We start from the raw sequence: 72089 nt of genomic DNA, 5'->3' as shown, positions 1-72089 counted from the left end.
GGGGGTAAGTTCTTTTCTGCTGTTTTGCACTAAAATATGTTAATACTTATTTGGTGAGTTATTGAATTTTTGCCTGCTTACAGGACTGTCCTTCAGTGCACTAAACTCTCCATTGCCTCCTCTATCCTTTTTGGGGAACTGTCTTAGGAAAGATGCTGCTCTGAGTCCCCACTCTCCTCTGTAAAATAGCACCAGAATGCTGCACATCAACTACAGTGCCATTTTCATGATGGCGGTACAGAGGGGACATGGCAGGGGATGTGGGTGCTCAAAGCCACAGATCCATTTACACACTGGCTTCTGGGTTCAGTTTTAGTTATTTGTTCATTAATTTATTTCCAGCACTGGGGCTTGAACTCAGAGCCTCATGCTCTTCTCTTGTTCTTTGTTTTGTCTAGGCAAATCTGGTGCTTAAAGACTTGGGCCACAGCTCCACTTCTGACCTTTCTGCATGGACCGATTTCTAACCTTAATCCTCAGAACTCAGCCTCTAGAGTACCTAGAATGACAGTATGAGTTAGAGTCCAGTTTCACTGGCTACTGTATTGGTAATTTAGGTGGTCCAAATCAGTAAAAGCTGTGGTTTGGGGGGCAGGGAATGTGGCCTAGTTGTACAGTGCTTGCCCAGCATGCATGAAGTCCTGAGTTCGATTCCTCAGCACCACATATATAGAAAAAGCTGAAAGTGTTGCTGTGGCTCAAGTGGTAGAGTCCCAGCCTTGAGCAAAAAGAAGCCAGGCACAGTGCTGAGGCCCTGAGTTCAAACCGCAAGGATGGCACAAAAAAAGCTATAATTTTAGAAATTGGGTGTCAAAAATTATACAACACCAAAAGATGTTCTGTATTCAGAAGAAACTGATAGTATGTTTCTTTATTTTGGGCTCCCATCTCTTCCATGAATCTAGAACACTTCTCATCTTCCATTTCTACATGTGAAGCAGTAGAATCATTGAATATACAGCTCTTGTTCCTCTCTATCCCAGTCTCCAGAACCATCATTCTTTTTGTGTATGAGTTTGTTGATTATTGCACACTCAATAAGAGACATCATGCCATGGCTGTTCCTTTCTAATCTGTGTATGTTATTTAGCTGGTTGTATTCAAGGTTCATCCCTGCTGTAATCTGTAGTAAGATTTTTATCCTTTCAATGCATTCATCGATTGGTTTATGTGTTCTTTTCTTTTGTTGGTGAGTAATTATGAAGTGTTCCTTGAAACAGTTGTAACACTCCTTGCTAACTTCTTTTGCATAAGTATGATTTCCAGGTGAAAGACTTCTCAATTTTTAAAAATTCATACAATTTCTCACATTTGTGAATTCTGTTGTGTTTCCTTAAGGATGAACTGTCTCTGAAAAATTTTCCAAATTCGTTGTATTCATAAGGTTTCTCTCCCGTGTTTATTTGCTGCTGAACAGGAAGATAGGTTTTCTGCATGAAAAACTGTTCATATGTGTTACATCTATAAGGTTTCTCTCATGTGTGTGTTTTCTCATGAACAGTAAGCTGTGTCCTCAAGGTGAGTGATTTCCACAATGATTCTATTGATAAAGTTTTTCACTTGCTTGAATTTTCTTCTCTATACTTAGATATGAGTTGTGGGTTAAAAACATTCTACATTCGTTATGTTCATAAGGTTTGTCTTCTCTATGTGTTCACCGATGAATATGACGATATGTCTTCTGGGTGAAAGACATTCCAATTGTGTTACATTTGTAAGGATTCTCTCATGTACGGTTTCACTCGTGAGCACTTAGGTATAATTTCCTGCCAAAAGACTTTCCACATATGTTACATTTTTAAAGTTTCTCTCCTGTATGTGTTCTCTCAGTAACAGTAATGCTTGATTTCTGGGTAAAAGACTTTCCACATGTGATACATTTAGAAGGTTTCTCTCCTGTATGTGTTCTCTCATGAGCACTGACATTTGATTTCTGGGCAAAAGACTTTCCACGTGTACTACATTTATAAGGTTTCTCTTCTGTATGCTTTCTCTCATGAGCACTAATGATTGATTTTGTGTTAAAAGACTTTCCACATGTGTTACATTTATAATGTCTCTCTCCTGTATGTGTTCTCTCATGAGCACTACTGATTGATATCGTCGCAAAAGACTTTCCAAATATGTTACATTTATAAGATTTCGCTCCTGTATGTTTTAGCTCATGAATAGTAATGCTTCATTTCTGGGCAAAAGACTTTCCACATGTGTTACAATTATAAGGTTTCTCTACTTTATGTGTTTTCTCATGAACACTTACGTATGATTTCTGGGAAAAACACCTTCAACATGTCTTACATTTATAAGGTTTTTCTCCTGTATGTGTTATCTCATGAGCACTAACATCTGATTTCCCAGAAAAAGAATTTCCACATGTGTTACATTTATAAGGTTTCTCTCCTGTATGTGTTATCTCATGAACACTAAGGGATGATTTCTCGGCAAAAGACTTTCCACATTTTTTAAATTCATAAGGTTCCTCTACTGTATGTGTCCTCTCATGAACACTAAGGTTTGTTTTCAGGGTGAAAGACTTTCCACATGTGTTACATTTATAAGGTTTCTCTCCTGTGTGTCTTCTCTCATAACCCCTAGCATGTGATTTCTTTACAAAATACTTTCCACATGTGTTACATTCATATATATATATATATATATATATATATATATATATATATATATGTATATATATATATATATATATAGTCAAACTTAATTACAGAGAGGTTAAAGCTTCATACATTAGGCACTGGATGCATTTCTTGTACTGTTTGTTACCTTGTCCCTCATTCCCCCCTTATGTGTTACATTCTTAAGGTTTCTCTCCTGCATGACTTATCTGATGGATAGTTACTTGCATTCTCCAGCTGAAGGACTTCCCACATTGGTAACATGCATATTGTTTCTCACCTGTGTGAATTCTATTATGTACATTTAAATTTGTCCTCAACTTGAATGACTTTCCACATTTGTTACATACATGAGGTCTCTCACCTGAGTGAATTCTATTATGGCTTCTAAGATATGACATTTTCCTAAAGGAATTTCCACACTTATTACATTCATAAGGTTTTCACCTGTGTGTATTCTATTATGTGTTTTCAGAGCTGACTCATGTTTGAAGGACTTTCCATATTTGTTGCATTCATAACTTTTTGCTTCCATACAAACACAATTATTTGTAAAGATTATGGTCTATGAGCTTAATACTGTCCCTTCTCTCCACCATCCGTGAAATACTGCTCCTCTCAGAATGTGGTCTAAAAGGCTCTATATGGCTACAGGATTTTTCAACTACATGAGAGACACCAGGCCTGGATCCAGCATGCATCTCTTCAGGCTCACAATGGAGAATCATATTCTGACATGTAATGGATGCCTCAGTCCTCATTCCTAAGGACTCCCTACTATTCCCACTCAGCTCTGGCAAGTGTTTAGAGCTCAAAGGAAAAGTTCTCACTAACTTCACTCTTTTATGCACAGGGTTGCTTTTGGTGACTACTACTTCACAAAGCCTTTCTTCTGGAATTTCCTGGCAACTCATAATCAAGTCATCCATTCTAGGACATCTAAAATGATTCATCAAAAAATAAAGAAATAAACATGAATGGTATCCAAACATTTCTAAATATAAAAATAATGACATTTCTTAACAATGTAGTTATTATAGATTTCAAAATAGCCATACTAGGAACTGATGCATAAGTAGTATAGGCACCTGTCCTCAAAGGTTTATTTAGGACCTCATACTTATATGTTACAATTCAGAGTAATGTATTTCTTGTTTCACTTTTTCTCTTTATATTAGAACAAATATTTACTCAATTTTCACAATTATTGTTTCACAGCAATAGATATAAGTGATTACATACAACCTACCCTTAGCATTACCTGTGTTACTTTTACAAATGTTTGTGTTATTACAGGAGCAGAGTTGCATTGTTTGCACTTAGTTTCTTGAAATAATTTCTATTTTGGCTGCCTGGATCCTCAACCATTAGGTTAGGAACAACAATATTTTCTAAATTCTTAGATCACAAAAATGTTTTATATAATCAATGCCTTTCATCTAAGCAGAATAGTTCTCAAGAGTATGGATTTATGCAGATTTCTTCAGGTCTAGCTTCTCTCTAAGAATTACTATAGCCATATGTGGAAATTTTTAAATCCCTTTCTCTACCTCTTACAGAAAGTCTCACCAAAATTCCTTTTCTGACACTCCTGACCTTCAGAACCAATTATGATAAAGGATATCCCTAATCACCACCCAGGTAATCATTCTTGCTACACTAAAAGCTATGGAGCTAAATCCCACAACCACGAATAAGCTACTTTCCTCTTTAGAGGTCAGCAGTCCTATTGTCCTCCTTATTTCCTGACACCTGCATAATCTGATATCCCAGAAATGACACCTAGTTTTCTGCAAAGTACAGAGCTCAGGGGAACAGGGAACATTACTGATCAGAACAGCTCAACAAGAACTTACCACCTGGGCTCTGTCTCCAACAGCACTGTGTAGGATGCATTAACTCACCAGGGAAATTCTTGCCTGGGATTTCTCCCATCCATGGTGCTGCACCTTCCTCCAGCTTGATAATAAACTTGGACTTAGAAACACAGTGCCCTATTAAGAAAAAACAGTGGAGAACTATTGTTTATGCTGGAACAATGGTGCTGCAATTATCCAAGACATTCCAGTATACAGGTTACTCCAAACTCTAGTTTCTCATTTTTCAATAGCTCCATGGTTGACTTTGTATAGAAATACAACGTTTGGATTTTTTTTTCAGTGTTTCCCCCTGAACTCAAGGAATGGCCAGTCTTCTACCTTATTCAAGGAGAGTGTGCTTACTGGGTGTTTATGGTTAATTGAAGAAATGAGTCTCCTGAGGAATCTTTTGCTTGGGCAGACGTAGATTTCCATAGCTAGGATTACAAGTGTGAAGTAGAGTGCCCAGTAAAAGCTTTGAATTTTAAATGCCCACTTTCAATTACTGATTTCTAGATCTTAAACTGAGTATTACCATACATTCTACTCTAGATTATATATCCATCTATCACAATGACGACAAGTTTCAGAAGATAGTCCCCTGGTAACAGAACATTTCTCAGAACTGTTGCCAAACTGGTGCTAGTTGACTACAAGAAGAATGGAATAAAATTGCCTCGGGAGTAATATAATCAAGGGAAGGATTTTCTTGGAAAGATGCACTACTTCCCATATTCTGTAATCTTATATACCTAAAGAGCATTGAACCTTTGATAAAGACTCATAGATCTACTAAAAACAAAGAACTTGAGCCTGTAAATTAATGTGTCTTTTACTCACCCAAGGACAACAAGTTGCTATAGGTCTCCAGCATCACATCTCTATACAGGGTCCTCCGAGCAATGTCCAGGTCCTGCCACTCCTCCCAGCTGAAATCCATAGCCACATCTTCAAAGGACACGGGCTTTTGTAATGGCAAATTTTCATCAAGAAATTAGTCCTGAGTCAGAAGAAGACCAATTCTGGAATTTTATTCTTCCATATGTGTGCTTTTCTTACATAATATTTTGGAGCTTGCCCCATTATCTATAAAGTAGAAAGAAGAACTATCATAGTAATAATATTGGCTCTATATTAACTAGATAACTAGGAAAACAATAAAAAAAATACAGTACCCCTATTACATCAGAACATTTCTCTTTGCTAGAACAAGAAACAGGATAAAACTTCTCAAGGGCTACTAATCTGACATGACAATATTAAGTATAAGTAGATGCTTGGAATAGTATGTGTAGGTTATTTATTTTTTTATTTTTTTTTATTTTTGGCCAGTCCTGGGCCTTGGACTCAGGGCCTGAGCACTGTCCCTGGCTTCTTCCCGCTCAAGGCTAGCACTCTGCCTCTTGAGCCACAGCGCCGCTTCTGGCCGTTTTCTGTATATGTGGTGCTGGGGAATCGAACCTAGGGCCTCGTGTATCCGAGGCAGGCACTCTTGCCACTAGGCTATATCCCCAGCCCTGTGTAGGTTATTTTGATAAGGTTTACTATATATCAGCATAACAATTTTTCTGCAGGTTTCACTTCTTCTGAAGCGTCATGCTTCAGTGTAAGGATGGACTTTTTTCTATACATAAGTATCCGGTTACTTCTTTATTAACATAATGGTTAAACTACCAGTGGTGTTAAAAGCTAATACATAATAGGTGTTAGAAAGGAATATATGAGCCCTTGTGTATTTGTGAATGCCACAGATTGTAACAAACATAGAATCAAGATACTTGCAGAAGAATGCACCTGTATTAATAGACAACTTTGAACAAACTGTCATTTTTCTATGAATACTAGTACTATGGACTTGGAGTAGCACTGTGCTCCCAATGGTACAGTGCTCATCTTGAGCAAGAGCAGTTCTGTTACAGTGCCAGGCGCCGAGTTTAAGTCCCAAGACTGCCAACAAAGAAGACGGAAAATGAAAAAAAGAAAAGATTAGTACCCAACAACAGTGAAAGCAGGGGATAAAGCAAGTACTTGGAGAATGACTTCACAACAACTTCTCACTATAAAAATCACAATGAAATAACTACTTTATACATGTCAATATGCTCATACTTTAAAAAAAGAAAACAAACACAACAACCCATAAAATCTAGTGAGATCTGGGAAGGATGTGAAAATAGTGTGATCTTTGGTGTGCCAGGAATGTAAAACAATCAAAGATGTATAGACAATCATAAAGTGAATTAAACATAGAAACACACTGACATATGACCCAGCACTTCTTTTTTCTAGGTTTCTATACAACAGAAGGAAAGCTAGGACTATAACAACTATTTGGAGAAATACTTCACAATCACTCACCAAGAAAAGATAGGAGGGGCTGGGAATATGGCCTAGTGGCAAGAGTGCTTGCCTTGTATACATGAGGCCCTGGGTTCAATTCCCCAGCACCACATATACAGAAAACGGCCAGAAGTGGCGCTGTGGCTCAAGTGGCAGAGTGCTAGCCTTGAGCAAAAAGAAGCCAGGGACAGTGCTCAGGCCCTGAGTTCAAGGCCCAGGACTAACCAAAAAAAAAAAAAAAAAAAAAAAAGAAAGAAAAGAAAAGATAGGAACACATAAAACAATAGATAAATACATTGAAAATATTACTACACATTACAGCGGGGATGAGTCTTGAATACAATCACCTAAGTAAAATATACCAATTAGAAAGGAACAGCCATGGCATAATGGCTATTCTTGAGTTTTCCAGGATCAACAAACTCATAGGCCAAAAAGAATGATGGTTCTGGAGACTGGGATAGAGAGGAACAGGAGCTGCATATTCAGTGACTCTACTGCTTCTCACATGGAAGATGAGAAATTTTCCAAATGGATGGCAGACATGGGACCCCAAAATAAACCAACATGAACATGTACTATCAGTAAATGGTATAGTTGAGAATGTTTAATGCAGCCAAACAGGATTGATGTGTAGAAAGATGACAGAATAAAATATAGCCTGTTTCAAGTAAAACAAACACAAGGAAGCAGTCATAGGATTTAACTAATATGCTTTTGAAAAACAAAAACTCTAAAATTTACCACATTTCTATTGGAAATGTATACTAACAAGAACTATATGGACAGCATTTCAAGTACCTTCTGCTGAATCACTCAACAGTGTGACCAATTCTTCCTCACATCCAAAAACCTAGAAAAAGAACTGGGATGTGGCTCAGTGGTGGACCTCTTGCCTAGCATGCATGAAGCCCTTGATTTGATTTTTTCAGGACCATATAAGCAGAAAAAGCCAGAAGTGGTGCTGTAGCTCAAGTGGTAGAATACTAGCCTTGAACCTAGAGAGGCTCTGGTACAGGGCTCAGGGTTTCATTTAGGCACAGTAAAATGAATAAATAAACAAGTCTACAGACTAACTGAAGCAAATCTGTACTCAACTTAGAATGTAAGATTTTATAAGACACAAAATCTACAATATATCTTTGTCTTACTTAAGAATGTTTTGCTGAAGCTGAATCTAGTTTTCCATTTTCAATCTTGGACACACATTAAGTTAAAAAATGATATGTAAAATAAAGTGAGAGGGGCTGGGAATATGGCCTAGTAGTAGAGTGCTTGACTCACATACATAAAGCCCTAGGTTCTTTTCCTCAGCACCGCATATATAGAAAAAGCTAGAGTGCTAGAGTGCTGTCATTGAGCAAAAAGAAGCCTGGGAGGGCGCTGAGGCCATCAGTCCAAGCCCCAGGACTGGCAAGAAAAAAAAATGTACTCACTACCTTACATACGAAACTGTATCCCCTCCATACATCACACTGACAATAAATAATTGAATGTTAATTAATAATTAATTGAAAAAATTAAAAAGAAACAAAAACAACACCTAGAACTCTGGCCCAAGATTATTATCATACTCCAGGTACAAAGGAGGCTGCGGTCTGGAAGCCAGACTGGGCAGAAAACTCAAATTAACTAGCTAATAAACAGGTTGCAGGCATGGTTCAGGTGAAAATTTCAAGTAAAAGAAACACCACAAAGCAGTCATGGGATTTAACTGATGAACCTTTGAAGAAATACAAGTCTAAAGTCTACTGCTTTTCCTATTCGAAATGGGCATCAACAAGAAATATGCTCTAAGAGTACTTTAAATACCTATGGTGTACTCAGTCCTGTAGAACATTTGAAGATGTTTGTGACCACACTGTTTAAGTCACTGCAGTAAAGCTTCATTAAAACAGGTTAATATTATTAGTGAGGATGTGATTTCTGATTAGTTGCCAGCCACCTTCACTTTCCCAGAGAAGTGACTTCCTGTGGGTGATTGAATCACATAACAGGTATGACTACTTTTTCCTCACATTAAAAAAAAACAACCCTGGAGGGTTGAAAATGGGGCTCAGCCATACAGTGCTTGCTTAGCATGCATGAATCCCAAGGTTCCATCCTTCAGCACCACATGAACAGAAAAAAGCTGACATGGTGCAGTGTCTCAAGTGCTAGCCTTGAGGCCAGAGAGGATCAAGGACAGAGCCCAAGTATTGAGTTCAAACTACAGGAAAACCGAGAGACAAACTGAAGCAAATCTGCACTTGATGTAGACAGAATGTAAGATTTTTATCAGCTGCAAAATGTACTATGCATCTTTGTCTTATTTAGGTACATTTTCCTCAATCTGAATCTACTTTTCCATTTTAAATCTGGGACCTCAATGAAGTTCATAAAATGGAATGTAAAACTAAGTGAGAAACTAAAAGCAACTCACCTGAGATGCATCCATTCTGTGTTCCTCTTGGCAAAGAACAGAAGATTCTGGATCAAGGCTGTGAAAAAAGGCAATGAGGTAGTCAAAGGAACTCTTGGGAATTTGCCCCATATTTTCCTGCTTATGCTGCTTAGAAACTGCAACCTACTCTGCCAAACCATCTATAACCACCTGCGTGTGTTTTTTGCCTATATAAATCCCAGATTAGGGCTGGGACTGTGGCTTAGCGGTTGACTGCGCGCCTTGCATGCATGTCAGCACCACATAAACAGAAACAGCCAGAAATGGAGCTGGGGCTCCAGTCGTAGAGTGCTAGCCTTAAGCAAAAAGGAAGTCAGGGACAGTGCTCAGCCTTGGAATCCAAGCCCCAGGATTGGCCAAAAAAAAACAAAAAACAAGAAACAGCTTGTGGACTGTTCAGGGTCACAGTGTTAGCTCCCCAGTCTGACCAGTGTTCCTTGCCGGTCAGCTTCTGTGCTTGTAAAAATGCTTGAATTCTCCCGACTTTGTTCGTATTCTGGACTCACTTTTGCTGGGACCCTGTAACATCTTTGGGTGGGGGTTAGTCCCTCCGACCTTCTCCACATAACAGGGACAAAATGAGTAACCCTAGCTAAACCTTCAGGAAATGTGTTATCTTTCCAAATCAAACAACCTTTGGAAAGGTGCATTGCCTTAAGTTTACTCTTCTTATTTTTCTTCTAAGGACAAAACACAGTTAGAAAGACTTTCTGAACTGACAGAAAAAAAAAAAAAGTTAGAGCTAGCATCAGTACATCCCTTCCTAGGACATTTAGGATGAGTTTGAAAGATCACATTCTAGAAATGATGGTGGAAGAGGAGGATCATTAAATTAAAAATAAGATGGTTAGGGTATTATTACATGCATACTTGTAGTTGTGAATCTTACCTTTCCACCCCAAACCAGAGCCTCATGTCCCATTTAAAATCCAGGCTCTGGCTTATTTCTCATTCCCCCTCATCTCTCTCCCTAAAGTTGGTCTAAACCTTCTTAACATGAAGTGATTGAGAGTGTTACAGGATCTAGAACCTGTGAATCTTGTGCAAAGTAGAACTGACTCTTGCTTAAGGCAAGGGAACCTAAATAGATCATTTCCTTCCCGTCCTTTTCACCGTCTCCTTTTTGGGCTTGCCAGACTTCACAAGATCTCTTCCTTCAGCAGGGACACTGCTATCACAGGTTGCCCTCCTTCCAACACCAATAGGCTTCATTCTATACACATACGACCATCACACAGTACTCCAATATACTCTGTGGAATCGTCTCTAGAAAGAAACCTGCGTGAAGACAAAGCTGTTTCTGCTATGAAGGCTAAGAAGTCCCGAGCAGACCAGAAAAACAACACAGAACCCAAAAACACAACTGCAATAGGACAAGCCCCAGGGCCAGCGCACACTTCACCTTTTCACCACAACAGTCGCCAGGGTCGCTTTCCTTCAGGGCAAAGTGAAAGCCATCACCCGGGTGCTTGGCAGAAACTCAGTGGGGGAGAGTGAGCGCGCACCTCCCAGCTCTCAGACTCAGGACAACACTCAACCTGTGTGCAGAGCTCCGGAGGCCAGGTTCTGCCTCTGCCAGCGCGTGGGCTGAAGGCGGCGCCCACTCGGGAAGCCCAACTGGAGGAGCGCGGAGGGCAGACTCGGGTCCCAAGCTCAGCCCATGCTTCTAACCTGACATCAACTAGAGATGCGGAGTCCCGCCTGGGCCCTCCACTCTCGGAATGCAAAATGTAATTCCGAGCATTGTGAGGAGCAAGGCAGAGGGAAACAAACCGGAATTTACAGACAGAAAACACCATAGTGGGCGAGGAAGCGCACAAGAAGGGAAACAAAATCAGCAAACGCATTTCCCGCGGCTCTGTGCTGAAAGAACTACATTTCCCACAATGCGCGGCGCCATCCTAGAGGAAGCGGACCTGTTTCCGGTGTTCGGCCAGTGACAGAGCCTGGGTCTTTCGAGTTGGGTGGGAACCTGGATGCTTTGCTCTGCCTGCTGCAGGGTAAGGTGAGTTCCTTCCTGGAAACCCTGCTTTCGTACTATGCTCAGAGAATTGCGTCAGTTGGCTTTTTAATTCTTCGTTCTATGAGGTAATTGAAGTAAGTGGCTTTTATTTTCGTTTTTTTTTTTTTTGAACAGATGGGTTCTGCTGAATATGTTATGTCTCTTTGGCCTTAAATTTTCGAACATGGCAACCCCCTTCAAACTTTAAAAAATTGTTCTCAGCCACTAAATTGATCACTGGATTTTTACTGCTCTAATGTATCCAGTGGAATAAAATAACATAATTCTTAGATATACAGCTCACTTCTGTGTAAGCTCATATTTCTAAAACCATTGTTTTTCCAGAAACCCTCAATTTCCATCTATGAAATCTTAAGAAGATTTTGCTTATTTATTTGTTTCTCAGACCTGAATTTTGTCTTTCCTTTAAGGGCTTCCTTCCTCCCTCCCTCCACCCTCCCTCTCTCCCCACCCCTCTTTTCCTTTCTCTCACCTTTCTTTTCTTTGCTGTTGATTTTGTGGCTTGAACTCAGAGCATGGCAGTGTCTGCAGTGCTCTACCTGCATTTCCTTTAGTATTTTCTTCACCTAACTAGGTTTTCATACAGGAATTTCTCCTAGCATGGCACATCACCTCCATTGCTCTTCAAGGAGATGGTAGTTTCTGGTGATCAATATTAATGTGGTTGTAGGTATAGGAGTGCAGTTTAGGGTGAGTCTATGAGGATGTAAGGCTTGAAGCTTTGCCCCAAACCAGACTGTTTTTGTATTTTTGTGCTGTATGTCCAACCTTGGCTTGAGTTCCTACATTTTCTCTAATCCTAAAAGTTCCTCTCAGTAACTCAAGGTTACATAGCTAGGGGACCTCAGACTTGTCTTCCCAGACCATCATCTGTTAGACAATGGAATAAATCCTTTGTCTCCTTTCCGCATATCTTAGATACTTTGCCTCTCTCTTAAACATTTATTGTGATTTTTGATGATCGTTTATATATAATCTTATTGGGACAGATTGGGTGTCCTCGATATTCTGTCCTCCAGGGTATAGGTTCTCCATTCCTCTTTTTGTAGACTTCACCTGTGACTCATGAAAATGGAGCTACTATGAGCATATTTGGATGTGTGGACTTTAACCTGAGCACCAATAACAATGTAAAGTAGCAAAATATAATCTCATTCTGTTAAAGTAAATTCCTCAGGGGCAAGGAGATATGGATCAGGTACTTCCAACACTAGCTGTGTAGTGTAATTTTTGCTTTCTTTTGTTCCAGTCTGGGGGATTGAATTTAAGACTTCCATACTATCCCTGACTATTTATCTGTTTGTTTGTTTATTCTTGTTCAAGTCTAGAGGTCTATCACTTAAAGGACACCTCCAGTTCTGGCATTTTGAGTAGTTAATTGCAGCTTTAAATCTCATGGATTTTTCTGTCCAAGTTGCCTTTAATCCCTGATCCTCAGATCTCATTTTCCTGAGTGTCTATAATGTATATTCTTTTTATATGTACATTATATACTCAGTCACTTTCACCATTTTCCATACCTCTACTATTGTCTCACATTCCAATAGCCTCTGTATTTCTTGTTTGTTATTATTTTAGTACTTTCAAGTCTTTGTCTATTCTGATATCTGGATTCTCTCACGACAGGTACCTTTTAACCTGACTGTCATACTTACTGTCTCTTTGCATATCTGATCATTATTACTGAAAATAGAACATGTAAAATGATGTAGTATAGCAGCAGTGGATAGGACTAATTTATTTCTCTGGTTACTTAAATGACTGTTGTTGAAAATTCTGTTTTCCTACAGAGCTGTTGTTCCAAGAGTCCAACCTTAGCATGAACATAGACATTTCTACTGTGCTGCTATTGCCTTCACCAACCTGAGAAGTTCCACTAATACTAGCTGATTGTTGTCTTATTTCTGAGAGGAAAATCAGAGCCTAGGAAGATGGGAGGTATCTGTTCCTAGTTTTGGTAGGCACACATCCCTATAATTATAGCTATGGGGGTGAGATGTGTCTGTGCTTGTTTCCCACTGTTCTGTGAAATTTCTGTCTCTTGGAGAGGGAGAACGTAAGTGGTTATTAATGTGCCAAAAAATGATGTTCTTTTTACCAAAAAATTCTTGGAACATCAAAGAAGCTCTGGAAAATCTCAGAAGTTCTTACAAAGTTTTAGTGTTTTCTTCATTTTCTGTATGCTCTCAGGCTATTTCCAGACTATAAATGGATAATGGAGTATGGGCCCTGTGATTTTATAGACACCACTACCACTAACAACCTGTTGCCCATGTTGATTCTTCACACCCCAACTGGGAAGTGTAGGTCTGAGTCACTCAAGGAATGCATGTGAAGAAAACATTCCTCATCGTGGAACATCACAAGCCCTACCAGGTGTATCGGGTGCTTATCTCTTCCTACTTTGAAAAAAGCCCCCCTAGCCTATTTTTAAAATTTGTTATTCTTCCCTCTAGAATAATTCCTGTTGTTTAGTGGGAGATTTATCCATACTGGTTGATTAAATGTTTGAAAAAATATTGCTTCCGTGGAAACTTCTGGGCTTTTTGGGCAAAACCTGAAGAGCCATGAGCATGCTCAGGCTTGACCCTTGGGACAATTCTGTAGAAAAGCAGAATTCTCCACAATAATCTTTAAGTAAGGTGAGAAATAATTCCTGTCCATAGTCTCTACACTATGTCATTTTAAATGTTCTATTTTCATTAAAAATGATCAGATATGTGAAGAGACAGTAAGTGGCAGGAGAAAAGGTGCCTGTTGTGAGAGAATCCAGTTATCAGATTAAATAGATTTTGAAGTTCTAAACAATAGTAATAATGAAAGGCAGGATATACCATTTCTATTGGAAATAGACCAGTGGTAGAGGTTGGGAAAATGGTGAGAGTGATTAAGTGTAAAATGTAGGTTTAAAAGTTGTAAACAACCAGGCACCTGTGGCTCCTGCCTGTAATCCTAGCTACTCAGAAGGCTGAGATCTGAGGATCGAGGTTCAAAGCCAGCCCAGGTAGGAAAGTCTGTGAGACTCCTATCTCCAATTAACCACCAGAAAAACCAGAAGTGGCACTGTGGCTTAAGTGGTAGAGTGCTAGCCTTGAGCTGAAGAGCTACGATTGTGCCCAGGCCCAGACTTCAAGACTCAGGACCGACAAAAAAAAGTGTAAATATACCCATATACTAGTGGCTCATGCCTGTAATTCTAGCTTTTCCGGAGGCTGAGATGTGAGGATCAGGGATTAAAGCCAGCTTGGACAGGAAAATCAGTGACACTCTAATCTTTAATAAATTAATCAAATGATGGAAGTGGAGGTGTGGTTCAAGTAAGCAAGCCTTTAGGAAAATAAAAAGTGAAGGACATTGCCACAATTGAAACAAAAGAAAGTGTATACATTAGTTATATACTCAGGATTTCACTGTGATATTTTCATAAATGTTTATAATGTATTCTCTTTATCATCACTGCCTGTCAACCTCCCTTCATCATATTGTAAAATAGTTTAGACAGGTTTCATTGTTTTATGCTCATACATGCAAATAATCAATATTGACTGTATTCTCTTTCTGTAAAAGTAATATACAAACATTTATGAAAACAGAACAAGGAAGTCTATTGAAATTATTTTAAGAAGGAGAGGAGATGAGGCAAAATGGTTGAGTTCGATAAGGTAAATTGCATGCTTGTATTATAATGTCACCATAAAATTCCCCTGTACAACTAATATATATTAATAATAATATGTTTCTAAAAAAGAACTGATAGCCAGTATCCTACATAAGGGTGAGACTACATGTACTTATATCCTAAGATTAGCAACAAGATAAATATATCTACTCTTACAACTTTTAATGTGCATTTTACGGGAGTGGCTAGCAAGGTCAATTTCACAACGTAAGCATACGTATCTATGTAGATAGGAAGGAGTCTATCTTTACATGTAGCCATCACTATCTTTTTGTTTGTGCCATCCTGGGGCTTGAACTCAGGGACTGTGTGCTTTCCCTGACCTTTTCATTCAATACTAGAGCTCTACCACATGAGCTACAGATCTATTTCTGGCTTTTTGGTGGTTAATTAAGGATATGAGTTACATGTGCTTTCCTGTCCGTGGTGGCTTTGAACCTCAATCATCAGATGTCAGCTTCCTAAATATTGCGGACTGCGGGCAACAGCCACTGTCCCTGAAAGTTGGCATTGTATTTTATTTACAAAGTCACAAGGATTCACTAAACATAATTATAACAGAGTTATAATAACTCCACTAATGGAGTTCAGTGAAGTAGTAGCATAAAATATTTGTCTTTAAATAACTGGACTTTCACTCGCCAGCAATGAACAACTTAAAATAATGTGGAATCAATTCTATTTGCACTAGTATGAAAAATAAAATACTTAGAAATAAACTTATCAGAAGTATAACCTTGAGCAGTGAAAACTACATTACACAGCTAGTTTTCGAAGCACCCCAGTTTTAACTTGATTGTTATCTTCTTGTGTCTGAGTAATTTACAGAAAGAAATTATTATTTTTTCCTTTCTATTATTATAGGTGCTGTGAAGTTGAAGTCTCTGCATCCAAATAGGCCCTACTATCTCCATTTTCCTTAGAAATAGCTCAAATCCACACAAAGGTATGGAGAAACCATACCCTGGAGCACTGAATATGAGGCATGAAAGTGTCCCACACAATCCTGCCCAATCATGTTATATGTAAAGGATCATCAGAAATCACAATAAACCTTTAAGAGAGAAACATATGATCTCAGTTAGGAGAGAGGGAGACAAAACATTTATTGCACAGTCTAATAGATAAGGTCTGGAAAGATCAGTCTGAGGTCCCTTAGACATGTAGCCTAGAGTTATGAGAGGAACATTTAGGATCAGAGAAGAGGTAGGAATTCAAAAGTTAGGGCATGCAGCACAGAAAGACAAAACCAGACTGGTTTAGCGCAAGTGATTAAGCTTCACAACAACAAAGACCTGCCCTAAACTTCACTGCTCTACCCAAATCCACATTCATCCTGATCGCCCCAAATGACCACCTCCCTGAGGAGCAATGGAGGGGGTGTACCATACTCTAAGAAACCCCTGTAAGGGAACTTTTCACTAGTTAGGTGAAGAAATTATTAAAGAAAAGACAAGTAGAGCACAGCAAATGCTCACAGATAGTGCCCAAGCTCTGAATTCAAACCACAGGACCAACAGCAAAAAGAAAAGAAGAAAATCTTATAGGAAAGGCAAAATTCAGAAACAAGTCACCAAAAAAAATGGCTTAATATTTCCTAGATGAAATTTTGGAGTTTTCAGATTTTGAAAAATCTAAATTGACACGAGTATTATGCTGCATATCTACCTATCAATCCTGCTATTTTATTCTAGTGTATACATTAGAGCAGTGAAAAATTATCCAGGAATCCCATTTTGTGGCTGCGAATACATTTTTAAAATGAGTAGGGAAATATTCAAAAATTTAAGGCAGAACAGCGACATAACTTACATTCATCAGAATGTATCAGTTAACCAAAAATAAAAACCAAAACATTTAAAATTGATTGGTTAAGCCACAAGGGTGTTGCAAGGGGGATAGTGCACAGCTGCAGGGTTTTAGATACTGGAAACCACACCTGGGTGGGGGAGTTTTGGCAACTCTAAAACTTGTTTTACTTTTCTGCTGGTCATTCTTACGGGTGTTTATGGTTTTTCTGAGAACTATCTGCACCAGGGTGTTTTCTGGCTTTTACCAGAAAGTGAGGGGGGGAGGAGTACGGCCTACAGTAAGGTAAGGTACAGAATGGGGTCTTAGTAAATATGGAGTTTCCTAGGTCCTTACTGGCAAAGCTGTTTACAGAAGCAAAATTAACAGTAACTACAAAATGGTGGTTGCAATTTTTAGTTTCTCAGGAGAACACCAAACAGTATTCAGGCAGGAGAGAAAGTTTATTACCGAATTGCTGGCCAGTGGCTGAGATGCATGGCCAGAGAGAAGGGGTGACCCCCACTGGGCGCTGCCTTATCTATGGCAGGAGGGTGTGACCAGGTGGATTAAGATGTGACCTCAGGAAAGGGGGAGGTAACAGCCTGCAGGTCTGCTGATAACTGGATAGAGAATGTGGTGGAGGGTTCTGCATGTAGCCCTCCTCTCTGGGGCAGGCCTTATGGTATTGCACTTTCATTTGGGGGTTCTGTGTTGTTTCTCCTTGAGTTGTTGTCTGCTCTGCCTCTGCCTTGTTACCCTTCTTAGCAATCTTGGATTCAGTTCACACGTTTGTGCACTTCCTTCTGTCTAGAGGCAGTCGTACATGGGATATTGAAGCAGTGAGTGGTGGTTGTGTGTTTTTAGGAATGAAGCCTAGCAATGTTTGAGGGAGGGCACCCTATGAATAGGAATCTCCCTCCTAAAAGAACACATCTTGGACGAGGTAACAAACAGTACAAGTATTGTATCCATTGGCTAATGTATGAAACTGCAAACTCTCTGTACATCAGTTTGATAATAAAAATTTGAAGAAAAAAGAAAAAGACCACACCTTGCCAACTTCTGACAAGCCCTAAAGAGCAGAGGAAGAAAAGCATGAGAAGGTGAAGATGTTTCTACTTTCTTGCCTTAAGCAATAATTGGTTCTATTTTTCAGAGAACAAGATTCATGTGATACCCTTTCCTCCAACACTCTGTTAGAAGGTTTAGGCCAACTTTTAATAGGGGATGGAGGGTGAGCTGGCCTGAAAAATAAGCCAGAACCTAGTTATCTGAGGGGACATGAGGCTGTGGTTTGGGGTACGGGGATAACTGTCACAATTGAGAATATCTGCCTATGTACTAACCCCTACTCCTCTTGCTAATTTGTTCAGCTTCTTCCCATCATTGTTTCTAGTATATGATCTCTCTAACTTATCCTAAATGTCATATCTATGGCTGTGCTGATCCTAGCTCTACCATTGGTTCTTCCTGGCAGTTCTAGAGGTGTTGCTCAGAGACTTTTGGCTTTATGAGAAAAATTACAAAGTAAAACTTAAGACAGGTGACCCAATGCATCAGTGATACTTATAAGACAATATGTTGGAAATAAACTCTACAACTTGGGGAGGCCTAGAAAGTGGAAGAAAAATGAGAGAGGGGATAATAAGTTTGACAAAAATGTAATTACTACCTTAAATATGTGACTGTAACACCTCTGTACATCACTGTGACAATAAAATTAAATAAAAAAAACCTTAATGTATCTAGTCCAAGGTTGTATGATTTCTTGCTGTTACATATCCTGAAGTTTTATAGCAAGTTTCCTTTTTTGTCACAATTTACTCAAAGAAGTATCATTTCACTTAGGAAATACTAATTGGGAATTGAAGTCAATGAAGCCTAAACATTCCTTTAAAATATCTTATTAGTGGGTTGGGAATTTGGCTCAGTGTAGAGTGTTTGCCTAGCATGCATGAAGCCCTGGGTTCGATTGCTCAGCATCACAAAAGAGAAAAAGCTGAAAGTGGCGCTGTGGTTCAAGTGGTAGTGTTGTATATGGGACACCCAGGTGGGCCTTGAACTCACAGTAGTCACCAGCACTCAGGCATTTGGGCTATGAGTATTTTTTTGTGCCAATCCTGGGCCTTGGACTCAGGGCCTGAACACTGTACTGTCCCTGGCTTCTTTTTGCTCAAAGCCAGCATTGTGCCACTTGAGCCATTGTGACACTTCTGGCCATTTTCTATATATGTGGTGCTGGGGAATTGAGCTCAGGGCTTCATGTGTACAAGGCAAGCACTCTTGCCACTAGGCCATATTCCCAGCCCCTGGGCTAGGAGTCTTTATTTGGTTATGTACAGCATCTGCTCACCACTACTTGGATGGTGACACACCCTGCCAGGGCCCCATAGGGTTGGTCTTTTAAAGGTTAATAATCACAGGTACTGCATGCAGGTGGTCATGGGGCAAGAATCACATTTACCACATTCAGGTGGTCTGGCAAGTTAGGCAAAGGAATCTGACAGACATACATAAGCAGAATTGCTCTTAGACATTACTATTCTAGTAAACTCCATAAACAAAGCAATCAGCAATACAATTCTTGGTTCTGGGTGTAACAGGTCTTGATTAGCCTTAAATCTTTGGAGTGGTCTTCCTCATTCCTCTCTTTTGCCAAGGTCAAGCATTTCCACGTCCAGCTGTTTTGGGCTCCTGTTATTTGGCTTGTGTTTGGCTTCCCCAGCTCCATTACCTTGTCTAAGCCTGCTGTTTCTAGGGATACAAAGAAAGGGCTTCCTCAACACCTTTCATTAGTAGAGTGCTAGCCTTGGGCAAAAAGAAGCCTGGGACAGTGCTCAGGCCCTGAGTCCAAGCCCCAGTACTGGCAAACAAACAAACAAAAATCTTGATACTGAGATGCCAGACTTTGAAGTCTGGCCCCACCAGGTGAACCCCATTTTTGAATCGAACCCTGAGCCAATCAGATTTGTACCTGAGTTCTAATCTTGCGTTCACAGCTGATTGTTGTAACCTTGTTCTTTGTCTTTATAAGCCCTGTGTAATCACAGCTCGGGGCTTCCTCCTAATCTCCGCTGTGTCGGTGGGTAGGACGAGGCCCGAGTTGGCAGCTCGTTAAATAAAACCTTGCCTTGCTTTTACATTTCAAGTGTCTGAATCTCGGTGGTCTTCTTTGGGGTGGTCTTGAGACTTGGCACAACATTTGGGGGATTGTCCGGGATAGCCCCAGAGACCCCGAGACCCCAGACTCCGAAGGAAAGAAAAGAGCCCTGTTCATTTGTCTTGTCCTGTAATGTGCCTGTTTGTCTTGCTTTTGCTTATTTCTTGAAGGGGTTGTCGAAGCAGATGCACTTACTTGACAATCCTGCGGAGACTGGGGGATATCCCAGACTCCTCACCCTTAAAGGGGGATCTCTGGAGCCCCGCTTTCAACTTGAATTCACTCTTTCTGCATCCTTGCAGGAGGATGTGTGGGCCAACTTGGGAAATCTCCAGTTTTTCTTGTTCTAGATCTGCCTATGTTATTTTCCTTCTGTATTAATTGTTTTGGTTTCTTTTCTTTTGTAGCCTTTTGGACTAAACATCTGATCAGAGCTTTGGGTAACGTTCTATCTTGGGGACCTCCATCTAGGCCCCTAGATTTGACTCTATTTCACTGGGAGGTGATCAAGGAGATAGCTCAGAACCGAGGTGTGGCCCTTAAGGAGGAAAAGTGGATTACCCTGTGCAAGTCAGAATGGCCCACCCTTGAGAGAGCTAATTGGCCACCTGAGGGAAGCTTTGACATCATTAAGATCAGTACCTTACAAAGTCTAATCGAAGCCCCTCGTTCAGGCTGTATAGACCAGATTCCTTATATAGACACCTGGAGGGAACTAGTTGACAGGGACACTCCAGCTTGGGTTCAGCGTTTCTTACCAACTCCCTCCTCCACTCCTATCCCTATCCCAATATTCACTCAAAAAACACGGGGTGAAAAGAGAGAACCTAAGAGGGGAGAGAAGAAATTATATCCACCTGTCCTCCAGGGAGGAAGCACAGAGGAGGAAATGCTTCCCCCTCCATACGCCCCACCCCAGTTAAGTCTCCAAGAGGAGGACTCTGAGGAAGATGTTTCAGCTGTGCCCTCCGCCCTGGAGGGCCCCGCTCAATCAACTCGCCGGCTCCAAAGAATTGCCCTTCCCCTACGCCCTATAAGTCCTGTGGATGCGGACGGTCGACAACAATTCCAATACTGGCCATTTGCTACTAGTGATCTTTACAATTGGCGTGCCCAAAATGCCCCCTTTTCTGAGAAACCTCGGGACTTAATTCGCTTGTTTGAAACTATACTTTTCACTCACCAGCCCACTTGGGATGATTGTAGCCAGCTTTTACAGGTACTTTTCACCAATGAGGAGAGAGGTCGTATCCAAGAAGTGGCCCGGAGACTTATCCCTGGCCCCAACGGAGCACCCATCATGGATCCTGCCTTGATTGATACCTATTTTCCCCAGACCCGACCAGCATGGGACTACAATATGGCTGAAGGTAGGGAGCGACTCCTTGTCTATCGCCAGGCTCTGCTGGCAGATCTCAAGGTGGCAGCTCGCCGACCTACCAATATGGCCAAAGTTTATGATATCAGACAGGGAGAAAGTGAAAGTCCGGCAGCATACCTTGAGTGTCTTATGGAAGCCTTTAGTCAATATGCCCCATATGATCTTGAGACCCAGGAATCTGCTCAGATGATTATGTTTGCCTACGTAAATCAAGCCGCACCAGACATAAAGCAGAAATTGCAGGCTCTAGACAGGCTTGGGGAAAAAAATCTATTAGGGATCTAGTAGCAGTGGCGGAAAAGGTTTATAATAAGAGAGAAACAGGAGAACGAAGACAGGAAAGGAGTCTGGCTAGGATTTTGGAACAACAACAGAAGGAACTCAGGGAAATCCTGACCTCTATGCAGGCAGGAAACTTTAGACAGTCCTCCTCTCCAAGTAAGGAGCAAAAGTCCAAACCCCAACCAAGGATGGGGAAGAATCAATGTGCTTATTGCAAGAAGGAGGGGCATTGGATCAAAAACTGCCCAGAGCTAGCCCAGAAAAAGGAGGAAAAACATAAAGTAGGATCAAGAGTGTTGTCAACCTTAGAGATGGCTGAGGACAGTGACTGAGGGAGTCGGGGTTCAGATCCCCTCCCTGAGCCCAGGATAACATTAAAAGTGGAGCGGAATCCAGTCATGTTCATGGTAGATACGGGAGCAGAAAATTCAGTATCACTAGCCCCGAGAGGGCCGATGTCCACTAAAACAACATGGGTCCAAGGTGCAACGGGCACTAAACCCTATAAATGGACTACTCAAAGAACAGTGGACTTGGGAGCGGGCCAGGTAACCCACTCATTTTCAGTCATCCCTGACTGCCCCTATCCATTGCTTGGACGTGATCTCTTAACGACAATGAAAGCTCAGATACAGTGCACAGGCAGTGGGACTTCTTTGACAAACCCAAGAGAAAAGCCTGTTAGTATACTAATAACTAGTTATTAAGTTAGAAGAAGTGTATAGGCTATACCAGCATCTCAAGCCCGAGTCTCTGGAAAATGAGTGGCTATGGGCGTTTCCCCAAGCATGGGCAGAAACTGGGGGAATGGGACTGGCAAAATATTGTCCTCCAATCTTTGTGGAACTTAAAGCCAGAGCTGACCCAGTAAGAGTTTGCCAGTACCCTATGTCACTAGAAGCAAAGAAGGGTATCACTCCTCACATCAGAAAATTGTTAGATTTAGGAGTTCTGAAGCCCACCCAGTCAGCCTGGAATACTCCATTGTTGCCTATAAAAAAGTCTAATTCCAATGATTATAGACCAGTGCAAGACTTGAGAGAAGTTAACAAGAGAGTAATGGACATTCATCCAACAGTCCCAAACCCATATACCCTGCTGAGCTCCCTGTCACTGAGCCATGTGTGGTATACTGTGTTGGATCTAAAGGATGCTTTCTTTAGCCTGCCCTTGGCCTCACAGAGCCAAAGCCAAAATACTGAAAGAAGTCTATTGCAATATGTAGATGATTTGTTAATAGCTGCTCCAGACAAGGATAGTTGTCTAAAAGGAAGAGCTAGGCTCTTAAAGACTCTTGGCAATTTGGGCTATAGGGTCTCCACTAAAAAGGCACAAATTTGTAAACCTGAAGTCACCTATCTGGGCTTCATATTAAAAGAGGGCAATCGTTGGCTGTCAGATGCACGTAAAGAGACTGTGCTAAAAATTCCTGTGCCTAAGTCAGCGAGACAAGTCAGAGAGTTCCTGGGAACAGTGGGTTTTTGCCGGCTGTAGATACCTGGGTTCGCTGAGATGGCCAAGCCTTTATATGAAGCCACCAAAAACCTCCCAGAATTTCATTGGTCTGAGCAGATGCAAAAAGCCTTTGAGGCAATCAAGAAAAGCCTTCTAGAAGCCCCAGCCTTAGGCCTACCTGACGTGAATAAACCATTCACATTGTTTGTGGCCGAAAAGAAAGGAATAGCAAAAGGGGTGCTCACTCAGCCAATTGGGCCCTGGAGACAACCGGTCACCTATTTGTCAAAGAAATTGGATCCTGTCGCCGCTGGGTGGCCTCCGTGCTTAAGAATAATAGCTGCAGTAGCCCTCTTGGTAAAAGATGCAGATAAGTTGACTCTGGGACAGAATCTGACTGTGGCCACTCCACATGCTCTAGAGGGGGTGCTAAAACAACCACCTGACCGATGGATGAGCAATGCCTGCATGGTCCATTACCAAACGTTGTTACTTAACCCGGCACGTATCAGCTTCTGTGTACCAACAGCATTAAACCCAGCAACTCTGCTGCCGGATCTGGATCTGGAAGCGCCCCTGCATGATTGTGAGCAGATCCTGGCCCAAACATATAGCCTCCGGCAAGACTTGCTGGATTTACGGCTATCACATGCCGAGCACACCTGGTTCACCGATGGCAGCAGCTTCATTCGAGATGGAAAAAGGTATGCGGGTGCGGCGGTTACTACAGACACTGAGATATTGTGGGCAGAGGCACTCCCTCAGGGGACTTCTGCACAAAGAGCAGAACTAGTGGCACTAACAAAAGCTTTACAGATGGGAAAAGGAATGAGACTAAATATCTATACAGACAGCCGGTACGCTTTTGCCACTGTACACATCCATGGAGCCATTTACCAAGAAAGGGGGCTACTGACAGCTGAAGGAAAGGCCATTAGAAACAGACAGGAGATTTTAAGCCTCATCCGGGCCCTATGGGAACCAGCAAAGATTGCCATTATGCATTGCCCGAGTCATCAAAAGGGAGTTGATTCGGTGATTAGAGGGAATAATCTGGCCGACCAGGCAGCTAAGGAAGCAGCCCTCCAGCCCAAAGCAGAAGTATTGACTCTAGTAGACCCAGGACCACGAGCTTTGCCTCCTGTACCCCAGTATTCCCAAGAAGACTTGGAGTGGATAAAAAAAATTCCCATGACCCACAAAACCCCGGACAGAGAAGGAAACGATGACTGGTGGAAAACTGGTGAAGGGAAACTTATCTTGCCACAAAGGCTGGGTAAGGGGATCCTTAAAAGAATCCACCGAGCTTCTCACATGGGAACCCGAAGAATGCAGGACTTGCTCCGACATTCCAAAGTAAAAATTAGACAAGGAGATCAACTTATTGAAGATATCGTTAAAAATTGCAAGGCCTGTCAGCTTACCAATGCCCCCAATCAACAAGTTACTAAAGGAGCTCGCCTCCGTGGGGATAGGTCAGGCGTGTATTGGGAAGTAGATTTCACAGAAATTACAAATATTTGCTAGTTTTTGTAGACACCTTTTCAGGATGGGTTGAAGCCTATCCAACAAAGCATGAGACTGCGAATGTAGTGGCTAAGAAGATCCTGGAAGAAATCCTACCCAGGTATGGCTTCCCATCCACCACTGGGTCAGACAACAGGCAGGCTTTTGTCTCAAAAGTAAGTCAGGGAATAGCTGCAGCACTGGGGACGGATTGGAAATTGCATTGTGCTTATAGACCCCAGAGTTCAGGACAGGTAAAGAGAATGAATCGGAAACAGGCCTTAGAGACTAGCACAGACTGGGTGTCACTCCTTTCTTTTGCTCTGCTTAGAGTAATAAATTCTCCCTATCAGCTTGGCTTACTCCTTTTGAAATAATGTACGGGTACCCCCCGCCCATTATCCCTAGCCTTCAGACTGAATTGCTTGCTGATTTGGATAATGCTGAATTTTTGTGTAAACTCGATTATTTGCAGCTTGTGTACAAGAATGTGACCCCAACTTAAGGAATTATATGATTCTGCTTCTGTCACTACCCCCCATTTATTCAGACCAGGGGACTGAAATCCTAAGAACCACGGTGGAAGGGACCCTAGATGGCATCGCCACTTGGGTTCATTGCTTCCACGCCAGGCCAGCTGACCCCTTTGCCCTGGATGACAACTACCATGATGGAACATGGAAGGTCTCCAAGCACCCAACTCAGCCGTTTCGCCTTCGCCTCAAGAAAAGAAAGTTAGACTGAATATTGTTATAATTTTCTTTTTGCCTTCTTTCCTTACTACCCTGGCTAGTGTTAATGTTATTTTGGCAGCTCACTCCAAAGGGAGGTGAATCCTGCAGTCCCTTGGTAAAGTAGACTAAGGTTATAGGTTCCTGGCTAGGTAAGGTCAACGCCCCTGAGTCAGCCTGAAGAAATTACAGAAGATAGATGATCTTCACCCATCAGCCCCCCTTTAAAACTGAGGGACCAGAATTATTTTCAGATACTACTTTTGGCCCTACTGGCCCATGCCTTACCTCTATATCATCCCCTAGACATGCAACCCATTGAAATGGACAGAATGGAGCCATGATTGGCTCCCAAGGTACCAAAAAGAAAAAGGGGGAAATGAGGTGCCAGACTTTGAAGTCAGGCCCCACCACGTGAACCCCATTTTAGAATCGAACCCTGAGCCAATCAGATTTGTACCTTTGTTCTAATCTTGCTTGCACAGCTGATTGTTGTAACCTTGTTCTTTGCCGTTATAAGCCCTGTGTAATCACAGCTCGGGGCTTCCTCCTAAACTCCGCTGTGTCGGTGGGTAGGACGAGGCCCGAATTGGCAGCTCGTTAAATAAAACCTTGCCTTGCTTTTACATTTCGGAGTGTCTGAATCTCGGTGGTCTTCTTGGGGGTGGTCTTGCGACTTGGCACAACAGATACATGTTTGTTAGGATTTTTTTAAAGTAGGTAGCAGGTAAAGGAGAATGCCACTGGTGTAGAGGCAGGAGAGGCCTATGGCGGAATTGATGCTTGGCTGGAGAGTAGGGGCGACCTCCACCCGGCCCAGCCTTATCTAGGGCAGGGGCAGGGGTGTGTGGCCAAGTGGATTAAGATGAGACTTCAGGGAAGTGGGAAATAACTGCCTCTTGGTCTCTTGGTTACCCAGGTAACAGGGTGGAGACTTATCCAGGTGAGTGAATCTGTATGGAACACTCCCAGGAGGACCTTACAATGTTGATTCTATTTTTATTTTATTTTATTTTATTGACAGTTAGTACCTGAACTTCCCTGGCTTAAGGAAAGCACTCTACCCCTTGAGCCACAACGTGACTACTTGTCATTTTTGTTTATGTGATACTGATTTATTCAAACAGTGTTTGATACATGATAGGCAAGCAGTCAACCACAACGCTGTTTTCCCACCCTCTTCTATATACTGTCTTATTCATAGAAAACTGACAGGTGGTTTGCAGACTGCATATTTAATAGAGATGTCATCTTTTTTTCAAGCATTTAGATGATATGTTTGGTAGAATCTGTAACATTCACATATATGCAAGGACTCATATATTCCTTTAAAAAGCTCATTATGTGGTAGGTCTTATCTGCTTTGCTAATTTGAATGTTTTGTGCCTAAAACAGTAACCAAATATCTTATGTACAGAACAAGGACCATCCTTAGGCTGAAGCATGAAGCTTCAGAAGAATTAGCCTTAATGTTGCCATGCCAGATTTGTAGCACCTCAGAACTATCTTTTCTCTATTGCTAATAACAGAGAAATGTTCTGATATATTAGGGAAACTTTGTATTAGTAATATAGAGCCAAATATTTCTACATAGATTTTTCTTTATTCTACTATATAGATAATGGAACAAGCTCCAAACATTTTTTGTATTTTATGTATTTTAAAACCATCCTAAGCCTACCCAGGCACTGTCTCATGTCTCTGATCCTAGCTCCTCAAGAGACTGAGATCTGAGGATTACATTTCAAAGGAGTCCTGGTCAGATAAATATGTGACACTGGAATGTTCAATTAGCTAGTAAAATTTTGAAGTCAAGCTGTGGCTTAATTATGGAGGAGAAAAGAGCAGTTGTTGGTGCTTGAAGGTGTGAGTGGAGCACTGGAGAGAGGAAGGCAAGGAACCTCACCCATCCCAAGTTGCCAGGTTCTATTTGCAAAGATATCCCTTGAATATTATGACTGCATTAGTGAGCCATTTAGTACCTATGAATGTGCTCATTACATGCTTGTAGACTTAATTCACTCCTAAAATTGTTGTGAATTTCATGCATTTTTTGGGTAAAGATAGAGCTTCATTATTACCATTTTCTAGATTCTTGGGCTAAAATGCTTCTGCCTTTTAAGGCAGTTACTAGAGGAGAAACCAGATAAGAATACAGTGAGTGCTACAACAGGGCTGTACACAGGCCCTTGTGGAAACACTAGTGCAAGGGTGGCAAGAGTCAGCCTGATATTGATCTGTGAATAATATGGTGACCACTACAATTATTTTTAATTAGCTTACTTTATTGTTATGTGCAGGGGGATTGTAATTAGATGAGTCATTCCCTTCTGATTTCTCCATGAAGCCTTAGGACCATCAAACATAAACAGAATAGTTGAATACATAGACATAGTAGGTCCTTAGACCTGGGGTGATAAGAAGGAGCATTGTGTTACAAGCAGGAAGAGTCCTTGAGATAAATTCTGGAGACAGCAGGAATGTTGCCTAAGTGAATGTAATAATTGCCATTGAGTTGTGTAATTGAAGATAGCTAATAGTCAATATTACATGTATTTCACCACAATAAAAATTTAATGGAAAGAAAAATTTTTTTGCTTCATAATGAGGATAGAACTCTGGTGCTGGCACTGTCACTGAGCCTTTCACATCAAGGCTAAAGCAATAGCACAATGAGGCACAGTGCATTTTCCCAATTTCTGGTGGTTAATTGCAGATGTATCTAATGGAATTTATTACCCAGGCTGGCTTTGAAACAAGATCCTCAGATCTCAGCTTCCTGAACTGCAAGGATTACAGGTCTGAGCAACTGGCGCCCTGCACATAGGAATTTTGAAGTCACATCCAGTACCCAGGGAGGTAAACTGAAGAAATCATGGAAACATCACTAGAAATGATTAAACCCCTGACCTACTATCCAGCAGCTACAATAACACTGACTTTCAAGGAACAAAACAAGATGAAGAACTCGGGCTACAGGAAGTCACATGGCCACCAATATCTTTTTGGCAATGGCAAAAAAGTAGTGATAGAGAGAACTAAGTCAGGCTGCCCTCTTTTTAAAGGACTGAGAGGCTCTACTTAGGACACACAGATAACCCTCTTGCTTTTCCCTCTGTTTTCTGGGCTTATCTGCTCAGGTTGCTGTGCCTTTTCTTACTTTTCTAGTTTTTAAGTTAAAACAAGATTTGTACATTATTTCCTTGTAAAAAATCCTTCCATGTGAGAAAAACCAATGTACAATATTCACCATCTTTTAAAGAGAACAGGATCTGCAGTTTTATTTGTGCAAAAACAAAAGAAAATTTTAGAGCACTTAGGCTCCGATTCTTATTGCAATAAACAACACACACAATTACAATAAAGTACAATGGAAGCTGTTTGTGTTTTTTTGTTTTTGCCAATCCTGTCACTTGGAACTCAGGGCCTGAGCACTATCACTGGCTCCTTTGTGCTCAAGCCTAGCACTCTGCCACTTGAGCCACAGCACCTCTTCTCGTCTTTTCTATATATGTGGTGCTGAGGAATTGAACTAAGGGCTTCATGTATACTAGGCAAGGGGTCTTGCCACTAGACCATATCCCCATCACATCTCTGGTTTTGAATTAGATAATACAAGGTATTAAAATTTGTATAAATGGTAATGTAAAACCTTTCCAAAAAAATACCCTTACTGATTCTAGAAACCTACTTTGAAGACATCCTATCTAAACCTTTCTCTATTTATTGCCAGACCTAGGGCTTGAACTCAGGGCCTGAGTGTCCCTGGATTCTTTCTGCTCAAGGCTGGCACTCTACCACTTGAGCCAGAGAGCCACTTCTGGCTTTTTCTATATATGTGGTGAAGAGGAATCGAACACAAGTCTTCATGTAGACGAGGCAAGTTCCCTGCAACTAGGCCATATTCCCAGCCCCAACAATGATCTTATTAGTGAGCTTGACACCGAAATACATCTCCTCTAGCATCTGCTGCTAAGCCTTGACAAATTTGTGTTTGGTACAGTAATGGGGTCCGAGTGGGAAAAATCCTCCATCCCTCCAAAAGTCTACCACTCAGAGACAGCATCAAGTACCAAGATGGGTTTATTGGGGAAGTAAAAAGCAGAATGGCCAGCCAAGGCCACAGCCCAGACTTGAGATCTCTGGAGAAGCACCTTGGGCTGTGCTTAGGGCCGGGTTATAAAGGCAAATATCACATGGTCGAGGCGGCCACAAGCAGGTGGCCAAGAAGGTTACAACATTTGCAGAGAAACAGCATAGTCATGTCAACTCATAGGCAAGTGGCCAATGGAGTTACAGTCTGCATCATAGTAACTGTTTGAACCAACATATCATTTTAGTTAGCACTGGCCCATGAATTTGGCAGGTCCCCACACGATGCAGGCGGGGGTAAGGCTACTCTTTCCTGAAAGGACACAGGTTGCTGAGCTGCTTTACTATTGCTATCTCCTAACAAGTACCATGGACTGGCTTTAACTGGTGCTTTTCTTTGTCAGGGCAAGCTCTTATGTGCCAGAGAAAATTTGGAACTAGTTCAAATGAAGTGACAACACTTATGTATAATGATGATGCTGAACAAAAACAGAGCACTGGGTATCAGGCTAGTCAAGGACTGACTGGTGCAGAGAACTGTGGAATAAATTAGCACCGGTGGGCTCACTGTTTGCTGGCCAGCTTGAGCAGAGCAGGGAGAACACCCTTTAAAGTCAAACAATTCTGATTTTTAAAGTTTCCTGGTTACATTGTAGACAATGAGTAATATCTCTTTATACTAGATGAGTTGATTCACATAAAACAAAAATTCAAATGTCAGTATAATTGTAGCTTTCTCAACATCCCCTAATGAGTAAAGCTTCAATAATCTTGTGAGCACCAGCTCAGAGCTTTCGTGCTCTAGTCTAAATGCTCTACCACTTGAGCCACAGCTCCACGTCAGGTTTACTGATGGTTTACTGGAGATGAGAGTCCTACAGACTTTCTTGCCCAGGATGGCTTCAACCCTTGATCCTCAGGTCGCAGCCCCTTGAGCTATGACACCCAGGAAAACTCCTCTTTGGTCCCATGTACATCCAACAGGTTTTAAAGTCTGATGTTCATTCAAGTACTTCACTCTCTGTTCCACAAAGTGGATGAGCCAGCAAGAGATGCAGGGGCCAGATCCAGTCAGGGGTCACAGGTCAGACTGAGGACTGAAGGCATCTATCTGAAGAACACCCCCCAGAGTTTGGGGAATCCTTTGATGCTTCTTATAAAAGAAGTTTGGGTTTTTTTTTTGTTTGTTTGTTTGTTTTTCCAGTCCCGTGCTTTACACTCTTGGCCTGAGCAGTCCCTGGTTTCTTTTTGCTCAAGGCTAGCAATGTTCCACTTGAGCCACAGCGCCACTTCTGGCCATTTTCTGTATATGTGGTGCTGGATAATTGATCCCAGGGCTTCATGTATATAAGGCAAGCACTCTTGCCACTAGGCCATATTCTCAGCCCCTGATGCTTCTTATATCTTCATTCAGTCCGTGTATCCCTGCAACTCCCTCTATCAGAGCTTTGTTTCATAGAGGGGGTTGCAGGTATACTTGTGAAGTTACTTCATATACTCAATAGAGGGTTTTCCCCTGTTTGAATTAGAAATCTAATTTTATAAATAAGTGGGCAAAACCCATTACGTGGTGGTTGGTATTTTCTTCTTCAAGGTGTGAGGAAAAACATTCCCTTTCCTCCTCCAAACAAAACAGAGTAACAAACCAAGAGCTGGGCGCAGAGCACAGGGATTTTGGTAGCTCTGTGGAGTCCAGCTTATTACATTCATACCACTGTAAGCAAAGTCCGTGGCTTAACCAGGCCCTAACATGGATCAGTTCCTTGCTCTATGTGAAAGGGAAATTTTCAGCTGTGACTCAGGGATAAATTTTTTTCTGCTCTTCTGCACTGAAAGATATTAAAACTTCATTGGTGAGTTAGTGAATTTTTGCCTTGTTATAGGATTGGCCATCAGTGCGCTAAACTCTCCATTGCCTCTTCCATTCTTTTTGGAGAACTGTCTTAGGAAAGATGGTGCTGTGAGCACCCACTCTCCTCTTGCTTTGTAAAACAGCACCAGAATGCTGCACATCAACTACATTGCCATTTTCATGATGGCTGTCCAGAGGGGACACGGCAGTTGGTGTGGTTGCTCAAAACTACAGATCTCCTTACGCACTGGCTTCTGGGTTTGGTTTCAGTTATTTGTTCATTAATTTATTTCCAGCACTGGGGCTTGAACTCAAAGCATCATGCTCTTCTTTTTATAAAATTTATATTGATAAGGTGATGTACAGAGAGGGTACAGTTACATAATAAGGTAGTAAGTACCTTTCTTGTCATATTTGTTACACCTTCCTTCATTTTTCTTTCTATTCCCTAGTTCAGATAAGTACATATACAATATCCAGTGTACCAAAATCATATGCAGTGAACACAGGGGGTATGTCAAAGGAAATTCACCTAGTACATTAAACATAATGACAACAGTAATATCCTCCTCTTTCCATTTCTAAAGAGTTTATTTTGCTTAGCCTCATCTTATATAATCATATATATGTAGCTGTTGAGCTATTGTGCTCATGGCAGGGCTATCCCAGACCTTTTTATATTTATTTAGTAATTGTTTGGTTTTACAGACATGATGTAATGTCGCTGACCTAAACATGTAGAAATACCATTTGAAAAGAAGTTTGTTATTTTATAGACATGAACTGAGCTCTGTGCTCTAGGCTTGTCTTGCTCAACATTATTCATCCAAGATCTGACCATTTTCCTGTGAATGCCATTATTTTATCATTTCTTTTTTTTTGCCATTAAGATTACCTTTGTTTGAAGTACACATTAAACAAGAGATTATCTAAAATCAAATGTAACACTTTTCAAAGAGACATATTCTAAAATAACTGATTTCAATGACAAATTAAAAATTTACTGAGTAGTCTGATTTCTAAGTTTATCTTACTGTTGGTCTTTGTTTTTTCTAGTCAAGTCTGGTGCTTTAATACTTGGGCCACAGCTTCACTTCTGACTTTTTGCTGCTTAATTGCAAATAGTCTTGTGGAATTTTCTGTATGGACTGATTCTACACCTAAATAATCAGCCCACAGACTCCAGAGTAGCTAGAATGAGAGGTGTGTGTCAGGATCCAGCTTCATTGGCTACTGGGTTGATAATTTAGGTGGACCAAATCAGTAAAAGCTGTGGTTTTAGGGGCTGGGAATGTGGTCTAGTTGTAGTTTGTGCTTGCCTAGCATGCATAAAGGGCTGAGTTTGATTCCTCAGTAACACACAAACACACACACACACACACACACACACACACACACACACATATATAAAATAAAAGTGGTGCTGTGGCTCAAGTGATAGAATGCTAGTCTTGACCAATAAGAAGCCCGGGACAGTGCTCAGGGCCTGAATTCAAACCCCAAGGATAGCACACAAAAGAGCTATTATTTTAGAAATTGGGTCTCAAAAATTATACATCACCAAAAGATGTTCTGTATTCAGAAGAAAACTGATAGTACATGTTTATTTTGGGCTCCCAGCTCTTCCATGCACCTAGAACATTTCTCATCTTCCATTTCCATATGTGAAGCCGTAGAATCATTGAACATGCAGCTCTTGTGCCTCTCTATCCCAGTGTCCAGAGCCATCATTCTTTTTGTGTATGAGTTTGTTAATCGTTGCACACTCAATAAAAGACAGCATGCCATGGCTGTTCCTTTCTAACTGGTGTATTTCCTTTAGCTGATTTATTCAAGGTTCATCCCTAGTATAACCTGTAGTAATATTTTCTTCCTTTTCAATGCATTCACGAATTGCTTTAGGTGTTCTTTTGTTTTGTTGGTGAGTAATTATGAAGTGTTTCTTAAAGTAGTTGTTACACTCCTCGCTAAACTTCTTTTGCACACGTGTGTTTTCCAGGTGAAAGATTTCCCACACTGGTTACATTCATATGTTTCCTGACCTGTGTGAATTCTGTTATGTTTCCTTAACGATGACCTGACCCTGAAGGATTCTACAAATGTGCTGCATTCCTAAGATTTCTCTCCTGTGTATATTTGCTGATGAACAGGAAGACAGGATTTCTGGGTGAAAACTTCCCACATGTGTTACATCAATAAAGTTTATCTCGTGTGTGTGTGTTCTCAAGAAAAGTAAGGTGTGATTTCCAGGTGAGTAATTTCCCACATTGGTTACATAAAGTTTTTCCCTTGTTTGAACTCGCTTCTGTGCACTGAGATATGATTTGTGGATTACAAACTTTCCACACTCGTTATGATCATATGGTTTCTCTTCTTTGTGTTCACTGATGAATACTAAGATATGTCTACTGGGTGAAATACATTCCAATTGTGTAACATTTGTAAGGTTTCTCTCATGTATGGGTTCTCTCATGAAAAGTAACGCTTGATTTCTGGGTAAAAGACTTTCAACATGTGTTACACGTATAAGGTTTCTCTCCTGTATGTATTCTCTCATGAAGACTTAGGTGTGATTTCCGGGTAAAAGACTTTCCACATGTGTTACATTTATAAGGTTTCTCTCCTGTATGTGTTCTCTCATGAACAGTAACGCTTCATTTCTGGGTAAAAGACTTTCCACATGTGTAACATTTATAAGGTTTCTCTCCTGTATGTGTTCTCTCATGAACACTTCAGTATGATAGCCAGGCAAAAGACTTTCCACATGTCTTACATTTATACGGTTTCTCTCCTGAATTTGTTCTCTCATGAACACTGATGTGTGATTTCTGGGGAAATGACTTTCCACATGTGTTATGTTTATAAGGTTTGTCTCTTGTATGTGTTCTCTCATGAACAGTAACATATGATTTCCGGGTAAAAGACTTTCCACATGTGTTACATTTATAAGGTTTCTCTCCTGTATGTTTTCTCTCATGAAGAATAAGGTGTGTTTTCCTGGCAAAAGACTTTCCACATGTGTTACATTTATAAGGTTTCTCTCCTGTATGTGTTCTCTCATGAACACTAAGGTGTGTTTTCCTGGCAAAAGACTTTCCACATGTGTTACATTTATAAGGTTTCTCTCCTGTATGTGTTCTCTCATGAAGACTTAGGGATGATTTGTAGGTAAAAGATTTTCCACATGTGTTACATTTATAAGGTTTCTCTCCTGTATGTATTCTCTCATGAACAATAAGGTCGCTTTTCGAGGCAAAAGACTTTCCACATGTGTTACATTTATAAGGTTTCTCTCCTGTATGTGTTCTCTCATGAACACTAAGGTGTGTTTTCCTGGCAAAAGACTTTCCACATGTGTTACATTTATAAGGTTTCTCTCCTGTATGTGTTCTCTCATGAACACTTCGGTATGATTGCCAGGCAAAAGACTTTCCACATGTCTTACATTTATACGGTTTCTCTCCTGAATTTGTTCTCCCATGAACACTGATATGTGATTTCTGGGGAAATGACTTTCCACATGTGTTATGTTTATAAGGTTTCTCTCCTCTGTGAGTTACCTGATGAATACTGAGTTGAGTGTTCCAGGTGAAGGACTGCCCACATTGGTTACATTCGTATGGTTTCTCACCTGTATGAAATCTATTATGTGCATTTGAATTTGTCCTCAACCTGAAAGATTTTCCACATTTGGTACATATATGAGGTCTCTCACCTGACTCAATTTTGTTATGTCTTCTAAGAATTTTCTTGCTCCTGAAGGAATTTTCACATATATTACATTCATAAGTTTTCTCAGTAATATGTATTCTATTATGTGTTCTTAGAGGTGACATGTGTTTGAGGGATTTTCCATATCTGTTGCATTCATAATGATTTTCTCCCACACAAGCACAATTATTTTTAAAGAATATGGTCTTTGAGGTTAATACCGTCCCTTCTCCACCATCTGTGAAATAATGCTGCTCACTGGGAATTTCTGAACGTTGATTCAAAGTCTCCATGTTGGTAAGGGATTTTTCATCTACATGAGAGACACCAGGCCTGGATCCAGCATGCATCTCTTCAGGCTCAAAATGGAGAACCATATTCTGATATGCAGTGGATGCCTCAGTCCTCATTCCTAAGGATTTCCTACTATTCCTATGCAGCTCTGGCATGTGTTTAGAGCTCAAATGAAAAGTTCTCACTAATCTCACTCTTTCATCCACAGAGTTGCTTTTGGTGATTGCTACTTCACATGGCCATTCTTCTGGACTTTTCTTGCAACTCTTAATCATGTCATCAATTTCCAGGACATCTAAAATGATTCATCAAAAATAAATAAATAAATAAACATGAGGATCAAAGACATCGAAATAAAAACAGATACCCTGAATACACTATAAGAACGAGTAGGAGAAACACTTGGGTTCCTTGGCACAGGACGAAACTTCCTTAATAAAGGCCCAGAAATGCTAAAAATAAAAGAAAGTTTGGGTAAATGGGACGGCATCAAACTCCAGAGCTTCTGCAGGGCAAAAGACATCGCTTCGAAGATAAACAGAAAGCCCACAGATTGGGAAAAGATCTCTACCAGCCCTACAATGGACAAAGGTCTCCTATCCAAAATACATTCAGAATTAAAAAAATTAAATTCCTGCAAAACAAAACCTCAAAGAACCAAGAGCCCCCTCAACAAGTGAGCTAAAGACTTAAATAGAGACTTCTCTGATGAGGAAATGAGAATGGCCAAGAGACATAAGAAAAAGTGCACTGCGTCACTGGCCATAAAATGAATGGAAATCAAACAACATTGAGATTTCACCTCAACCCAGTAAGAATGTCCTTTATGAAGAAAAAAACAGTAACAAATGTTGGAAGGGATGTGACCAAAAGGGAACGCTACTTCATTATTGGTGGGAATGTAAACTGCTTCAGCCACTCTGGAACGTGGTATGGAGATTCTTCAGGAAGTCTAAACATAGGGCTCCCTTATAACCCAGTAGCCCCACTTTTGGGCATCTACCCAAAAGACCACAAACAAGAACACACTAAAGTGACCAGCACAACAACGTTCATTGCAGCACAATTTGTCATAGGTAAAATATGGAACCAACCCAGATGCCTTTCAGTATACGAATGGATCAGGAAAATATGGTACATATACACTATGGAATTTCATGCCTATATCAGAAAGAATGTCATAGCCACATTCATAAGGAAATGGAAGAACTTGGAAAAAATTATACTAAGTGAAGTGAGCCAAACTCAAAGAAAAATGGACTCTATGGTCTCACTCAGAGGGAATAATTGGCAAAGGTTTAGGCTAGTCACAGCAGAGGATCACAAGAGGCTAATAGCTCTGCCCTTATGAACGCATAGGATGATGTGAAGTGGAATGAACTCCAGGTTAATGAAACAAGTGTTATATCACTGTTGTAATTACTTTGAACATGCCATGTGAAACCGTAGCCTCTTTCGTTTATGATCCCCTTGTATCCCCTTCCTGTGGGAGAATAATTTCTCTGACCAGTGGGGGGTCTTACCCTCAGCACAGATATTTTGATGCCTTATTAGCAAATTAATAGGCCTATGGGAACAAATCTTCATTAAAGTGGCTCCTTTGTTGGCCAAAGGAAAACACTGTTATGAGACTCTCACCCCCTTTATAGAGCCACCCTGGGGAGACTTGTTTGCACAGCTGCTCCCGCCAAAGCTTTTGGCAGTAAATAGGGAAGTCAATGGTCTAAGATAATTAGTCTTGAGGAAATAGTAGCTAGGTGACAGAGTTCTGCATTGACTGATTTGATCCTTTGTAGTAGCGACATCCTTTGTAGTAGTGATAACCTTTGTCCTAGAGACATCCCTTGCAGTAGTGACATTCGCAACTTTTGTATTGATATGGATATCTTTCTGTATTAATTTTACTCTTGAAGTTGTGAATTGATTTCTAACCCTATATAAACCCTGGCCCTCCTAAAATAATGTGTGCATTGGTCCACGCCTGTGCATCCCCTTTGTCCTGACTACAGTTGCAGTTACCCAGGTCCAACAACTGGCGTCCAGATCTTGGGACTTGATAATTGATCCATAGGAGATTACAGAACTGCGTTCGAGCTCTCAAGTGGAGGTGAGTGATATTTTGATATAAATGGTATTAACTCTCTGATAAAGATGAGCAGACTGACAGAGTGGATCCATAAACAAAAAGTTGCTATCATATGTGGTATTCAAGAGACCCATCTTACAGCAAGGGAAAAAAACAAGCTCTGAATGAAAGGATCGAGCAAGATCTTTCAAGCAAATACACCTACCAAAACAGCAGGGGTAGCCATCCTGATTTCAGACAAGCTGGACTTCTCATTAAAATCAACTCAAAAAGACAAAGAAGGACACTACATTTTAATACAAGGAAAAATCCTGAATCAAGACATCATGGTGATAAATTTATACTCACCGAACAAGAGGCCCTACATATGTCAAATAAATTCGCACAGAACTACAGAACAAGATAGACCCAAAAACAATCATAGTGGGAGACTTTAATACTCCACTCTTTCCAAGAGGCAGAGGATCCAACACACAGAGGATTAGCAAGGGAGCCGAAGACATAAGTAATACCATATCCCAAATGGATCTGACAGATCTGTACAGAGTCTATCACCCCACTGAGACCCAATACACATTCTTCTCAGCAGCCCATTGAACATACTCCAAAATAGATGTCATAGCCCACACAAAGAACCTCAGCAAATACAAGAGTATTGACATCATCCCATGTACAAAATCTGATCACAGTGGAATCGAGATAACCCTCAATAACAAAGGATACCACAGAGGCTATACAAATACTTGGAGGCTAAACCCCCTCACTGTTATCTAACACCTGGGTCACAGAACAAACTAAGGATGAAATTAACAAATTCATAAGCCACAACAACAATGAAAATACATCACAAAGAAACCTATGGGATACAGCGAAGACAGTGCTGCGGGACAAGATCATTGCCCTCAGCACTCACATTAAAAGAATGGAATCAGAGCAGGTGAACAACCTCACGATGAAAGTAAAACACATGGAGGAACAAGAAATAATCAAATCTAAAATGACTAGGAGGAGAGAGATCACAAAGATTAAAAAAGAGATAAATCTTATTGAAAATAGAACGACCATTCAACAAATAGATACTACTAAAAGCTGGTTCCCACAGGTTTCAGTCAGGGACCTTACATTATGTAACTAAAACCAAACAACTACTAAACATAGAAAGGTCTAAAGTAGACCTCTTAGTGGATCACAATAGCTCAAAAGCTATGTATGAATGATCATATAAGACAAGGACAAGCAAACTCTATTGTTGACGTTATATTTAAAGTTCTAGATGAATTTCCTTTGGCATATGCCACGTGGCTACTGTATCTGTTTTTGGTACACTGTGTATTGTATATATGCCTACCTGATCTAGGGAAGGGAAAGAAAAATGAGGGTGTAAGATATCACAAGGAATGTACACACTGCCCTATTATGTAACTGTACCTTTTTTGCACAACACCTTGTCAACAAAATTTAACTAACAAAGATATTAAAAAACAAAACAAACAAAAAGAAGTGAACTTACCACCTGAGCTCTGTCTCCAACAGCACTGTGTAGGATGCATTCACTCACCTTGGAAATTCTTGCCTGAGGCTTCTTCCATCCATGTTTCTGCACCTTCCTCCAGCTTGATAATCAACTTGGGTTTAGAAACACAGTGCCCTGTTATGAAGAAACAGTGGAGAACTATTGTTCATGGTGATTCTGGACATCTGTGCTATAATGATCTCAGACTTTCTGGTATACAGGTTACTCCTGTGGGGCACACCAGCCTTGCATCATTACGAGGCAGTTCTGTGGGCCCTGACATAGATATCAGCCGCCCCTTAGGGAGGTCCCTTGGAGCGTCACCCTGACGGGCAGGTCAGGCGTCCACTCACAGCCTATGTAGGTGCATGTACCACTCCCCATCCGCCGCCCTCCAACCTGTGTAAAAGAACAGATCATTTCCTGAATAAACTAGTTGGCTCGACCTGCTTCCAGGCTGCCTGTTTGTCCTCTGTGGAGAAGAGGGCTGGGTGGTGGTCTGTCAGCCCCCTATATCCTCTTCCTGGACCCGTTTCCGTGGGATGTGCTTTCCTCTCTCCCCAGCAGGACAGGAGAGTGCGGGAGGCTAAAAAGCTCAAACTTGGGGGCTGGGGATATGGCCTAGTGGCAAGAGAGCTTGCGTCGTATACATGAGGCCCTGGGTTCGATTCCCCAGCACCACATATACAGAAAATGGCCAGAAGTGCCACTGTCGCTCAAGTGGCAGAGTGCTAGCCTTGAGCAAAAGGAAGTCAGGGACAGTGCCCAGGCCCTGAGTCCAAGGCCCAGGACTGGCCAAAAAAGAAACAAAAAGAAGCCAGGGACAGCGCTCAGGCCATGAGTCCAAGGCCCAGGACTGGCCAAAAAAAAAAAAAAAAAGCTCAAACTCGTCCAAACTCTACTTTCTCATTTCTCAATAGCTTCATGGTTGACGTTGCGTAGAAATATAAGGTTTGGATTTTTTTTTCAGTGTTTTCCCTTGTACTCAAGGAATGGCCGAGTCCCCTGAGCTCTTTTGCTAAAGGCCAGAGTTTTATCACTTTAAATGGATTTTTATTATTCATTAAGAAAGGATTCTCCTGGAGAATCTTCTCATTTGGCTCGTTTGGATTTCCATACCTAGGATTACAAGTATCAAGAGGAGTGCCCCGTGAAAGCTTTAGATTTTAAATGCCTACTTTCAATTACTGATTTTTAGATCTTACATTGAGTACAAATATACATTATGCTCTAGATTATATATCCATCTATCACAATGGCCACAAGTTTCATAAGAAACTCCCCTGGTAATAGATCATGTCTCAGAACTGTTGTCTAAATGGTGCTACCTTGACTTCTTGAAGAATGAGAATAAAATTGCCTCTGGAGTAATATAATCAAGGGGAGAATTTTCTTGTAAAGATGCACTACTTCCCATATTCTGTAATCTTATACCTAAATATCATTGCACCTTTGATAAAGACTCATAGTTCTACTAAAAAAAAAAGCACTTGAACCTGTAAATTAATGTATCTTTTGCTTACCCAAGGACAACAAGTTGCTGTAGGTCTCCAGCATTACATCTCTATACAGGGTCCTCTGAGAAATGTCCAGGTCCTGCCACTCCTCCCAGCTGAAATCCATAGCCACATCTTCAAAGGACACGGGCTTCTGTAATGGCACATTTTCATCAAGAAATTAGCCCTGAGTCAGGAGAAGACCAAGTATGGAATTTTACTCTTCTACAAATGTGTTTTCCTTACATATTATTTGGGAGCTTGCTCCATTATCTATAAAGTATAAAGAAGACATATCATAGTAGTAATATTGGCTCTATATTAACTAGATACCTAGGAATACAATAACAAATACACGATGCCCCTATTACATCAGGATATTTCTCTTCGCTAGCACCAGAAACAGGATGAAAATTCTCAGGTGCTACTAATCTGACATGACAATATTAAGTATAAGTAGATGCTTGGAATAGTATGTGTAGGTTACTTTGATAAAGTTTACTAAATATCAGCATAACAATTTTTCTGCAGGTTCTACTTCTTCTGAAGTGCCCTGCTTCAGCATATGGATGGCCTTTTTTCTATACATAAATATCTGGTTACTTCTTTATTAACATAATAGTCAAACTACCAGTGGAGTTAAGAGCTAATAAATAATAGGTGTTTGAAAGGAATATATGAGCCCTTACATACTTGTGAATGCCACAGATTGTACCAAACATACAATGAAGATACTTGCAGAAAAACAGCACCTGTATTAACAGACAACTTTAAACAAACTGTTATTTTTCTATGAATACTAATGTAAAACCCTTTAAAGGCTAGGACTTTGGCTTGGTGTGGCATTGTGGTCCAAATGGTACAGTGCTCTTGAAGAGCACCTCTAGTACAGTGCCAGGCACTGAGTTCAAGCCCCAAGACTGCCAACAAAGAAGTCAGAAAAAAGAAAAATTGAAAAGATTAGTACAAAACAACAGTGAAAGCAGGGGATAAAACAAGTACTTGGAGAATGACTTCACAACTTAGGACAATCAAAATCACAATAAAATAACTACTTTATACATGTCAATATGCTCATATTTAAAAAAAAAAAAACACAAACCAACAACCCCTAAAATCTAGTAAGTTCTGGGAAAGATGTGAAAATAGTGTGATCTTTGGCGCACATCTGCCAGGAATGTAAAAATGTCAAAGATGGTATAGACAACCATAAAGTGAATTAAACATAGAAACACACTGGCATATGCACCAGGAATTCTTTTTCTAGGTTTCTATACAACAGAAGGAAAGCAAGGACTATAACAACTACTTGGAGAAACACTTCACAATTACTCACCAATAAAAGATAGGAACATATAAAACATTAGATAAATGCATTGAAAAGAAAATATTACTACTCATTACAGCAGGGATGAGTCTTGAATAAATCACCTTAAGTAAAATATACCAATTCGAAAGGAACAGCCATGGTATAATGGCTATTCTTGAGTTGTTCAGGACCAACATACTCATAAGCCAAAAAGAATGATGGTTCTGGAGACTGGGATAAGGGGAACAGGAGCTGCATATTCAATGACTCTACTGCTTCTCACATGGAAGATGAGAAATGCTCTAGATGGATGGCAGACATGGGAGCCCAAAATAAAGCAACATGTACTATCAGTAAATGGTATAGTTATGAATGTTTCATGCAGCCAAACAGGATTAATGTGTAGAAAGATGACAGAATGAAATATAGCCTGTTTCAAGTAAAACAAACACAATGAAGCAGTCATAGGATTGAACTAATATGCTTTTGAAAAAAACACAACCCTAAAGTTTACTGCATTTCTATTGGAAATGTACACTAACAAGAACTATATAGACAGTAGTTCAAGTACCTTTGGCTGAATCACTCAACAATGTGACCAATTTTTCCTCACATCCAAAAACCTCGAAACAGAACTGGGATGTGGCTGAGCGGTAGACTGCTTGCCTGGCATGCTCAAAGCCCTTGGTTTGATTCCTCAGGAACATATAAGCAGAAAAACCCAAAAGGAATGCTGTAGCTCAAGTGGTAGACTACTAGCCTTGAGCCTAGAGAGGCTCAGGTACAAGACTCAGGGATTGATTTAGGCACAGTAAAATAAATAAATGTACAGAGAAACTGAAGAAAATCTGTACTCAACTTAGAATGTAATATTTTGTAAGCCACAAAATCTACAGTATATCTTTGTCTTACTTAGGAATGTTTTGCTGAAACTGAGTCTAGTTTTCCATTTTTAATCTTGGACACACATTAAGATAAAAAAAATGATATGTAAAATAAAGTGAGAGGGGCTGGGAAAAATGGCCTAGTAGTAGAGTGCTTGTCTCGCATACATGAAGCCCTAGGTTCTTTTCCACAGAACCACATAAATAGAAAAAGCTAGAAGTGGGACAGGTGCTCAAGTGCTGGAGTGCTAGCCTTGAGGAAAAAGAAGCCTGGGAGAGTGCTCAGTCCCTGAGTCCAAGCCCCAAGACTGGTAAAAACAAAGAAAAGAAAAAAGAAATGTACTCACTACCTTACATATGAAATTATATCCCCTATGTACATCACTTTGACAATAAATAAATTAATTGAAAAAAACTAAAGAGTAACAAAAACAACACCTAGAACTCTGGTCCAAGAATGTTATCCTGGGGCTGGGGATATAGCCTAGTGGCAAGAGTGCCTGCCTCGGATACACGAAGCCCTAGGTTCGATTCCCCAGCACCACATATACAGAAAATGGCCAGAAGCGGCGCTGTGGCTCAAGTGGCGGAGTGCTAGCCTTGAGCGGGAAGAAGCCAGGGACAGTGTTCAGGCCCTGAGTCCAAGGCCCAGGACTGGCCAAAAAATAAAAATAAAAATAAAAATAAATAAGAATGTTATCCTACTCCAGGTACAAAGGAGGCTGAGGTCTGGAGGCCTGACTGGGCAGAAAACTCAAACTAAGTAGCTAATAAACAGGTTTCAGGCATAGTTTAGGTAAAAGTTTCAAGTAAAAGAAACACCACAAAGCAGCCATGGGATTTAACTGATGAGCTTTTGAAGAAATACATGTCTAAAGTCTACTGCTTTTTCACCAATGAATTCTATAAAACCTTTAGTGAGGAGCTAATACCAATACTCCTCAAACTCTTCCACGAAATAGAAACAGAGGGAGAAATCCCAAACTCACTATATGAAGCTAATATTATTCTCATCCCCAAACCAGGCAAAGACCCAACAAAAAAGAGAACTACAGACCAATATCACTACTGAAAATAGACACAGAGCTCCTGAAAAAAATATTAGCTAACAGGATCCAGAAATTGATCAAGAAAATTATACATCATGACCAAGCAGGCTTTATCCCACAGTCACAAGGATGGTTCAACATCCGTAAATCACTCAATGTAATTCACCACGTCAACAGAACTAAGATGAAGAATCACATTGTTATCTCAGTCGATGCCCAAAAAGCTTTTGACAAAATACAACATCCATAACTACTAAAAGCTCTGGAGAGAAAAGGAATAGATGGAACATTCCTCAAAACAATAAAAGCCATATACAACAGACCAACTGCTAACATTGTATTAAATGGGGAGAAACTAAAATAATTCCCCCTAAACTCAGGAACAAGACAAGGATGCCCACTCTCCCCACTTCTTTTCAATATAGTGCTGGAATCCCTAGACATAGCAATAAGAGAAGAGGAGGACATCAAAGGGATCCACATCAGCAAAAAGTAAATCAAGCTATTCCTATTCTCAGATGACATGATCTTATATCTGAAGGACCCAAAAAACTCAGTCCCCAAACTACACCTAATAAACCATTTTGGCAAAGTATCAGGCTACAAAATCAATCCACAAAAGTCAGCATCTTTTTTGTAAACCAGCAATATACAAGCAGAAAAGGAAATTATGGAAATAATTCCATTTACAGTAGCCAAAAAAAGAATAAAGTACCTAGGGATTAACCTAACCAAAGATGTGACGGACCTATTTAATGAGAACTATAAAAATCTAATAAAGGATATCAAAGAAGACACAAGGAGATGGAAAGACCTTCCATGCTCATGGGTAGGCAGAATCAATATAGGGAAAATGGCCATATTGCCCAAATTGTTAAACAAATTCAATGCAATCCCCATCAAAATCCCAGCTACATTCATCACTGAAAAAGAGAAAGCAACCCATAAATTCATATGGAACAGCAACAGACCTAGAATAGCCAAAGGAATTCTAGGCAAAAAAAAAAAAAAGCAGTGTAGGAGGTATCACAACACCAGACTTCAAGCTCTACTTTAGAGCCATCATAACAAAACAGCCTGGTATTGGTATAAAAACATACATGAATACCAATGGAATAGAATTGAAGACCCAGAAATAAAACCGCACCCTTACGGTGATCTGATGTTTGACAAAGGAGCTAAAGACATGCAATGGAACAAACAGAGCCTCTTCTACTAATGGTGCTGGGAGAACTGGGCAGCCAAATGCAGAAAACTCAAAGTAGACTCAAGCCTATCACCATGGACCAAAATTAACTCAAAATGGATCAAGGACCTGAATCTTTGAAACTACTGAAGGACAGAGTAGGAAAGACACTAGAACTTATAGTCACATGAAGAAACTTCCTGAATACAGTCCCAGGGGCACAACAAATAGGGGAAAGACTCGACAAATGGGACTGCTATAAATTAAAAAGTTTCTGCACAACTAAGGACATAGCCACCAAACTAGAAAGACGGCCAACCATATGGGAAAGGATCTTTACCAGCACAGCAAAAGACAATGGCCTAATATCTGTCATCTACAGAGAACTCAAAAAACTAAGCCCCTCCAAGCCAGTAAACCAATTAGGAAATGGGCAAAGGAGATAAAGAGACACTTCACAAGAGAAGAGATAAAAATGGCAAAGAAACATATGAGGAAATGTTCAACAACCCTGGCAGTAAAGAAAATGCAAATAAAAACAACCCTGAGATACCACCTCACTCCAGTTAGAATGGCCTATAATCTGAACTCAGGCAACAACAAATGCTAGAGGGGGTGCAGGGAAAGAGGAACCCTCCTCCATTGTTGGGGGGAGTCCAAGTTAGTACGACCACTTTGGAGAACAGTATGGAGGTTTCTCAAAAAGCTCAACATAGACCTACCCTATGACCCAGCCATACCACTCCTAGACATCTATCCTGAACAACAGGTCCCAAGATATCAAAAAGACATCTCTACTTCCATGTTTATCGCTGCACAATTCACAATAGCCAAAATATGGAAACAACCCTGATGCCCCTCCAAAGATGAAAGCATCCAAAAAATATGGTACCTATACACAATGGAATACTACCTAGAGATTAGAAATGGTGAAATATTGGTATTCGCAGGGAAATGGTCAGAACTTGAACAAATAATGTTGAGCGAGATAATCCTAGAACATAGAAAACAAAGGGGCATGGTCTCCCTGATATATGACTGTTAAGGTATGTGGTGGGGAGACAGCAGAGACCAGGTCTGTGAAACCAAAAACTTATTGTCAGATGGTATTTCTCACATGTTTGGGTCAGTGACCCTTCACTATGTAACTAAAACCAAACAACTGCTCAACATATAAACGTCAAAAATTGACCTTTCGGGCTGGGAATATGGCCTAGTGGCAAGAGTGCTTGACTCCTACACATGAAGCTCTCGGTTTGATTCCCTAGCACCACATATATGGAAAATGGCCAGAAGGGGCACTGTGGCTCAGGTACCAGAGTGCTAGCCTTGAGCCCAGGACTGGCCAAAAAATAAAAAATAAAAAATAAATAAATAAATAAATAATTTGACCTTTCAGTGGATCACAATAGCTCAAAAGCTATGTATGTCTGTTCATATAAGACTACTGTCGACCTATTGTCTATTTTTGACATTACATTTAAAGCTGTGGGCGAATTTTCTTCGGCGTAGGCCACCTGGCTGTAATATATGTTCTTGGTACATTGTATATTTTATATATGTCTACCAACCTAGGGAAGGGAAAGAAAAACAGGGTGTAAGATATCACAAGAAATGTACACACTGCCCTACTATGTAACTGTACCCTTTTTGCACAACACCATCTCAAAAATTTTTTTCTTTAATTAATAAATAAATTACAAAAAAAATGAAATGAGAAACAAAAAAGAAAAATAAAAGAGTTCCTAAATATTGATGGAGTTCTACTTCATCCCCCAGGTGATTTTAACTCCTGTGTTTCATTTCTTCCCTAAATCCATTTCTAATCCCAGGTTGTAGGCATGGTTCAGGTTAAAGTTTCAAGTAAAACAAAAACCACAAAGCAGTCATGGGATTTAACTGATGAGCTTTTGAAGATACAACACTAAAATCTACTGCTTTTCCTATTGGAAATGGGCACCAACAAGAAATATGTTCTCAGAGTACTTTAAATACTTATGGCTTACTCAGTCCTATAGAACATTTGAAGGTGTTTATAACTACCCTATTTCACTCACTCCAATAAAGGGTCATTAAAACAGGTTAATATTATTAGTTAAGATGTGATTTCTGATTAGTTGCCAGCCATCTTCACTTTCCCAGAGAAGTGACTTCCTGGGGGTGATTGAGTCACATAACAGGTGTCACACTTTTGTCTCACATAAAAAAAAAAACCCTGGAGGGTTGGAAATGGTGATCAGCTGTACTACTTGTTTAGGATGCATGAATCCCTGGGTTCCATCCCTCAGCACCACATGAACAGAAAAAAGCTGACATGGTGCAGTGGCTCAAGTGCTAGCCTTGAGAACAGAGAGGCTCAGGGACAGAGCCCAAGCATTGAGTTCAAACTACAGGACTGGCAAATCAAACAATCAAAATTTTACAAAGTGTGAGACCAATCAAAGCAAATCTGCAGGTGATGTAGACAGAATGTAAGATTTTTATCAGCTGCAAAATGTACAATACATCTACGTCTTATTTAGGTACATTTTCCTCAAGCTCAATCTACTTTTCCATTTTAAACCAGGGACCTCCATTAAGTTCATAAAATGGAATGTAACACTGGGTGAGAAACCAAAAGCACTCACCTGATATCCCTCCATTCTGTTCCTATTGCCAATGAACAGAAGATTCTGGAAGCAAGGCTGGGAAAAAAAAGGCAATGAGGTAGTCAGCAAAGGAACTATTGGGAATTTGCCAGAGATTTTCCTGCTCTATACTGCTTAGTAACTGCAACCCACTCTGCCAAGCCATCTATAACCACCTGCGTGTGGTTTTTACCTTTATAAACCCTAGATTAGGGCTGGGATTGTGGTTTAGCGGTTGACTGCTCCCCTTGCATGCATGAAGGCCTAGGTTCCATTCCTCAGCACCATTTAAATAGAAAGAGCCAGAAATGGAGCTGTGACTCAAGTGGTAGAGTGCTAGCCTTAAGCAAAAACAAAGCCAGGGACACTGCTCAGCCTTGGAGTCTAAGCCCCAGGAAAGGCAGAAAGAAAGAAAGAAAGAAAGAAAGAAAGAAAGAAAGAAAGAAAGAAAGAAAGAAAGAAAGAAAGAAAGAAAGAAAGAAAGAAAGAAAGAAAGAAAGAAAGAAAGAAAGAAAGAAAGAAAGATCAATCTTTGCGTGGAAGTTAGTCCCTACATCCCTCTCCACATAACAGGGACATAATGAGTAACCCTAGTTAAACCTTCAGGAAATGTGGTATCTTCAAATAAAACAACCTTGGGAAAAGTGCATTGTCTTAAGTTTACTCTTCTTATTTTTCTTTTAAGTCAAAACACAGTTAGAAAGACTTTCTGAACTGACAGAAAAACAAGCAAACAAACAAACAAGTTACAGCTTGTATCAGTACATCCCTTCCTAGGACCTTTAGGATGAAGTTGAAAGATCACATACTAGAAATGATTATGAGAATAGGAGGCTCTAAATTAAATGAAGATGGTTAGGGTATTATTACATGCATACTTGTAGTTGTAAATCTTACCTTTCCACCCAAACTACAGCCTTAAGTCCATTTAATATCCAGGATCTGGTTTATTAGTCCACCTCATCTCTCTCCCTAAAAATTGGTCTAAACATTCTAACAGAAAGTGATTGAGAGTGTTACAGGATCTAGAACCTCATGAATCTTGTACAAAGTAGAACTGACTCTTGCTTAAGGCATGGAAACCTTAATAGATCATTTCCTTCCCATCCTTTTCACCCTCTACTTTTTGGGCTTGCCAGACTTCACAAGATCTCTTCCTTCAGGAGGGACATTGCTATCACAGGTTGCCCTCCTTCCAACACCAATAGGCTTCATTCTATAAACACACAACCATCACACAGTATTCCAATATACTGTGTGGATTAGTCTCTAGAAAGAAACCTGGGTGAAGACAAAGATGGTCTGCTGTGAAGGCTAAGAAAGCACGAGCAGACCAGAAAAACAACCCAGAATCAACCACCCAGAACCAGAAAACACAACTGCTATAAGACAAGCCCCAGGGCCTGCGCACATTTCATTTTCACTGCAACTTTCCCCATGCTCGTGGTCCCACAGGCCAACGTGGACACCTTCACCCGTGTGCTCGGTGGAACCGCATTGGAGGAGTGTGCCTGCGCACCTCCCGGCTCTCTGGCTCTGGAAAACACCCAACCTGTGTGCAGAGCTCCAGCGGCCAGGTTCTGCCTCGGCAGCCGCACGGGCTGATAGCAGTGCCCACTTGGGAAGCCCAACTGGAGAAGCGCGCAGAGGGCAGACTCCTGTCTCGAGTCCGGCCTGTGCCTCTTACCTGACACCTTCCCTCACTGGGATCCCTTCAGGTCACAGTCCCACAGCCTACTAAACACGGGGCCCTTACTCGGTGGCTCAAACCGTGGGAATGCAAACGCGTACTTCACAGCACTTCCCAGAAGCCGGGTAAAGAGAGAGGAACCGGAATTTACAGACTGGAAACAGTCTCAGTGGGCAGGCAGGCGCATGCTCACAAGGAGCCCAGTTAGGCACTTCCACGGGGTTTGTGCTCAGTGGACTACAGTTCCCAGAATGCCATCTGCACCCTAGGGGAAGTTGGCCTTATTTAGGCTTCGGAGTTGGCTTAACCCTTAGTCCTAAGAGCACATAGATCCTGCCACACTTGGGCAGTTAAGGGTCAAATAGCTGGTATTTTACAAGGGATACCCTCTGATTCTGAGATAGTGCCTTAGTTATGACTTGCAGGATAGTATTCGCCATAGCAGAATCCAGAGAGAGACTTTTTTTTTTCATTTTTGCCAGTTCCGGGGCTTGAACTACGTTCCTAGGTACTGTGCTGGCTCCGTTTTGCTCATGCCTAGCACTCTACCACTTGAGCCACAACACCACTTCTGTCTTTTTCTATAAATGTGCTACTGAGGAATCAACCAGGGCTTCAAGCATGCTACCCAAGTCACCTACCTCTAGACAAAATCTTGTTCCTCAAAACGAGCCTTTCGCTAGTCCTCTCTGTAGTATCATTAAATATTTAAAAAGAGACAGCATAAACGTTTTATGCATTGGAGAGTAAACTGCCATTGCACGTGTTTTATGTGACATCTTCAAACCAGAGCACTTTGAATAACACAATAAGGAAATTCCTCCACCTGCATTCAGGTGTCCCAGGTGTGTTCTCTCACAGAACCACTCCTGGCCTTTTTTGTTTATGTGGTGCTGAGGAATGGAAACCCAAGGCTTCCTGTGTGCTAGGCAAGCACTCTACCAGTAAGCCACATTCCCAACCCCATAAGATACATTTTTTAAGAGTTTATTCTCCAGTTCTTATTGCTACAAACAACACACAACTGTAATAAAGTACAATGGAAGCAGGCCATGGTTATCAGTTAGACACTTCAATTATTTTAATTTGTCAAAAAGTTTAATATAGTTCTTTTGAGAAGAACATGTCCCAAGAATTTCTGGATTCTCACTTTGAAGAAATCAAGTCAGAATTACTTTTGAGTGACTGTACACACATGGATGTAGGTAGTAAAGATACCATGTTAGTGACTGCCCCTGTCTGCCATGTCCTGAGCGGCTGCTGCCATAGTGCTTGCCTTTATGGGAGCAGGGGAAGGAGAGGTCCCTGTGATGGTCCTTTTCTTTTCTGTGCTTCTTTGCAGCATCTGAATGATCACCAAACATGCTCTGAGGTGGAGAATGGCATGTTTTTCTCTTATGGCTGTGTCTATTAGAATATTTCAAGGCATCTGTGATATGCCTGGCCTAATGTGGGGGAAAGCTTGATTGTGGTGTCTTTGAAGGCTCTCACTGTACCTGTGGGACAGGTTCAGGACCTTCAGGTGCACGTTCCCAACCGATGCCTCCCGTTATCATGTCTTCTGGCACTGTGTGATCTAGACCACGAGTGATTTCAGGATCTTAACTGACTTGCTTTTTCTCTGATTTATACCACTTCTTCCACAGCTTTTGGTTGCCTGCTGTCTCTCTTCAGGTTCCTTTTTGTTGATCTTTGCACTGATGAGGGCTAAGGACTTCTCGTCCTCCATTCCTTTGCTAGCTGACAGTGGCTTGAAAGCTGGTGACAAGTTCCCAAGTTGAACAGTGCCAGGGTCCCATCATAATTCAGTTCTTTGCCTTTTGACTTGGCTTTCTTTATGGCTCCTCTTCTCTCCTTCCTGTCCTAGTAATTTGTAGTGTCATTATTTACTTGTATAGAGCCAAAGGGTCTCTATGTAGATTTTCAGAATGTCATCTTTATAGTAACAAAAAGAAAGTACCAATGGGCATACAAATACACACACACACACACACACACACACACACACACACACACACACACACGATGGTCTCTGGTTAGAAAGGAACAAAAATATTGCTCCATAGACTTTTTCATGTAATTCTTTGTGTACTAGGGTTTCATTATGTTCTGTTTCTAAATTTCAAAAGGCATAACAGTGATTTTATTTCCAGTCCTGGGGCTCAAACTCAGGATCTGAGCAGTGTCCCTTGGCCTCTTTTTTTCCCTTGGCTTCTTTTTGCTCAGGGCTGGCACTCTACCACTTGAGCCACCGAGCCACTTCTGCTTTTTCTATATATGTGGGGCTGAGGAGTGGAACCCATGTATATGAGGCAAGTTCCCTGCAAGTAGGCCATATTCCCAACACCAACAATGATCTTATTAGTGTGCCTGACACAGAAATACAACTCCAGTAGTATCCATTGCTAAGCCTTGACAAATTTTTGTTTGGTATTGAAATGGGGTCCGAGTGGGGGGAATCACCCATCCCTCCAACAGTACAACACTGAGAGACAGTCATAAGTACAAAGATGGGTTTATTGGGGAAGTATAAAACAGAATAGCCAGCCAGGGTCACAGCCCAAACTCGGGAGCAGGAGAGAAGCAACCTGGGCCAGGCTCAGGGTTGGGTTATATAGGGAAATACCACATAGTCTAGGCGGGTCACATAGAGGTGGCCAATGAGGTAAGAACACTTATAGAGAAACTGCATAGTCAAGTCAGGTCACAGGCAGGTGGCCAATGGAGTTACAGTCTGCCTCATAGTAACTCTTTGAACCAACCTATCATTTTAGTTAGCATTAGCACACGAATTTGGCAGGTCCCCAAATGATGCAGGTGGAGGTAAGGCTGCTCCTTCCTGAAAGGGCACAGGTTGTTGGGATGATATACTATTGCTAGCCGCTAACAAGTATGATGGACTGACTTGATTGGGCTGGCTTTAACTTGTTCTCCTATTAGTCAGGCCAAGCTTTTAAGTGCCAGAGAAAATGTGGAACTATTTCAAATGAAGTGTCAACACTTATGTACAATGATGATGCTCAACAAAACAGAGTACCGGGTATCACGCTAGCAAAGTACTGACTGGGGGCAGAGAGCTGTGGAATAAATTAACATCCAGTGGGCTCACTGTGTGCTGGAGAGTTTGAACAGGGCAGGGAGAGCTCCCTTTGAAGTCAAACATTTCTCTTTTGTTTGTTTTTTTTGTTTTTGCTATTCCTGGGGCTTGGACTCAGGGCCTGAGCACCGTCCCTGGCTTCTTTGTTGCTCAAGGCTAGCGCTCTGCCACTTGAGACACAGCGCCACTTCTGGCCATTTTCTGTATACGTGGTGCTGGGGAATTGAACCCAGGTCCTCTTGTATACGAGGAAAGCACTCTTGCCACTAGGCCATATCCCCAACCCCAAACATTTCTGATTTTAAAGTTCCCTGGTTACATTGTAGAGACTGACTAATATCTCTTTAACTAGTTGCATTTATTCCCATAAAACAAAAATTCAAATGTCTGTATAACTGTAGATTTCTCAACATCACCTACTGAGTGAAGCTTCAATAATTTTGGGGGCTTGAACTCAGAGAGCTTTTGTGCTGAAGGCTCAATAATCTACTACTAGAGCCACAGCTCCACTTCTGGTTTATTGGTGGTTAATTGGTGATGAGAGTCTCACAGTCTTTCCTGCCCAGCCTGGCTTCCACCCTTGATCCTTAGATCTCAGCCCCCTGAGTAAATAGGATTATAGACATGAGCTATGACACCTAGGACAACTCCTCTTTGGTCCCATGTACATCAAACAGGCTTTTAAGGTCTAATCTGATGTTCACTCAATTACTTTACTCTCTGTTCCATGAGATGGATGAACCAGCAAGAGATGCAGGGGCCAGATTCAGTCAGGCATCACATGTCAGACTCAGGACTGAAGGCATCAGCTGGAGAACACCCCAGAATTTGGGGGATCATTTGATGTTTCTTATACTTACCTTCAGTCCATATAAACTATCAGAGGTTTGCTTCATAAAGGGAGTTGCAGGTGCCCTTGTAAAGTTGCTTCCTAGAATCAATAGAGGGTTGCCACCTGCTTAAATTAGAAATGTAATATTTTAAATGAGTGGGGAAAAACCCATTATGTGGTTGGTGATATTTTGTTCTTCAAGGTGTGAGGAAAAACATTGCCCTTCCTCCTCCAAACAAAACACAGTAATAAACCCACAGCTAGGCACAGTGCTCAGGGTCTTTGGTAGCCTTGTGGACTGCAGCTTATTGCATTCATACCAGTGTAAAGCAAAGTCCCTGGTTTAACCAGGCCCTAACATGTATCAGTTCCTTGATCTGTCTGAGAAGGAAATTTTCAGCTGTCTCTCAGGGGTAAATCCTTTTCTGCTGTTCTGCACTAAAATATATTAATACTTAGTTGGTGTTATTGAATTTTTGCCTGGTTACAGGACTGTCCTTCAGTGCACTGATGCCAGGGGTTTTTAGCCTCCCGTGCTCTCCTGTCCTGCAGGAGAGACGGGATAGCACACCTCATGCAAACGGGTCTGGGAAGAGGATATATGGGGCTGACAGACTGCCACCCAGCCCCCCTCTTGACGGAGAACACACAGACCATCTGGGAGCCAGTCAGCGCTAAGACTCGTTTAATGGTGGCAATGAGCAGTTCTTTTAAAGGGGCCAGAGGGCGGCAGAAGGGGAGGGGTATGTGCACCTACATAAGGGGCTGGGATTTGATGCCTGAGCTGTCCATCAGGGTGGAGCTCCGAGGGACCTCCCTAAGGGGAGGCCTAATTCTACCTCACGGCCCACAGGTCTGCCTCTGGGTTCATTACCAGGCGCCATCTTGGCTACACGTCGTCCCAAGGCTGGGAAGCAGGGCCAGCTAGAACCGCCTCTTAATGATGCAAGGCATACAGGTGGGCATGCCCCACACCCTGAACTCTCCATTGCCTCCTCCATCCTTTTTGGGGAACTGTCTTAGGAAAGATGGTGCTGTGAGCACCCACTCTCCTCTGGCTTTGTAAAACAGCAACAGAATGCTACACATCAACTACACTGCCATTTTTATGATGGCGGTACAGAGGGGACACGCCAGGGGTGTGGGTGCTCAAAGCCACAGATCCCCTTATACACTGGCTTCTGGGTTTGGCTTTAGTCATTTGTTCATTAATTTATTTCCAGCACTGGGGCTTGAACTCAGAGCTTCATGCTCTTCTCTTGTTCTTTGTTTTTTTCTAGGCAAGCCTGGTGCTTTAACACTTGGGCCACAGTTCCACTTCTGGATTTTTGCTGCTTAATTGCAGATAAAATCTTGTTGACTTTTCTACATGGACCAATCTTGAACCTTAATCCTCAGATGTCAGACTCTAGAGTAGCTAGAACGACAGGTATAAGTTAGGGTCCAGTTTCACTGGTTACTGTGTTGATAATTTAGGTGGTCCAAATCAGTAAAAGCAGTAGAATCAGTCAATATGCAGCTCTTGTTCCTCTCTATCCCAGTCTCCAGAACCATCATTGTTTTTGTGTATGAGTTTGTTGACCATTGCACACTCAATAGAGACATCATGCCATGGCTGTTCCTTTCTAATCTGTATATGTTATTTAGCTGGTTGTATTCAAGGTTCATCCCTGCTGTAATTTGTAGTTATATTTTCGTCCTTTCAATGCATTCATTTATTGCTTTATGTGATCCTTTCTTTTGTTGGTGAGTAATTATGAAGTGTTTCTTGAAACAGTTGTAACACTCCTTGCTAACTTCTTTTGCATAAGTATGATTTCCAGGTGAAAGACTTCTCAATTTTTTTAAAATTCATACAATTTCTCACATTTGTGAATTCTGTTGTGTTTCCTTAAGGATGCCTTGTCTCTGAAGAACTTTCCAAATTCACTGTATTCATAAGGTTTCTCTCCCGTGTTTATTTGCTGCTGAACAGGAAGATAGGTTTTCTGCCTGAAAAACTGTCCACATGAGTTACATCTATAAGGTTCCTCTCATGTGTGTGTTTTCTCATGAACAGTAAGCTGTGCCCTCCAAATGAGTGATTTCCACAACGATTCCATTGATAAAGTTTTTCACTTGATTGAATTTTCTTCTATATACTTAGGTATGATTTGTGGGTTAAAAACATTCTACATTCATTATGTTCATAAGGTTTGTCTTCTCTGTGTGTTCACTGATGAATATACGATATGTCTTCTGGGTGAAAGACATTCCACTTGTGTTATATTTGTAAGGATTCTCTCAGGTATGGTTTTGCTCATGAACACTTATGTATAATTTCCTTGCAAAAGACTTTCCACATATGTTACATTTTTAAAGTTTCTGTCCTGTATGTGTTCGCCCGTGAACAGTAACGCTTGATTTCAGGGTAAAAGACTCCTCATGTGTTACATTTAGAAGGTTTCTCTCCTGTATATGTTCTCTCATGAGCACTGACATTTGATTTCTGGGCAAAAGACTTTCCATATGTGTTATATTTATAAGGTTTCTCTCCTGTATGTGTTCTCTCATGATCACTAACGTTTGATTTCCCAGAAAAAGACTTTCCATATGTGCTGTGTTTATAAGGTTTCTCTCCTGTATGCTTTCTCTCATGAGCACTAATGATTGATTTTGCGGCAAAAGACTTTCCACGTGTTCCATTTATGTTTCTCTCCTGTATGTGTTCTCTCATGAGAACTCACAATTGATTTCTGGGCAAAAGACTTTCCACACGTGTTACATTTATAAGATTTCTCTCCTGTATGACTTATCTGATGGATAGTTAGTTGCATTCTCCAGGTGAAGGACTTCCCACATTGGTCACATGCATATGGTTTCTCACCTGTGTGAGTTCTATTATGTACATTTAAAGTTGTCCTCAACTTGAATGACTTTCCACATTTGTTACATATATGAGGTTTCTCAACTAGTGAATTCTATTATGGCTTCTAAGATATAAAATTTTCCTGATGGCTTTTCCACATTTATTATATTCATAAATTTTCTCACCTTTGTGTATTCTATTATGTGTTTTCAGAGTTGACTCATATTTGAAGGACTTTCCATATTTGTTGAATTCATAACGTTTTTCTCCAACACAAACACAATTATTTCTAAAGATTATGGTCTGTGATCTTAATACCATCCTTTCTCCACCATCTGTGAAATACTGCTGCTCATTGGTACTCTTAGAATGTGGACTAAAAGGCTCCATATGGCTACAGGATTTTTCAACTACATAAGATATGCCAGGCCTGGATCCAGCGTGCATCTCTTCAGGCTCAAAATGGAGAACCACATTCTGACATCCAATGGATGCCTCAGTCCTCATTCCTAAGGAGTCCCTACTATTCCTACACAGCTCTGGCATGTTTAGAGCTCAAGGAAAAGTTCTCACTAACCTCACTCTTGCACTCCTGACTTGAGTACAATTCTCAAAGTAGAGGACTATGTTCTTAATTCTTACATAGTCACTTGGAGAGAGTTTGTAGATAACAGCTTCTCTGGGACCCTCTCATGGGTTTGTCTCTTCTTACCCCCCCCCCCAGTCCTCCACAGTCTCTTCACAGGTTTTTGTCCAGATGCAGAAAAAAGTAGATCGTGAAAAAGAAAAGCCCCCAGTGTTCCAGGGAGGCTCCAAGGAGGCTGAAATCTTTCCTCCACCCTATGCCCCCCTGTACCTCCCCCCCTTTGCCGGCGCCAGCAGCCCAGCACACCAACAAGTCAGCTCCAAGTCCTGACCCACAGCCGCCAACAGGGGCGGATGCAGGGCAAGCCCAAGCCACCCGCAGGTGGCTGGGGTGACCCCATGGCGCATCGCTGTTGTCTCTGTGTTGTTCATGGGTCTGACACTCTCTTTTGTGTCAAACCTGCATAACCTGTTATGTTATCTTGTCCCGTGTTTGTTGGCACCGTCAGTTTATAAATCAGTAGACTGTTATGGCATATTTAGTTCCTTAATATATTTTGTATGTTGTCTGTATATGTGTCTAACCTCCTCCACACGGGTGAGAGAAACTCCTCCTAGGCATGGGGACTGAACTGAGAATGTGGCAAACAAAAGACTTCCAGGAGTGACTCCTTCTCTTTTTCTTTATGTCCCCAGTGGAATTTTTCTCCCTTCCTTTTCTTAGCAGCATTGCTTCTCCAGATTTGTCTAACTTCTTTTACTTTTCCCACTTTTGTATGTTTGTCTAGGTTTATGTCAAATGCTCTGATGTGTCTAAATGATTTGGTAAACTGGACTTTGATATTTAAAAAAGGTTAAAGGAAATCCAATCAAAAATTTAAAAAGATTGTGTTGCATAAAAGGAAAAATTGCCTGTATTGGTACAGGACTGGTACAGGACAGGTCTGGACTGTGCTTCTCTGTTTTCTAAATCTCCTGACTGTGATGGATGAAATGGGACAGACTCCCTTATCCCCCTGGATTTATGTTTAGCTCATTGGAAAGATGTACAGGTGATAACTCACAATCAGAGTGTGAGTGTCCACAAAAAGAACTCTGTAAAACCCCTATCCAGCCTTCTTAAACAGAACAATTATTTGCTGTACTGATATGTTTTCTTAAAACTATCAAGCCCTGGAAAATGTGTATGTAGAATGCTAAAACCATTTGTTAAAAGTTTTGTCTTGGGCTGGGGATATAGCCTAGTGGCAAGAGTGCCTGCCTCGGATACACGAGGCCCTAGGTTCGATTCCCCAGCACCACATATACAGAAAACAGCCAGAAGCGGCGCTGTGGCTCAAGTGGCAGAGTGCTAGCCTTGAGCGGGAAGAAGCCAGGGACAGTGCTCAGGCCCTGAGTCCAAGGCCCAGGACTGGCCAAAAAAAAAAAAAAAAAAAAAAAAAAGTTTTGTCTTATAATTTAGATGTTACAGGAGTAAGATTTGCAAAATACTTCTTGCCACTGGAAAATGTTCGGGTGGTGTTTATTTGGCACCCTTTAAGATCTTCTAAATATATGTGTGTATAAGTGTGCATGTGTGAATGTGAACATGTTCAAGAATATGATGTAAAATTGAGTGAGTTTAAGTTTAAATTCAAATGGTGTTGCCAAATGCTTTAAAGAATTATTGCATTGTTTTAAAGGAAAACTATAGTTTTAAAAAATATTTCTTTAATTAAAAAAAAACAACTGCTTGGGTTTCTTAGTCAGAGACAAACAAAAAAGGACAGAAAAAAACTAGGACGGGCCTGTGCCTAACCACAGGAAAGAGGGGTGATCTGTCAAAGGTGCCGCTTGTCCAGTCCACGTGGTGGGACAGCCATGAGGGGGTGTCCATTCATGGTGGGAGAGGACAAGCAAGCACCGGGACAGTTTATCAAGCGCTGAGGAATAGGATGGAAATAGGCTGTATTGTAGGACCGGTCAATGGAGGCCTTTCTTTTGTGTCTTTGGTTTTCAAGTGAACTTTAAAAATCTGGTGGTAAAATAAATAATTTGACTGGAATTTCTGAAACTGCCCCTTGAGAGGTACTCGAAATTAAAATTTTTAAAAGTGCTTATCTATCACACTGAATTACAGGAAGGTTACTGTTTCATACATTAGGCATTAGATACATTTCATGTACCATTTGTTACCTAGTCCCTCATTCTCCCTCCCCCCTCCTCCTTTCCTTTCCCCCACATGAGTTGTTCAGTTCATTTACACCAAACAGTTTTGCAAGTATTGCTTTTGTAGTTGTTTGTCTTTTTTTCCCTGTGTCTCTCAATTTTGGTGTTCCCTTTCAATTTCCTAGTTCTAATACCAGTATATATGGTTTCCAATATACTCAGATAAGATACAGAGATAGTGTAGGTACAACCACAGGAGGGTGATACAAGAAGATCATCAATAATAGAAGCTAGAGTTGCACATGGCACGTTGAAAGTAATTACAACTATGATATAACAATCATTTCCATATTCCATCTCACACGAGTAAGAATGTCATATATCAAGAAAACAGTAACAATTGTTGGAGAGGATGTGGACAAAAGGGAACCCTACTTCACTGTTGGTGGGAATGTAAGCTGGTTCAGCCACTCTGGAAGGCGGTATGGAGATTCCTCAGAAGGCTAAATGTAGAACTCCCCTATGACCCAGCAGCCCCACTTTTGGGTATCTATCCAAAAGACCACAAACAAAATCACACTAAAGCCACCAGCACAACAATGTGCATCTCAGCACAATTTGTCATAGCTAGAATATGGAACCAACCCAGATGTCCCTCAGTAGATGAATGGATCAGGAAAATGTGATACATATACACAATGGAATTTTATGCCTCTATCAGAAAGAATGACATTGCCCCATTTTTAAGGAAATGGAAGGACTTGGAAAAAGTTATACTAAGTGAAATGAGTCAGACCCAAAGAAACATGGACTCCATGGTCTCCCTTACAGGAAATAATTAGCACAGGTTTAGGCAAGTCACAGGAAAGGATCACAAGGGCCCAATAGCTATACCCTTATGAACACATAAAAATGTTTTTTAAATGGTTAAAAAGTTTATTGATCTGATGTGATTCAATTCCTGTGCTATTTTTGCAATTTGGGTGTATTGAAAAAAACAATGATGAGACTGGATTTCTTGTGTTTGTAATTCTGGTGAACACTGTTACTTTTGCTACAATTGTTTTGGATATGTTTAATGATTCAGGTACTAAATTTTGTGTATACTGAGTTGTAATAGTAAGACTCTTAACTGTCTTAATTTACATAAATCAGGCAAGTATTTTAAAGGATATATATTAAACTAATAGTGATAGAAGTCAACGCTCATTAACTTTCTGTATATAAAAAATGGCAAAATTGGATAACATTTCTCACTAATTTATTGAAAAGCTAAATGGATAAGTATTCCTTATTTTGTAGTTGTAATTCTTGCATTAAGGAAAATTGTCATTTGAGTTCAAAGGTCTTCATGCAGTAGCTGGGACTAAAAAAAAATGGCTCTTTTAAAACAGGCAGCCAGGAGGCTAGATGACCTCTGGGTTCCAGAGTTTTTCAGATGCAAATAAGGCTCAGGCAAAGGTACAAAAGCCTCTACTTATAAAGGCTTTAACATTCATTTCTAGATAAAAAACTTGAACAGCCAGAGTGGTAGAGAGTACATGTTAAAGACTTTAAATTTTAAAAAACAATTGGATCTCTAGAAATGAGATTTAAAAATAAAAATTGTCCTAAGAGATTGTTGCAATGTGAGAAAAAAAAATTATGTCTACCAAAATGAGTGTTTAATTGTCATTCCAGTTTATTTGTAGTTTTTTTTTTTTTTTTGTAACAATTTCCATCAGGCCCACAGAGAAGGACAGATGATCCCCACAAGTTTGTCAAGATGTAACACTGGCCATTAATAAGTTCCAGTAAGAGCATGCTTAAAAACTACTTCTGTGTGGACCACCTTGTTGCTTTTAATTGGAGTACAGTGTCCTCTTGTAAGACTCAGTGATCTGAAATCTGCAGTTCAAAGCCAGCCTGGGCACAAAAAGGTCCCTGTGAGAGGCTTCATCTCTAGTTGGCCAGCAGAAGTGCTGGGAACAGAGTCATGAGTTGCTTTGAAACTCAAAGTGGTAGGGTGCTAATCTTGGCTGGAGTGCTGAGGGACAGCACTTAGGCCCTGAGTCCAAGTCCAGTGACGGACCAAGAGAAATGTCAAAAGTGCATTTACACCAGCTTGGAAAAAGTCACTCCTGGGACAAAAGTGATGGAGCATCCAGAGGCAGTAAGCAACTGCTTTGATGACAGAGATGGTGTCAGATCCTAGAGTCGTTTGTGCTTGGCCCTTCAAAAGTTAATCAGAGCTGGGAGGTCCTAGAAAAATAGTTTGTAAGCATGACTTTCTAATGCCCATGTCTGTTACTGGGCAGGAACTTGCCAGCCATCTGTAAGAGTGAGTAGTAGTGCTAAGATTGTCTCATGGGGGGATAGTGTAAAATCCCAAACCCGTGCATCTACTCAAAGTTCTAATTGGCAACGAGAATTCTGAGCTAGCCTATTTGTTCAGGAAAAAAAGCTTGTAGATCTAAAAATGTCTACAAAGGCAATTTAGTCGTTGTTAGGTTTCCTCAGCCAGTCAAGAAAAAATTTATACAAATTAAAATGATAGGCTACAGTGCTGTAGCCCAAGAGAGGGTTTATATAATTGTTAAAAATTAAATGATTAATAATTTCCAGTATGGAGTAAAGCTCCTAGAGAACTTCTGATCCTGCTGTCCCTTGGTAAAGCAGTTTAAGTAATAGGATCCTAACTAGGTAAGCAACGCCCATGAGTCAGCTTGAAAAAATTACAGAAGATGGATGATCTTCGCCCATCAGCTCCCCTTTGAGATCAAGGCATCAGAGTCAGTCTAGGAGAGGAGGGAGGATAGACTAGGTAAATGGTAAACAATATAAAAACTGCACTTGTGAGAGATGATTGCAGGACAAATCTTTTATGTTGGCCTATATATAAAAATAATAATTTAAAAGGTTTAGTTACTGAAAGCAGTAAAATAGTTTGTTATTCAAGGAATGTTATCTTCCTTACAAGACTAATTTAAGCACATGGGAAAGATTCTAGATTTTTGTTTCCTCTAAAAACAGTGCTCTTTGCTGCTAAAAACTGTTTCCTGCTTACTGTCAATTTTATTGTGGCTTGAGCTCAGTGACTGTGTATGGATGATACTGGACAGCAACTGATCAGTGGCAAACAGTACATCATAATTAAACTGCTATTCTTTTTCACATTACAAAAGATATCTAAGATTTTCTATAGTGTCTTTCAGATAATGCCAATTTAAAATGTCTCCTAACTTTTGGCCAAGGATTCAGGATTTTCCAGCTAACTTTGGAGTTTACCACCAAAGAGTCTATGCAGAGTTGCAGGCAGCCCAGCAGGAGATGTGACATTTTTTTGGAATCACTGGGAAACACTTCTGTCTGCTGCCGCCACGTCCCCTGCCTGACAATCATCTAAAAAAAAATCTACATCTTCACTCTGTGAAGCCCTATCTTGGTAAAAACAGATGGGACTCCATCACACACAGTTGATTTCTGCTGGAAAGTGCTTTGGATCTGCTAAAACTAAATTTGGGGGGGGACATTCTTGAGTTGACTGGAGTTAACTAGCTCTATTAAAAAATTGGATATTGTAAGAGATTTTCAAGTAGACAATTCCATGGAACTGATGGCTAAATCCAAACCATGTAGGACAGGCTGGAGTGTCACTTCCAGGCAATTCCTGGGGTGGGAGGTGAGTCCAAGCATATTAGAGCATGTCCAAATGGATTAGGGTGTGACCTCAGAGAAGAGAGGGAGGTAACTGCCATCAGGTGTGCCAGTTACCAAGGTAACTGAGCAAAAAATTAAACTGCTGGGTGCATCTTCTGGAGCCTCCTCAGGGTGGATCTTACAGATGCCACTGGCCAACCTTAGACATTTAATGACACTAAAAACTGGAAAAATCCACTCTAAAAGGGGAGAAAAAGGGGAGATGTGGGGCACTGGTTTACAGCTTTAAGAAGAGGTCCTAGCGGGACCGCCTCTTCTCCAGCCCTGGGGCCGCATGGCTGCTAGGCCCACCTGCCCTCTCCTGCTAGCCCCTCCTGCCCTCTCCTGGTCCAGAACTGGAAAGGTGGCTATAACCAGCCCTGCCTCCTGCCTCAGACCACGTGCATGCCAAGATGGTGGGGGTGATGAACCCACGAGGCGGTCCTGTGGGCCTTAACAACCACCCCTAGGGGAAATCCCATGACGTCACCCCTGATGGACAGGTCAGGAATCAAATCCCAGCCCCTACATAGGTGCACGTACCCCTCCCCTTCCGCCGTCCTTCAACCCGTGTAAAAGAACAGATCATTTTCCTGAATAAACGAGTTTGGATCTGACTGGCTCCCAGGCCACCTGTCTGTCCTCTGTGGAGAGGGGGGCTGGGTGGCGGTCTGTCAACTCTCTTATCCTCTTCCTGGCCCCGTCCATGAGGGGCGTGCTTTCCCGTCTCTCCTGCAGGACAGGAGAGCCAGGGAGGCTATAAACCCCCGACAATGGCACCATGCAGTGTGAACTTCCAGCATGACTTGCTCCTGCAGCATCCATGTGCACACCTTTCTGATTTTCCACACCCCACTAAGAGAAAGTTTCTGAGTTCTGCACCACTTCCTGGAATAGCTATGTTCTTATGCTGTGGGCATTAATTTGGGGCCTTCACACAGCAGCAGAGTCTGTGAAGAACAGTGACTATGTGGAGAGCCACTCTACTCCAGCCTCGTCTAGCACTCCAGCTGGAGGCTGTGGCCTCCACATGTGGCTGCCCAGAGGGAAGGGCATTCTCCTCTGAGTGGCAACTCTCGAGGCTGTTCAACCAGTCTAAGGAAAACTGGCCACAGATTTTGCTAGAACTGTAGTTTGGCAGGAAGCAAAAAGCAATGACAGGCAGTCTGGCACTTCGGGCTCCCTTCAAATGTGTGTGGGTGCCATCATCATCCCACTGAAATTCTGAGGAACAGCTGAAATTGTTCAGTTGTACCAGTAAGCTGGATCTCTTTCGTGGAGGGAGAGGGCTGGGGGTGATTTTCTTCAGGAGTTGGATATGGTGGTACCATCCAAGGCATTGTTCTCAACTCCATATGGCCAGCATTCTGTTTTAAATTTTATCTGATGTCTAGGTAAGTGCCCATGGCTTTGTTGAATGCTCTGTCCTGTATTGTCTCTTGAGTCTCAGCTGCATTGTACCCCATGTCAAACATGACTTCCACAATAATGGGGTCCAAATTGCTGGAGAGTGGCTGATCAGGACCCAGGCCAGAACTACCATCGAGACTCAGCCACAGGTGCTCCAGTATTTGTTCAACATTGGGTCTCTGACTGGAGTTCACAGTCAGCATTTGGGAAATTAGGTCATGTCGCTTTGCAGTTAGGTATAGTGGAGGTCTCTACTTGGCCTCTAAGAGTAGGGCCTGTACTTCAGTAAACTTCCTCCCCTCAAATGGGAATTTTCCCACTGTCATCACATACAAAATGATGCCTAAGTTCCAAATGTCCATCTTGTAGGCATCATACATTTTTTTAAGGAACATTTCTGGAAGTCAGAATATCAAGACTCCACAAGCTCCCTTTATCAACTGCACTGGGGTGGCCCTGACACTCAGCCCAAAATCACTGACCATGGCTTTTGCTTTGGCGTCCAACAGGATGTTGGGCTGAAGTTCTCAGTGTGCAATTCCGTTTTCATGAAGGTAGTGCACAGCATTCACAATTTGTTTGAACAGCCTCTTGGTTTCATGCTGGAATATGTGGAGCAAGATTTGTGAATCCACCCCATGAGGTGTCCCCACGTGGCTAGCTCCAAGACGAAATATAGACAGGCTTTATCCTCCATCACCTCAAAAATCAGAGGATGTGTGGGTGATGTATGCTCTTGACAATGTCCACCTCGTTTACTATGGTATGGTTTTCCAGGTCTTTCTTCAGGAGAACTTTCACAGCCAGCCTTGTGTCTCTGAGGTGGTGATGGGAAACCTTCACATATCCAAAGCTATCATGGCCAATGGTCTCCTTCAGTTGATGCTGTCCAATGATGGTTATCTCCTCCTCATCTTCTGAGGAAGAATTAAAGAAACTTTTTTGTATTTTGACATCTTTCCACTGTTATGGAATGTACTCAATCTTACAATTATCTCAAATGTTCTAAATGAAGATGACACATAAAAATCTTAACCAAACGGAGCTAAACTAAAAAACAAACAAGTGAATACAAACACCAGAATAATGATAAGAAATACCCAAACCCAAACCATACCAGCACAACTCCCTCCCCCACCACACAAATAAACCTTAGAGTTTTTAGAAGTTAGTCCAGTAAGTCACCAAGAAAAGCTCCCAGTGCTGTAACTGACAAATGTGGAGAGCAGCTTTTTATATACCCTACTGGGGTTGCCTCACAATGCTTGATGACATCAGGGAGCAAATGGACCAATCACAAGTGGGACCAGTGACATCAGTGAGGAATGGACCAATCAGAGCTCAGCAATATCCCATTGATCATTATGCTCTTGAGCCAGGAGGACTGTTGCCAAGGAAGCCAGGTACATGGGAAGATGCTCCTGCTCCCCTGGAAGCCATGTGGGAGCCATAAGAGGAGGACACTGGCCAGTGTCCCCTGACCCTGGTGGGGTGGGGTAAGGAGGGCAGGGTACCTTAGGTTTGCTCCTGGGGGAAAGTTACCCAGTATACTCCAAACAGGAGCCAGCAGGAGGAGTGAGGTGAGCCAAACTGGAGCTAGCTGGAGAAGCAGGGCAGAGCAGAACCAGTGTCAGGCAGAGGTTTGGCATGAGCCAAACGGAGCTGGACAGAGGAGGGGTTGGAACCAAACCATAGCCTTAGGGCTGAGGGGGAGTCCGGAACCTTAGGCCTGTGGAGGAGACTGAGGCCTGAGGCCTGAGGGAGGAATCCCAAGACTGACGCAGGCAGAGAAGCCTAAAGGCTTGAAGTTTGAATAGAGGTGAGGCCTACAGGAAGGAAGCTTGCTCATCTGGGTGTCTGGACGTTTGGACATTTGGAGGCCGGGAGGCTGAGGTGGTCAGAAGTTGATGTGGAGGTTCAGAGTTCAGTTTAAGACAGGTCTCAGGTCTGGGTTCTGGGTAACTAACCCAGGTAAGGTAGTGTCAGGCAAGCATTAGGAGGTGGAGGGTGGCTCTGGTTCATGCTTTTAGACTGTAAATAAAATACCTTTGTAAGTAAAACCGCTTCCCACCATAAGTGTGCCTCCATGGAATATTCTCGCTCTTGGAGTACAACAGTTAGACTCAAATACCTGTTTCTACTTGAGAAGGGAGAGCAGATATCCAAGATTAAATCATAGCTTTGTCCACATCTGCCATTCTAGTTTGTGTTTCCTGTTTGTACCATTTTCTATGCTTGTTTGTCCTGCTGTTGTTTTTGATTAGCTTAATCATTTTTTCTTTTTTTAGATTTGAATTTATTGTCAAGGGGACATATAGAGGGGTTAAACACATAAGTAAGATAGTGAGAACATTTCTTGTCATACTTTTTACCACCTCCCTCCTTCTTCTCCCATCTTCTCTCCTCTAAAATTCCCCCTTGCCTCAGTTTTACAGTTAATTTACGACATATTTTCTTGTGAGTATCACAGTTCCATTGGTTTCCCCTTTATCTTTTGTCTCACCATTTTGATGTTTCCCCTTCCCTTCCTTAATTCAGAAAAATGTATACACAATAACCAGGGAACCAAAATCAAATACAGTGACAACATGTACCTGAAGCTTATTCTACTTGAGAGGCTTTTTTTTTGTTGTTGCTCTTGAACTCTGGGTCTGGATGCTCTCCCTGAGCTGACCTTAAGCTCAAGGTTAGCTTTCTACACTTGAGCCACAGCACCACTTCTGGTTTTCTGGTGCTATGAGCCACGGTGCCCACTTTAAGGTTTTTTTTTTGTTTTTTGTTTTTTGTTTTTTTGAAGATAAATAATAGGTGGGGCAGTGGTAGCTCATACCTGCAATTATAGCTACTCAGAAGGCTGAGATCCAAGAATCTCATTTAATGCTGGCCTAGGCAAGTTTCAAGGATCCAATCTAGTAGGTCCTGTGATTAAATTCCTGAAGCAGTGGGCAGGAGTGAACCCTATGTACCCTACAGGACTTCTCCATTCCCAATGGGACTTCCTTTCTCCAAGTCCCCATCTTTTCTTGATAACAACAGGAATGAGAAGCCTGCCCTCACCAGCTTTGGTCCCATGCAGGCCCACACATACTATGACAAAACCCAAGAGGCCCCTGCACCACATCACTGTAGCAGGTGCAGTGTCAGTTCAGGGAACATGGCTCCAGCCCCATGACCACTGGAGGACTTGGTGGAATGGTGTAACCCTGGGCCATACCAGGGAAGGGGAGACAGGGAGGCCTCCGAGTCTGCTGGCCTTCCTTCTCCGTGGGCCTCTAGAGTGACCATATGGCTCTGCAAGTGCGCTTGAGTGTCCTCTCACCCTGCTTGAAATTCCTTCACCCAAGTTTCCTGTCCTGTCACCTGTACTTCTGGTCCCTTCACACGCACTTCGGATTCCTTCACCCTGGTCCCCTCACCCGCACTTCGGGTCCCTTCACCCACGCTTCCGAGTGGAAGCGTGCTGGAACCTGCTGGACTAACTTCAGACAACTGTAAGGCTTTATTTGTGTGGAGGTGTGGGAGGGAGCTGTGTTGGTATTGTTTGGGTTTGGGTATTTCTTATCATTATTCTGGTGTTTACTTTGTTTTTTAGTTTAGCTCATTTTGGTGAAGATTTTTTTTTTGGGGGGGGCCAGTCCTGGGCCTTGGACTCAGGGCCTGAGCACCTTCCCTGGCTTCTTCCCACTCAAGGCTAGCACTCTGCCACCTGAGCCACAGCGCCCCTTCTGGCCGTTTTCCATATAAGTGGTGCTGGAGAATCGAACTGAGAGCTTCATGTGTAGGAGGCAAGCACTCTTGCCACTAGGCCATATTCCCAGCCCTGGTTAAGATTTCTTATATGTCATCTTCATTTAGAACATTTGAGGTAATTGTAAGATTGACTACTTGCCATCCCAGTGGAAAGATATCAAAATACAACAAAGTTTCTTTAATTCTTCCTCAGAAGAGGAGGAGGAGATAACCATCATCGGACAGTATCAACTGAAGGAGGCCATCAGCCATGGTAGCTTTGGATAGGTGATGGTGGCCCAGCACCACCTCACAGATACAAGGCTGGCTGTGAAAGTTCTCCTGAAGAAAGACCTGGAGAGCCATGCCATAGAAAACGAGGTGGACATTGTCAAGAGCATACATCACACACACATCATTTGATTTTTCATGGTGATGTAGGATAGAGACTATATCTCGTCATGGAGCTGGCCATGCAGGCACTTATAGGGTGGATTCGCAAATCTTGCTGCAGCCACATATTCCAGCATGAAACCAGGAAGCTGTTCAAACAGATCGTGAGTCCTGTGCACTACCTTCATGAGAACGGAATTGCACACCAAGACCTCAACCAACAGGATCCTGTTGGATGCCAAACCCAATGCCAAGGTCAGTGATTTTTGGGCTGAGTGTCAGGATGATCCAGAGGCAGTTGACAAAGGCAGCTTGTGGAGCCTTGATATTCCAACTCCCAGAAATGTTCCTACACAAAATGTATGATGCCTACAAGATGGACATTTGGAACTTAGGCATCATTTTGTATGTGATAACAGCGGGAAAGTTCCCATTTGAGGGGAGAAAGTTTGCTGAAGTACAGGTCCTACACTTAGAGACCAAGAATAGCCCTCCACTATACCTATCTGATAAGGGACTTGACCTACTTTCCCAACTGCTGATTGTGGACTCCAGTTAGAGACCCAATGTTGAACAAATACTGGAGTACCCGTGGCTGAGTCTAGATGGGGATCTAGCCTGGGTCCTGATGAGCCACTACCCAGCAAAGAGGACCCCATTATTGTGGCAGTCATGTGTGACATGGGGTACAATGCAGCTGAGACTCAAGAGGTAATACAGGACAGAGCATTCAACGAAGCCATGGGCACCTACCTGGTCATCAGAGAAAACTTAAAACAGAATGCCATTTGGAGTTGAGAACAATGTCTTGGATGGTACCACCATGCCCAACTCCTAAAGAACATCCCCCAAGTCCTTTCCCTCCATGAAGGAGATCCAGCTTACCTGCACAACTTAACAATTTCAGCTGTTCCTCAGAATTTCAGTGGGATGGTCATGGCACTGAGACACATGTGAAGAGAGTCCGAAGTACTAGGTTGCCTGCCGTTCATTTTGCGTCTTACCCAGCTATAGCTCTAGCAGAATCGGGAGCCAAGTTTTCCTTTGACTGGTTGATCAGCCTAAAGAGTTGCCAGTCATAGGAAATGCCCTTACCTCTGGGCAGCCTCAAGTGGAGGCCACAGCCTCCAGTAAGAGTACAAGACAGGACTGGACTATGTGTGGCTGACAGGACAGTCACCGTTCTTCACAGACTCTGCTGCTGTGTGAAGGACCCAAATTAATGCCCACAGCATAAGAACACAGCTATTGCAGAAAGTGGTACAAGAACTCAGAAACTTTCTCTCAGTGGAGGGGGGGCGGGGAAATCAGAGAGGTGTTCACATAAATGCTGCAGGAGCAAGTCATTCTAGAAGTTCACACTGCGTGTGGCCAGCACACCCAGCAGAGGCCTTATCCCAGCCCATCCCAGCCAAGGCCAGCGGCAAATGCTATTGAATCCTGCAGCTTGGATTCCAGGGAAAGGACAGCTGACATGGAGCTGGCTTTCAAAGCTGAAAGGTGCCTACAGAATCCTCTACCTTCTGAACAAAGTAGTATGGGGAGGGGAGCTTTGTCACCTCATTCAACAACCTTTCATGCTATGTTCCCCAAACACTATGGTGTTTTTGTCCTGAATATTCCTTCAGGTCATCACCTGACGTTCCATGTATGCCCCTTCTCTGCCTCATTACTTTCTTGTTTGTTTATGTATGTAGGTAGGTTTGAAGTTAGGTCCTGGAGTTTGGTGGTGTGGTAGGCCAAGTTTCTGAGGGGCAGGAGGCCCCCTGGACTCTGCTTCCTCTTTGGTGCTCTCCAGGAGACTGGAGACTCTGATGAGAACACCAGTGATGCTGGCTGGGTGGGAGCATGAGCGCAGACTTCATGGGAAAGAGAAGGGTCTGTCCCTAGGCTCCATGTCAGTAGTTTCTGCCCAGCTCTCCTCAATTTCAATGCAGATTTCTGCATGGTGTTTTGTCTATACTCTTCACATCTATTTTAACACAAAGCCATCATCCAAGAGTCCCTGACTTCAGAGTTCTTTGCTCACATTAGAAAGAACATAGTACATTTTATATACTGTTACCTAGACAGGTTAATTAAAACTGCAGGTCTTTTCAGAAGCCCAGTTTTTCTCTTATGGCATCCAGAGTGCTGGGGAGCTGAGTTTCCCCTATGAGAACATACTGAACACCCAGAGCCCATTGTTTGATTGGCAGTGTGTATGAATTACAATAATTTTCCTTTCTTTCAGCTAGAGGTGAGGAAACCTATGAAGGAGCAAGAGACCTGAGAAAGCATGGAGATACAGTGGGGTCTGTGAATGGACCTTACCGGGATGGATTTTGCCTGTGGATGGACCCTTCCTGCACTGACTGCCTTTGTACATGAACAGAAATATGGTAAGATAAGATATAGCATTTATTATGCTATTGAGTGTGCAGAATGTGATACTATGTGTTCCTTTGGTTCTTTATGTCTCCTGTGGATACTGGGTTATCATGTGCATGGTTGGTGATCTAGCACCTGAGTCCCACCTCCAGGCCTGCATTTTCTAATAAATGGAGATGGAGTCTGCCTGGTTGGCTTTTACTGAAGTCTTCTGGACATCCACTTGTAGAACCATTAGAACTGCCGTTTAGAGCCACCCTCACCTGGCGACGCTTTTGATCTTCACCTGGTGTAACACAAGTTAGTTTCTGTGATGACACAAGGGATTTGTGGACTTACCTGAGTGACAGTTCTGATAGGACCACCTTCACAGTGTTGGGGAAGAAGGAGATGGTGGACCAGTGTACAGAATGGCAGGGAGAGAGGGACATGGGCACTATACAAGAGTGTCAGCACAGAGTATTGGAGAATCTTGGTAGAGATTCTGGAAGTCCCCTGAGAGGCCCCAGGTGTCACCCCCTTTTCCAGAGGACCAGGCTTTGGGCATGGTGTTCCTTTACCTTGTCATATTTCTGTTGAAGGCTCTGGGCTTTCTCTGACATAGGAGAGCCTTTATTATCCCTTACAGAACCAGACTATTGGACAGCTGACTTTCAAATAATACAATATTCTGGACATCCAGTTTTCATTTTTGTGATCACAAAGTGTATGAATTAAAATATTTCCTTTCAGCTAGGGATGGAGAAACCTCTGATCTGAAGGAGCAAGGGAACTGAGAAAGCATGGAGTTTTAGTGGCACCGGTGGATGCATCCTGCCTGGGCTGAGGGTGTTCGCACATGAACAGAAATTCTGTAAGATTGCATGTGACCCTTCACCACTGAGTTATCTGTTTTGGTTTGGGTAGGGACATTAGATTTCCACAGAGAGGCAGTGTTGAGGGCTGAGGCTGGTGACAGTCATGTGATGGGAGGAGATTGGCAAACCTGGCCTTTAGTGTGTGTACTCTGGGTTCAGGAGGCTGAGCCTGCAGAGGAGACTGGTGAGATTTGCATGTGGAGGGCTGGAGCTCCTGGGGGCTCAGTGGTTCACCTTTGGACTCTGCTCAGAAAATAAGATGGGATTCTTGTGGGAGAGGCAGTGAGGGCCTCAATAGGGCAATTGAAAGACAGGGTTGACCCTGATGTTCAAGGAGAACTGAAAGGGGAGGCTGAGGAATCCTGAATTGCACATGGACCAGTCCTCAGTGACTGGGTGGGTGGAAACAATGTACTGTGCTTTTCCATAATATCTCAATTATTTTTATCCTCCCCTCCCTTTTTTTGTTTGCTGTGTATATGTGTTTGTGAGTGTGTGCTGGTACTGGGGCTTGAACCCAGTGCTTCTCTCTCTGTCACTGTCTCCTTTCCCTTCTCTTCCCTTTCTCTCCTCTTTCCATCCCTCAATCCTGTGCCATTTACCTTCCCTACTTTAATTTTGCCTATTACTCTCCTCCTCTCTTCCTCTTTCCCTCTTCTTCTCTTTCTTTTCTATTCCCTCTCCCCATCTCCCTCCTCTTGAATACTTCCTTACCTCTCCACTCTCTGTCTCTACTTCTCTCTGTGTCTCTGTCTTTCTGTCTATCTCTCTGTCTCTGTCTCTCTATTTGTCTGTCTCTCTCTCTCTCTGTCTTTCAATTTTCATGGTCATTGCTTGTGCTTCATGACTTCAGTGACAAATCCAAGCCTGCACTGTCTAATGAATTGGAGATGGAAACTACCCAGGCTCTCTTTACCTTAGATCTTCCTCCACATCAGGAGGACTTAGCATTACAGGCATGAGCCACCAGCATCTAGCAATGGTTTTGACGTCGTGAATCTAATGTAGCAGAGATTGGTTTCACTTTTGGGTACTTTTCTGACAGACAGCTGTGTGGGACACACTTTACAAAT

At 41.7% G+C, this 72089-nt stretch overlaps 1 protein-coding gene across 1 annotated transcript; it reads right to left on the bottom strand.

The window, feature by feature from the left end:
• Positions 1–33731: 33731 nt before the first annotated feature.
• Positions 33732–56236, bottom strand: LOC125367018 (zinc finger protein ZFP2-like). Its single transcript, XM_048367663.1, has 6 exons — positions 56032–56236; positions 53027–53097; positions 47380–47436; positions 38874–38940; positions 34106–35524; positions 33732–33853 (listed from the first exon to the last, which is right to left on the bottom strand). The coding sequence occupies exons 1-6, from the start codon at positions 56234–56236 to the stop codon at positions 33732–33734; spliced, it is 1941 nt and encodes a 646-aa protein (XP_048223620.1).
• Positions 56237–72089: the final 15853 nt, after the last annotated feature.

Source organism: Perognathus longimembris, chromosome 18 (assembly GCF_023159225.1).
Source record: "Perognathus longimembris pacificus isolate PPM17 chromosome 18, ASM2315922v1, whole genome shotgun sequence".
Classification (NCBI taxonomy): Eukaryota; Metazoa; Chordata; class Mammalia; order Rodentia; family Heteromyidae; genus Perognathus; species Perognathus longimembris.
This window is presented reverse-complemented; position numbering and strand designations above follow the sequence as displayed.

Bases quoted from the DNA above. Each gene is read 5' to 3' on its own strand.
- LOC125367018 (XM_048367663.1), bottom strand. From the start codon at position 56,236: ATGGAGCCTTTTAGTCCACATTCTAAGAGTACCAATGAGCAGCAGTAT. The intron at 38,941-47,379 runs GTGAGTGCTTTT...TCTAAACCCAAG, and splicing joins ACAGAATGGAGGGATATCAG to TTGATTATCAAGCTGGAGGA. The intron at 35,525-38,873 runs GTGAGTGAATGC...GAATCATTTTAG, and splicing joins CTCAGGCAAGAATTTCCAAG to ATGTCCTGGAAATTGATGAC.